We start from the raw sequence: 71,036 nt of genomic DNA on the forward strand, positions 1-71,036 counted from the left end.
GACCTCCCAGTTCAAATGGATGGGACATCTACTCCTGACAAACTACACTAAATATCATTGTCAATGAATGAATTTAAAAAAAAAAAAAAAATCACATCCATCTCAAGGAGGAAGTAGCTTGAACTCGGTGAAAGGCCTTGCGGTCACATGGACTCTTTTGCAATCAACTTTCAAGACTACTACAAATATAAGAAAATGCATGTAGATCTACAACAATAAAGACACTTTACTGTGCGTGATAACTGCATTTATTATTTATTATTATTGCATACATTATATACATTGGCATGACTATTAAGATAGGGGTGATTACGTTATGTTTGAAAAGGCAAAATGCATGAAGGCTTTTACATTTTACATTGCTTCACGCATGACCGAGGACATACACTACTAATGCACTTTTAATTCAAAGTGTATTGGGAAGGGTGCATAAAAAACGCATTGGCTGCCATTGACAGGGACAGATGAAGCGTAACGGCTTTAAATAAATGGTTTTTACATTTATCACATACTCACTTTGGTATATTACCATTTACAAGACAGAACTAGGAAAACAGAGAAACAACCTAACGAACGACCGTTATAGACTGGTGTGACTGCGCAGCTATGCTAAGACCCTCACAGTATTCCAGGTTATTTGGAAGAGATGAAGACAAAATCCTTTGGGCATCTTGTGGCACTCGTGGTGGGTCTCTTCATTTTCATACAGGAAGGCTTTTCCACCATTAACCCCTTAATGCCTGAATTTACATTTGACAAATATACATTATAAGCATTATGGGAATACATACGTAAGTCCATGAAAAAAAATAAAATAATCAAAAATATATATACACACACACAAATATAGAAAAATACATTGAAAAATATACCCAAAAAATGAGAAAAACGACTTTTAAAAAAAAGGTATGAAAAAAAGAGAAAATTTAAAGTGTATTTTAAATATTTTTTGGGAAAAATGAAATTGTTGAAAAGCTAAATTTAAAAATAAAGATATTTTCTTTATTTGTAATGTTCTATATTTACTTATATTTCTCATCTTCTAAGGATTGTTTTTTTTTTTTTTTAAGTTTCCTCGTTTTTAGCAGCATTTTTTAATTTTATATATTTAGTATTTTACATTAATACTATTTTTATGTACTTATGTATTCCTCCAATGCTTTATGTATATCTGCTATATGTGAATTCAGGCATTAAGGGTTAAATTCATTGGCTGCCATCGACGGCGATAGACGTCCAATCCATTGGAGGATTATCGCCGTTTATGGTCATGAAGCATGTTCATTCAATGCCACTGCAAGCCATCCCAGTATAAATATATTTGACGTCTATCGCCGTCATTGGCAGTGAATGAGTTAATACCCCGTGACCACCATGAAAACAAAAGATGACTTAAATAACATTCTATACATTAAACATAGCTTTAACGTATATTGTTAAACCGCACTGTGAATTGCAAAAGTTAATCATTGGTATTATTCATCAAAGGAAAAAAACAATATGTTGAAAAGTCTGCTTTTCATTATACCATACGTCTCCTTTAAATGTACATCTGTACAAGGTTGTATTGAAGGGAATGTGTATTCTTTGAACGTGACCATACAGCAGACTGCACATAGCATGCACACACGGCATTACCAAAGAATGTTAAATTTCAAATGGGCAGAATTCAGTTGTTAGCAGCCATCCTGGCTTTGAGGCGGTTGATTTTGAGAGGAAGCAGGCCCACCATCTCCTTACTCAACTCCAATTCCGACTCCACGGCCGCAGCGGCCTCGGGATGGGCCTCGCAGTACTCCACTACGTATCTGGACGACAGGCATAGAATTTATAAGCATTTGTGTTACTATACAACTGATACCCCAAAAAAATGGTACACTACAAATTGTGAATAAAAAACGGATGCATTAGAGTGGAAGTGCCAAATGATAATATTTAATTCAGAATACAACATAGATGCAGAAGATATACAGTTTAAAGGAAGACTACATAATTTTGAAGAGAAAATATTGTTTTAATTCCGAGGTGTCAACAAATCTCAAAAAGCTCTTTATCGCACCTTCCTCCTGATGCGCCAAATGTCTGGACTCCATGCTGACACATCAACACCCGGATCTTTTCAATCATGTAATGAACGTTGCGTGTCGTCTGGCATCGTTGAAAAATGCAAATGCAGCCTATTTTGTTCTAGAACCTGACTTTTCTGAATACAAGTGCTGTTCCAGATGTGCAAAGCTGCCCATGCCACAGGCACTGATGAAACTCCATACAGATGCAGACTTCTGAACTGAGCACTGATAACAACTTGTGTTGTTCTTGCCCTCTTTGGTCCAGATGACATGGGATCCCAGTTTTCCCACAGAGAAATTGGAATCATGATTCATTTGACTACAGAACAGTTTTCCACTTTAACAAAGTCCACTTTAAATGACCCCTGCACTTCTGGGTTTAAGATGGCAACGGCATATGACACAGTGGTTTGTGTTAACCAACAATGGTTTCTGGAAGTATTGCTGAGCACATTCTGTGATTTTCTTGCTTTTGTTGCTGTGCCGTTTAAGGGCCCAAAGATCACGGGCATTTTTCAGCCTTGACCCTTAAGCTACATTCACACCGGCCGCGTCATTTGCTTGTAGCGCGTCGGGTTCCCATAGAAAGTCAATGTATACGCGCGAATAGGCGCGTCAAGCTGCCTCGCGTCACGCGCCCCTTCGAAACTCAGTACATCCCAAAATGTCCAAATTGAGTGCTGCTCGTCATTTTCCCTTCAAAATGTCATGATACTCGTTACAGGAGTGCTGTCAGCATTGCTGCACAGATTGAAGAGGTGGGGGGTCAGCCTCATAGTGCTCATACCATACGCCGCACTCTACATCAAATTGGTGTGCATGGCTGTCAGCCCAGGAGGAAGCCTGCTCTGAAGACGGTACACAAGAAATCCTGCAAGACATGTCAACAAAGCATGTTGATTACTGGAACCATGTCCTATGGTCTGATGAGACGGGCGGGCTTTCTTGTGTACAGTCTTCAGAAGAGGCTTCCTCCTGGGGTGACAGCCATGCACACCAATTTGAAGTAGAGTGCGGCGTATGGTCTGAGCACTAACAGGCTGACCCCCCCACCTCTTCAATCTCTGCAGCAATGCTGACAGCACTCCTGTAACGAGTCACATGACATTTTGGAGGGAAAATGACAAGCAGTAATCAATTTGGACATTTAGGGATGTACGTAGTTTCTAAGGGGTGTACTCACTTTTGTTGCCAGGGGTTTAGATATTAATGGCTATATTTTGAGTTATTTTGAGGGGAAAATAAACTAATTCTATTATCTAAGCTGCACACAGACTACTTCATTGTGTCAAAGTGTCATTTTGTCAGTGTTGTCCCATGAAAAGATATACTTAAATATCTGCAGAAATGCGAGGGATGTACTCACTTTTGTGAAACACTAAGTGCAGAATATGAAATAGGTGAGAAACCCAACGCCATTTATGTTCTGCCAGTTCGAGCTATCAAAAGTGTTTGTTTGATCCAAAATGACTGTCATTTTGTCCTGCAAAGTACACATTAGCAAATTCCGTGCCAAATTATTCATTGCCAATCAGATTTTTCAACATGGGTGTTCTTTCAAAGCTATTCTTGAGTAGAACCTGAAGTATGTGAGATTAACTTCAGAAATTGAACATGACATGCTTTTATTTTGAGATGCTCACTGGAAGTATGTTTGCTAAGCCGCTAACCGTAAACTTTTCCACTATTTTTCTCATGCATGTCATGTCAGATTTGTTCGCATTGTTTGCAAATGCTGTTAAACAGCAAATTTTCATGTTTGAATTGTCACCTTATAACCACAATTTTGCATTTAGGAGAAGACAATGCCAATGTTTTATAGAAGGCTAAAGTAATTAGTACATTGTCTTTTTCCATTAGCCTCAATGTAGCAATGCTAACATATTACAATGTTTAGTATAAATGTCTGTCCTTAGGTTGTATGTCTGAACTTCAATTCTACGGCGTGTTGATGACCAATAAACATCTGTGAAAGGAACTGGAGTCTCATATGCAATCAACACGCACGTGTGCGTTGTGTGCACAGCACACACGCAAGCGGCGATAAACCACAGCCAGTTAAATTGCCGCTAAGCCTGTCGCAATATGCAATAATTCCATTTGATGAATAAAAATGAAGGCGGTAATTTTTCCGCTGTGATTTATCGCCTCGCGTGCACGTGCGGCAGACGTGCTGTTAAAAGTTCGGATTCCTCGTTACCAACTGCGCAAAATGCATCTTCGTTCCAGGTCTGGCAAAAACTAGTGCCGGAGCCAATCGTTCCCATTATATCCTACTCTTCAACATATACCGGCCGCGTCAGTGCTCCGGAGTGACTGTGGACCATCTATGGCGCGCCGGTGTTGTTGACGGGTGGGCGCTCCCGTCATGAGTGACATTTCACACGGGGCGGCTATTTTTCGGCACAACGCCGGATATTTACAACGAAGTCCGCCAAAACATTGTTACCGACTTGGCTGCTACGGACAACCACGCTTTGACAACGAACAGATGAATGAAATTAAGAGCGCTGTGCTTCAAACTCGTCCTGTTTGGTCAATTGTCATATGCTGGTGTTGTGTAGTAATGAGCAGACGTGACTTCAGCGGCGTTTGCTAACTTTTTTAATGCGCGCACACACTAGATATCATGAAATGGCAAACTAGATGTGCAACGTCCCATGCCATTGGCTACGTGAGCCCAGAGTGATTATGGGACATGTAGTCCATATACTACATTGATGAATTCTAAACTATCATGACTGAATGGAAGTTAAGAAGGCCAAATAAATCCATACCAGTGACTATAGATAATGTTGCAAATACTGTTAATTCAGTACGTGACACAGATTGATTCGGACCACAAACAGGATGTCTTGCTCATGTAGTAAACCTAGCTGCTAAGAGAGCTGTAGCAATCAACAGTGTGCCCTGCCTCATTTTACAAACAGTAAAGATTGTTCTCAGCACTTTTATACAAAATTTTTTCAGATCAGTAAGAAGCACATAAATATTATGCAATAAAATGCATGTTTATATGATGGCAATTTAATTTTCGCTCGTTAGCAAAAAAAAAAAAAAAAAAAAAAAAAAAAAAAAAAGAAACAAAAAATATAATAGTTTTTTTTTTTTTTTTTTTTTTACAAAGCTTTAAATGTATTGAATCGGATCGAAAATCGTGTCCCCCGAATCAAAAATCGTACCGAAGCATGACTTAACTGTATCGTTGCATCCCTATGGAACACCATTGCAGAAGCTATGACGGGAAAAGTTTTCATTTGCCTAAATGCTTATGTTATTAAGTGCAATTTTTTTTAAATTTATTTTTTTATTATTTTTTTATACATTTTATTTATTCTGTTTCTGTGCGGTGTCAATATTGTTGTTTATTACTTAAGAGGCATGGTCTATTGTTTTTAATTGTGATTTCTTAAAAAGTATTTTTGAATTTAAGAGTAAATATTTATCGCGTTCAAATGGGTGGACTTGATCTATTAATATATACTGTATTCGCACTGTGTTATTGTAAATTGGTTATAAAAAATTGGGGGGGGGCGCAATAATATCGCATATCGCAATAATTTATGAGAAGAATTATCGCACACTAAAATTTGTTGTCGCGACAGGCCTAATTGCCGCCCTAATCTTTATTTAACGTGCGATAAATTGACCTATTGCATATTGCGATAGTTGCATATTGCGATAGGCTTATGTTATACACGCAATTAACTTTTTTAGCCTCTTTTTGCTACCAGCCCCAACTTTTTTTCATATTTTTTTGACACCCTGAAATATCAAATCATAATATTTCTCCCTCACTTCCACATTATTACATTCAGCTTTTATTGTATTTGTGGTGTTCACCAAGTATTTGGGAATCCGGATTGAACTGGGAATCGACTTACTTGTAGTTTTCCAGCGAGTTGTTGAGGTTGTCCAGCTGCGTATGTGGGAGAGATGAAATCAGTCGGCTGTGCAGTCGGGCCACTCTGAAACGGGCCACCAGGGCCGGCCTGAGCACCTCCTCCTCCAGGTGCGTCGGAAACTTCCCATCAGGAGAGCGCAGAGAGTCCAGGAACATCTGGTAGTACCTGGAGAGGGCACGTTCAAAGTCAACGGAGCGACTTATTTCTAAATTTTTATTAGCCAACAAGCTTAATGTGTTCTTGTTCTCGGCAAACGTTTTCATTCATCCCATTTTGCTCAGTGGCCTGGTGCGTCATGGTGGCGTTTCATGGTGACATTGCCACTTTGCGGACGCTAAGTCTCAATTAGAGCTGAAACGATTACTCGAATAATTCAAGTAACTCAATATAAAAAATTGATCGAGGAATTTTATCCGCCTGGAGGAATCGTTTAATTTTGCCAGCTCTAAGCATGACATTTTGCCCGGACTACTTTTAATACGGCACAGCGCACTGATGACAGGGGCCTCTGAGAGCGTAGGACCAATGCCCGAGACAAGGTAAAATTAAGTTAACGTAGCGCTGATAAATATAAGATTAACGTTCCTGGATCTTGCCAACATAACGCTAGCTCTGCAGAGGGCTACGTTTCTATTAATTATGACTACTGTTGATGAGGGGCTTTCATACAGGCTTTATTTAATCTGTAAAAACATAATGAAGCTAACTGTCAATTTTAACTCGGTAGTGACTCATTGATGGATAAAACATCAAGTAGCACTGGTGCCTAATGTGCTCCAATACGGCAGGTATCATACATTTATTTTGAACACTGCAAAATCAAAATCCTATGAGGACCAATAATTTAGACTAACTTAAAACTTAACTAGAACTTAAAAATAGCTTGACACAAATGTAAATTCAATTGAAACACGTGGGGAAAAAAGCTAACTTTTAAGTGATGTGTGTGTTATCAAGCGTAATGACATTTTTAGGTATGAAATAAGAATTTTTTTTTTTTTTAAAGAAAATCTTACGTTTGAGTGAAAGCAGTGAATTTGTTGGGGGTTTTTTTCTAGCCACATCAGAGATTGCAATCGTTGGTTGCTTTCAACAATGTACATCTAAAATGAAGACATTGATTGTTTATAAATGGTTCAAAATTAGGTGAAATGTCTTGTTTTCTCATGTATATGTTCTCTCTTCGCTCTTGACCTTAAAAAATATGTTTTATCCAATTACTCGATTATTTGATGGAATTTTCAGTAGAATACTCAATTACTAAAATATTCGACAGCTGCAGCCCTTGCATCTACTGCCACAAGTTTTCAATTATTTAACAACACTAAAGGATGTAATACACCAGCCGCACTTTAACTTGAGAAAATTCGTCAATATAGCCTTTTAAAAACTTAATAAGAAAAAAATGATTGAGGCATTTCATTTGTAAAATACATGTTAAAATCTTTGTTATTGCAATCGTTTTCCTTTTCAGCACAGAACTTTTTTTTTCTTCTTTCTTCCAGAAAGAAAGCTGACCAATACACAGGGTCTGAAAGGCAAATGTATTTTGTATTGTTATCTTTAAATACCCGCTACTTTTGCGCGATCTTGCAATCCTCACTTGAACCGATCGAGCCGCTCCACATATGCTCTGCTTCCTGTGGAAATTAGGGGGCGAGCGTCAGCATTGCGTTGACGCGTTGTCAACGTGCCTGGTATATTAAAGGTGTGAGTTACCAAGTGTAGCAGTGCCTGTACACCCATGGTCAAGTGTTTTGAGAGACTTTGTTCATTCAATAATATGAGATGCGGGTGTACTACATTTTCAAACACAATCTTGCATATTTTTGATGAAACACAACTTTGCTAGTTTACTTTTTTTAAATACATTTACTACAAGTGTTCATTAATCACGCCACTAGCATATATTGCAAGTGTTTATACACTGGCTTCATTCATGTCTCCTGGGGTATCTACAATCATGCAGCGGACCAAAATGCTGCTCATCTGTGATTTTTATGAAGGATTCCATATCTTATGGAATGGCGTACCGCACGCAGGCTATTTTTAGACCGTGACGTCGCATCATAAAGCGGAAGTAAAGCCGAAGTGGGACATTATAGACCCGCCCTCGCATAGACACAACGTAATTTGTGCTACTATTCTCCGGTAATCTTTCAAAAACGAACATGCCGATCACGCATTGCTTTTTTGGAACTTGTAGAAACGACTCTAGACATTACGACACATGAAAGATGTTTTCTTCATACGTTTCCGGAAACCAAAAACTCGGGAGGAAAAAATGTGAAGAGCGAATTAACTTGCGCAGACTTTAACACCAGCTCGGTGAATCCATTCACATTTCATATGCAGCAAACATTATGTTGGGTTGGCATGGTCTTTCAGAGGACAAAAAGGTAAGCCATTTTTATATTTTTAACTTTTTTTTTAGCGTAACGTTGTGTTGTACTGCTTCTGTCTGACAATGAATGACCTGAAAAGAATTACAATGGTATCTGACTGCCACTGTTACCGTTTCTGTTATATATATGAAAAAAACAACTTTAGTAAGGGGGAAGTGTAAATAAATTATAGATTAAGATGTGTTATCAATGAAAAAATTAAAAGTGTTCGTTGGCTGTCACTGAGTAGCATTTGCGATCGCTACACAAAGCTAACTAAATTACCTCCAAGAACGGTAAGAGACATAGGACAACCAGAGGATATATAAGAAAGACAGGGCTGATGGAGTTGTTAAAACAGGAGAATGTCATTGTCAGTCGCGTCGACAAAAAAGCTAAAGCTATGCTTAGGTCGGCTCGTTTTTTTCGTCTTTTTCAGCCTTCGACACTCAAGCCATCTCTTTAACTGAACATTTTTATGTTCTTCCACATCTTTGCCGGTGAATTTGGCACCAGGCACATCATTTTCGGAGAGAATTGGTAGGTTTAGCTCTGTAAAATCTCCTTCGTACACGATTTCCATTCATTTCCTATTAGGGACAAACGGTGGCTTGTGACATGTTGCTTGCGGTACGCCATTAAAGAAGTTCAAAATGTACCACGCCTGCCCAGCGCCTTCTACTGGCTAAATAAAAAACTACAGACAACAATCACTCAAAAATTAAGTTAATTAATGTAATTAATAAGCCCTGAGACAGCCTTAGAATATACCTGCCAAATTTCATTCTGCTTTGCCAACAAATAACAGGAAAAACTATTTTAAATCCAATTAATTAATCAGCATAGAAATATAAAATAAAAAAATTGCCTCTGAGGATTGATGCATGTACATCTCTTGACTATAATTACCAAATTTACTCATGATGCCTCAACAAATAATGGAGGAGTATAAATTTTAATGCCGCAATTAACTCATTTGCTCCCAAAAACGTATTTATAACGCATCTAGGTTTCCATATATCTTAGATTGAATGCACAAAGCTCAAAACCCATTTTAAACAACAAAACTGGCCACTGGAGGGCAGTAGCGCATTTGGTAAGACCTCCCAACCAGATTCAACCAGTATAGCGTTGTTGTGACCGTACTGCTCGCCTAGCAAAGCCTGCTCCGCAGGCTTGCCGCTCAGGTCCCCCACACCCTCGAGCGTCCTGCACAGAAACGCGCACGGCCAAACCAGTTCACCCCCAGGAACTCAAGTTCCCCAGGCGAACGAGGCAGTGGTCACCAAAAAAGAAAGACTAAAAAAAAAATCCATCTTTACGAGACAGTCGGCAATTAGGGAAAAGTTTAACCGCTGTCGCGGCCACCAAGCGTCATCTCTCAGTTAGGTATGTGTGAATAAATTGTTACTTTGCAAATAGCTGTGTTAAAGTCAAAGTTATGTTTGAAATGTATGCATTTACAAAAAGCTCATTTTCTCCGTTTTTTTTTTCATCCGAAATTGGAAAATTGCTCAAACTAAGCTATTATCTAATGCTGATTTCTAAAGAATGGAAAGAGATGTGAACTTACTTTTTTTTTCCTGCTGAAAGAAGAGAGTCTAATCTTTCTTTTGGTGGGTTCCATGTTTATATAGCAATAGAACAGAATTTTCTGTGGGCCTTGCAAAATCAGTCAAAATCCAGTAAACCGGCCTGGAGCCAAGGGCCTTGCTCCAGTGAAAATGGCTGGGAGTGCATGAGTTAATGTAATAATCAGCCCATAGACAAAAAATAAAAATCCGGCTCTGAGGATCGATCCGTATACTGCCTAGAGCGGAGGTCAGCAACAGGTGTCTTTAGAGCCGTATGTGGCTCTTTAGCGTAGCCCTAGTGGTTCCCTGGTTTTTAAAAAATGTTTGAAAATGGAAAAAGATGGGGAAGGGAAATATTTTTGTTGTTTTAATATGGTTTCGGTAAGAGGACAAACATGACACAAACATTCTCAACGTTTTCCAATGCTGTAAAAATGTGCAGAATTAAAAATGTGTAGAATAAATATTACATTTCAACATTTCTGTCAACAAAGATTTGTGTCATAGCCTGCGACACACATTTCTATCAGCAGCACGGCTGTTGTAAACAAACTGTGGCGGCTATGTGATGGCCCATGGATACCAAAGGGGAAAAGAGAAAAATAACTGAGGAGAGCAGAGAATTCAACGTTTCTTGGGCCAAATCAATTGCATTCATTGCCAATGCGGAAGGATTTTCTCAATGTTTGCTCTGTAACGAGAAGTTGTCCAATCACAAAAAGAGTAATGTGGAAAGACATTTCCAGGGAAGGCATACTACTATTGCAGCCGAGTACCCAGTAAGTGCGACTGCATTACTTCTGGAGAAATTAGAGGAGCATAAAAACAGATTTAAGAAGTGGATTGCTTCTCCAACCTCCACTATTGCTGCAAGTTTTGTTGCAACCAAAGAGATAATAAAGCATGGAAAACCGTTCGCAGATGGTGACGAGTTCAATTCACATTTCAAGATAGCACAACTTAAGAGTTCAAGGTAGCATAACTCGAGCAAGTAAGCATAATTTGACATTAAAAGTTCTGCTTTCCCAGAAATCTAAGTTTTGCCCCAACTCATTTTATCAAGTTATGGTGTTAAATTGATGAATTATGAATAACCAAAATAACAGTAACTGACAAAAACTTGAAAAATGTTGAATTATGCTTACTTAAAACTTAAGTTAGCACAATTATTTCAGAGTGGGATCAGAGCCAAAAACATAATGTTCACTCACTTAGTGGCGGCAGAGCAGAGGCTGTTGAATTTCTTAATGGTGTGATTATCCAGAGACTGTGTGTCAGCTTGTCTGTTTGCCAGTGTCAGTTTCAGGTCCATCATTTCATTGTATGTGTCAGCCAGCTCATACATCAACTGTCTGCGGATCATGAGGTAGTACTGGGAGTTCAGCTCTGCAGAGAAGCAAGCATACATCTATATGGATTGGTTGAAAGAAAAGTGCAGCAAATTCAAGGCAAAAATACTACCGAGACAGATAGTCTCCAACATGTCGACGCGTCGTTTGTGCATTTTGCAGCGTCGCTCGATGTCCTCTTCAAAGAAGGCCAAAATCCTGAAGAGGGCGCTGTGATCTTGCAGGATTTCAATGTGATCAGTCACATAGCCGTCCATCAGGAAGTACTCCTTTGCCTTAGAAGGAAGAATTGAGATTTGAATTGTTTATTACAGCCAATGGCAGACTGAACTAAGTGAAGCAAAATACTCATCAGTAAAATAGTGAAAATGATTCGAAATGTGAATATTTACTTGGTGAGTCTATTTACATAGTGCACCTTTAAATTTACGAATTGCGCCACTGAAATTTCAGGTGACCGCTGACAGTGCTGCCCCAGTAAAAAAAAAGAAGGCCTGGCTATCAATCAATATGAAGTCATGAAGACATTATACATTGCACCCTTGCTCTACATGTAATCCAGTTCAATTTTAAGTAGGTGAGTGTAGTGCATGTTGGTTTTCCATTACCTGTGTGACATAGTTCTGTCCCACCAGAAAAACATTCCTGGCCTCGGTAAAGTCCAGCGGAAGCAAGCAGCTTACCTGTATATATCATATGAGCAAATCAAGATTCTTTTCAGCATGAATTTTGTTTCTAAAATGCTGGCCATTATGGATTGGTACCAGAGGTTGCGCTAGACTTTTTCGTTGTCTGTCATTTTGACTGACAGGGTCATAAAAATCCGGTCATAATCTATTTTTACCCGTCAATTAAATTTTTAAAATGATAATAATGACATATTCAATAGCAGTGTTGGTCAAAAGTGGTGCGTTACTTACTCAACTCTGAATAAATTGAAGAAACTACCAGCCATGTTGTGTCTACTCTCTGCTCTGTTGATTTGTCATCCAAGACTCTGGGTGCGTTCAGGTATGAGAATAGCGCACGTACTTCTGACTCCAAGCTGTTTGTCCCTGCTCATTCAATTAGGCTACGTTCATACTACAGGTCTTAATGCACAAATCCGATTTTTTTTGTCATATCCGTTTTTTGGGCGTGCCCGTTCAGACTGCCTTTGTCCATTGAGACCATTCAAGTATTACGCATGCGCTCAAATTTGCAGTCCGACACGCGCCGGTGCGCAGAAGCATCAAAACAAATGACAAGTCATCCGTCATTCCAGGGCTATCATATTTTGCTTTTCAAAAGGCGGACACAAATAACAGACATAAATAATCCCTGTTTAGGCTTATATTCACAGTTTATATGGATCGATAGCATGCACGCACTGTCCGTGCATGTCACACACTTCACATACGGGCAGTTTGCCCTGACTCTCCAAGACGGGCTGCAGCCGGACCCCTCTCCCGACTCTCGGCTGTGTAGGAAATGTTGAAATATAGCTCACATAGAGCAGAGAGAAAATCGATCATTCTCATGCTTATCCTCAACCCATTTTTATTTTTTTATGACTGTTGTCAAGCCCGGCCCTTCCCCAAAAGCCGTGTTCACTGCAACCTAGGCGCTAATAACGCACAACTGAAATCGGATTTGGGACACTGGACGGTACAGACCGCCGCAACAGTCTGGAAAAATGTGGCCCAGATCGGATTTGAACCACATAAAAAAATAACCCAGATCGGAATTGAAATGGTCCACTTCTATGCGACTTGTCCCGTTCAGACCATCAAGTTAATGCCTGACTCGAGTCGGAAAAACACAAAAAAATTGGATTCGTGCATTAAGACCTGTAGAATGAACGTAGCCTTAGACAATGCTCTCCAAAGCTTCCTAACGTTTCCGTGTTTGCTACACCTGAATGCTAGTTCGGACATTTTTCCGAGTAAGGCCAGCGACGTCATGCATCAAGAGAGACAATAGCTTATTAATATGCTCACTCGCCATCCTGTGGTCTGGGGTGTGAATTGCAACCTGTCAAAATGACGAATGGACTTCAGTTTTTTCCGTCACCGTTTTAAAAAAACGGTCAATGACGGAAAATATTCGGTTAACGCGACCCCTGATTGGTACATGCATGCTGACCTTCTCCTCCAGACTTGCAATGGAGTCAAATGTATCCTCAGACCCAAACAGTAGAGCGCTCTTTCTGCCCTTTTCTTCTTCCTCCAACTCAAGCCTCCTCTTCCTCTTTAACTCTTCTTGAAGATCAGTATCCAGCTCCCCAATGTTATCCTGCAACCACACACAAAATGACGGGTGAGTGCACAACAGAAAAAGTTGTCATGGTTTTCCCCGGTGTCATGAAAGAACAAGACCTCGAGCGCTTTTTTGGCATCCTCGAGGAGGATGAGACAGTACTTAATCCAGCATCTCGCAATCTCAGCTCGCTTCTGCCTCAGCTGATCCCGTCGCTCGCTCTCGATCTCACCTGAAAGAGCAGGAACAGACTTTTAGATCTATTTAAATTGAAAATGAATGCAATTGTACATGTTGATGATAGTTTTGTTACAGGATTTGATTTTTTTAACAACAAATAAATACATAGATTAACCACGTCACTCATGGATAACTAGGAAAAAGTGTTGTATACACTGCTGGCCAAAAGTATGGGCACCCCTGCAATTCTGTCAGATAATGCTAAATTTCTACCAGAAAATGATTGCAATTATAAATGCTTTGGTAGTAATATATTCATTTATTTTGCTTGCAATGAAAAAACACAAAAGAGAATTGAAAAAAAAAAAAAAAAAAAATCATTAACATTTTACACAAAACTCCAAAAGTGGGGCGGACAAAAGTATTGGCACCCTTTGAAAAATCATGTGATGCTCTTCTAATTTGTGTAATTAAAAGTACCTGTTACTTACCTGTGGCATATAACAGGTGGTGGCAATAACTCAATCACACTTGCAGCCAGTTAAAATGGATTAAAGTTGACTCAACCTCTGTCTTGTCTCCTTGTGTGTACCGCAAAACAAAGAAGACCAAAGAACTGTCTGAGGACTTGAGAAGCAAAATTATGAGGAAGCATGGGCAATCTCAAGGCTACAAGTCCATCTCCAAAGACCCGAATGTTCCTGTGTCCACAGTGCACAGTGTCATCAATAAGTGTAAAGCCTATGGCACTGTGGCTAACCTCCCTAGATGTGGACGGAAAAGAAAAATTGACGAGAGATTTCAACGAAAGATTGTGCGGATGGTGGATAAAGAACCTCAACTAACACCCAACAAGTTCAAGCTGTCCTGCGGTCCGAGGGTACAACAGTGTCAGCCTGTACTTTCCGTCTGCATCTGAATGAAAACGGACTCTATGGTAGGATACCCAGGAAGACCCACCTTCTGACCTAGAGACATAAAAAAGCCAGGCTGGAGTTTTCCAAAACTTACATGAGAAAGCCAAAAACATTTTGGAAAAATGTTCTCTGGTCAGATGAGACAAAAGTAGAGCTTTATGGAAAAAGGCATCAACATTAGGCCTGAACGATATATCGTTTAAACATCGCCATCGCGATGTGCGCATGTGCAATAGTCCCATCGCAAGGACGTGCGATAGTTTTTTAATTTCATTTTTTTTAATCCACAAACGTTTGTTTTGAGGAAGGAGAGGGGAAAAAAAGCGCACAGCTTCTCTTTCTCTCCAGCAAGTCATCGGCTCCTCCCCCTCCCCCTGCAACAGCGGAGTGGAGGGAGGAGGGGCCGAACAGCAGAGCGGAGGGAGGAGGGCCCGTTCTCAAAGTGAAAGCAAGCAATCAACACGTTGGAGGAGCAAGGAAGACTGTATCCAAAAGGAGTTTTGGAAGTATTTTGGCAAGAACAAGACTATAAGGGACAAAAAACAGCCCTGTCGACAGTGCCTCGCCATGGTTGCCTCAACAAGAAGTAATCTGTCAAACATGTGGGACCATTTAAAACGCAGGTATCTATGCATTCCTGCTACGAGCTCCCCATCAGAGGCTTTTTAGCACAGGTGGGAACATTGTTAAATGCCAACGTTCTTGTCTCAAGCCTGCTATAGTGGATAAACTAATAGTCTTGGCCAAAAACCTATGAGACCCAGTTGAGAATTGCTGAGCAAGGAAGGTGGACGATATGCAGACAAATACATAACACAGCTGAAGGAATGTCTTTTCTTTTTATTCATGTGACAGCTATCAGGAAGGCAGGAAATTTGGGAGTTAAAATGGTTCTGTTATTCATCACAGTTATTTGCAGTTATTCAGTTCAATTATTTACAAGTTCAATTGAGTTTGTTTCTTTTATATTTAAATTTATTGTAAACCGTATTTTTCAAATAACTATATATAGTACAGCTGCACATAGAGTTTTGATACTTAATATTTTTGTTGAAATATTTTTACAACTTTGTTGCCGTTTTGCAGTTTTATATTGTTATATTTTGTGTAAACAACTCAGGGGACTAATGCACTTGCACTTTTATTAGTCAGATTTAATATTTAAGTTCAAATATGTTGACAACTTTGTTGTTTAACTGAGGTTTTTATGTATTGTTATAGTTTGTGAACTCTTTTGTCATATTTAATATTTTTGTTCAAATATGTTGACAACTTTGTTGTTTTACTGAGGTTTTTATTTATTGTTATAGTTTGTGAACAACTTTTTTATTTGTCATATTTAATATTTTTGTTCAAATATGTTGACAACTTTGTTGTTATTTTACAGAAGTTTTTATTTATTGTTATATTTTGTCAAAAACTTAGGGGACTAATGCACCTGCTCTTTTATTTATCATTTAATTTATTTGCTGCTGTTGAAGTGTAAAATATTGTATTCAATAAATGATCTATTTTGTGCAGACATGACTTCCTGGATACCTTCATACAGAAATCTTCATCATTCACAAATTAAACGGTATTATATGAATACACTGTGGTCACGGTGTGTTATGTAAAGTATTTCCAAACAGCTATTCAAGTCATTTAGTGAAAATTTCTTTAAAAAAGATAGATCTTTTTTTTTTTTAATATCGCAATATAATATCGCAATATATTGCAAACCTAAAAAAAATCGCAACAATAGTTTTTTCCAATATCGTTCAGGCCTAATCAACATAAGAGTTTACAGGGAAAAAATGACGCCTTCAAAGAAAAGAACACTGTCCCCACAGTCAAACATGGCGGAGGTTCCTGATGTTTTGGGGTTGCTTTGCTACCTCTGGCACTGGACTGCTTGACTGTGTGCATGCCATTATGAAGTCTGAAGACTACCAACAAATTTTGCAGCATAATGTAGGGCCCAGTGTGAGAAAGCTGGGTCTCCCTCAGAGGTCATGGGTCTTCCAGCAGGACAATGACCCAAAACCCACTTCAAAAAGCACTAGAAAATGGTTTGATAGAAAGCACTGGAGACTTCTAAAGTGGCCAGCAATGAGTCCAGACCTGACTCCAATAGAACACCTGTAGAGAGATCTGAAAATGGCAGTTTGGGAAGGGCACCCTTCAAATCTCAGAGACCCGGAGCGGTTGGCCAAAGAAGAATAGTCTAAAGTTCCAGCAGAGCATTGTAAGAAACTCATGGATGGATACCGGAAGTGGCTGTTCGCAGTTATTTTGTCTCAAGGTTGTGCTACCAAGTATTAGGCTGAGGGTGCCAATACTTTTGTCCGGCCCATTTTTGTAGTTTTGTGTAAAATGATAATGATTTTTAAAAAATTAAAAAAATTCATTCTCTTTTGTGTTTTTTCATTGGAAGCAAAATAAATGAAGATATTACTACAAAAGCATTTGTAATCGCAATCATTTTCTGGGAGAAATAAAGCATTATCTGACAGAATTGCAGAGGTGCCAATACTTTTGGCCAGCACTGTATGTTAAAAAAAAAAAAAAAAAAAAAAAAAACGGTTTGAATCTAATTTCTAAAATTAATTAAGTTTTAATATGTGAAATGGAAGAAAAGAGCAGCATGATTGAATGTTTGTCATTCTCAATGGCACTGAAAGAGTTAAGAGCAAATATTTTATTTTTCACTTTTTTAATTTATGTACATTTTTATTTACGAAACAAGAAGGGGGAAAGTGGTAACAATTCTCTATATGTTAATCATTATCAATAAAATTTTAAAATATAGCGCATAATTAATTTTTTTAAATGTGTATTTTTTTTATCTCAACATTTCTGAGTAAAAGAAAAATGGGAAAAACTTGGTTTGAAATGATTTACTTTTCTAAATAGAAAAAAGGGAAAAATAAATATTCTAATTTTTATTTAAGTTCGTTCATATCTTTTAAAACAATGAGAAAATAGTATGTATTCCTTTTTTAATATTTCTTTACATTTTAAAATTTAAAAAAAAAAGATAAAAAATGTACATATTCACATTTTTATTTTTACGTGTTCTCTTTCAATGTTTTTGCATTTTAAAAAAAGGTTATAAATTTTTGTAGTCCTGTAGTCCTCGACCTTTCATAGAGAACTACATTAATTGTATTTACATTTAATTTTAGTGAGAAAAGAAGTCCTTGCACATGATTCAATTTAGCGAATAACACAAAAGTTATGTAGCACGCCGGATCTGGTGCCCGGGCCGCGAGTTTGACACCTGTGCTTTATAGAGTTTGAATAAACCTTGTGTGCCGCAAATATATTATGACCCGAGGAATGGCTGAGAACATTTAGGTGAAAATAGTCAACAGAAACACTCACTCTCTTGAGCTGCAGCCTCTGAGGGAACTTCTCCCGCTAAACCAGATATGACTGTAGCTGCTGAAAGACAGTGTCTGCCCTCCATGTATCTCCCCTAAGGAAATACCACACAAAAACCTTGTGACTCGTACTGACTAGCCCACAAATATGCGTGCACTGTAGAAAATATGATACGCATAACAAAAAAAAACATGAATGATTATGAACAACTTAAACTGGCCAATTTCCAGTCATCCAAGTCTCACCTTTGTTATGTAATACTGTGAAAGTGTAGCAGCGTTCAGAGCCCACTCCATCGGACTGAACTGATTCAACTGCAGCTGTCTCTGCAGGGTGCTGTGGCAATAGGTGGCAGCTCGCTCAGTTTGACCTGTCAAGGAACAATAGCAAAAACTAATGTAGTGTGGTGCGATATGGAAAAATCTATCACGATATTTATGTCACGACATTGATATGCCACGATAATTTTTTTTTTTAATGGTGAAAAAAATATAAAACACTTATGACCATTTTTCCCTCTTTATTTTATTATTGACATTAAACTGACCTGCCACAGAAGGTTAATGTGTCAAGCAATGCTGCAACCTAAAACAATCCAGTGTAAATAGAAGCAGCTCAAAAGCATAAGTATTTTCAGTCAAATATAAATATATCTAATTGTCTACTAATACAGAGGTCCATCAACCACAGGGCCGCGGACCGGTACCGGTTGCAGCGAAATAAATAATTTATTAACGACTGCCATCTGGCCTAAGGCTCTTGACACATCAATATCTCTGTCTACTCTATAGACCAGGGGTCAGCAACCTTTTTGGTGTGGCGTGCCACTTTCAAATTTTCTTATCAATCAGTGTGCCACACCAAGATTAATGACGCACATCCGAATTTTACAGAGCTGTAATTTTACTCCAAAGAAAACATGAACATACGTTGAAATCTTGCAACTACAATTCTTCTTTATCAAATAACTAAAAAATAAAAGTATATTGTAGAAAATATCAAAACTTGAGCATCATCTTATGTAAACATATCACACACACACAACCCATCAAGAAAAGAGCGTGATTCTCAGTGCAGGTCTCTCACAGTACAGAGCGGGCTGTTTTAACCTTCAAAGTCAGGCGACTACTCTGTCTTTTTCACTAACAGTGAATTCTATGCACAATTTTAGATTTTATATAACAAATACAAAAGATGCCTACCTTAATGTGATCCCTGGCCCTGTTTTCCATGAATTTCATGTTTTATCTCGTAGTTGCGTTTGACACTTGTTGTGCGACACACACACAACGCTCCCGAGGCATAATGCACAGAGCAAACGGAAGTAACCAGCCAACCAGTTGTTACCGGCACCCCCAAGGGGCCGCTGTCCCCTACAGTATGACCAGCTTACTAGTTAAGCGTAAGAAAAAGAGAGGCAGGGAGCAAGGTGTTGAGAGAGAGTTGTGCGAAGAGCGCCATGAAAAGTGGCTGTGTCCCATGCTGGTTTTAGTTTTGTTAATTAAAGTCTCCAGCAAAATACCATCCAACGTGTCACTGTGTTTTTATACACATCACCACCTCTCTGAAGTAAGCACCGGGCGAATCGACGACAACAAGCCACGTTAATCGCCTGTCCACTACACCCTACGGTGCAGAGTTGCAATTACCAAAAAGTGCAATTGGTAACACAGTGTACTTCCGCCAGCTCTCTGATTGGTCGGCTTCGTGACATGTTAGTAGCGTGGGCTGAATTAAACGCGCAGAGAAAAAAAATCCGACAAGCGCAGGAGTCGAGAAATTGGGGAAGAGCTGGAGGTGTGCTCAAAATCCATTATTGCTCGCATATAACGCCACAGGCAGAGTGGGTGAGAGGGGCGGTCCCGTAAAGCCCCTAAATAACAGGGCGCGCAACTGAAAATGCCTTAATTTCCGGTAAAAAGGCACATTGTAAATGGGCTCGCTTCCGCTATCCAAACAGCTAAACATGAAAAGGTTCACACTCTGGATGTTTTCAGTAATCCTTTATGTGTGTCTTTTCTTTTTCATGAAACTAAATGAAAAAATACATGCAATCAGCAACAATGCTGCAAATAACAAATGCCATCCATATATGCAAACACAATTAGCCTGTAGTCAGTAGTTCTTAATTAGAAATATCAAACACATTTCCCCTCAAACATGCAACCTAAAGACAATATAAAGAGTGTAATTCTCAATTTGACAACAAAATACTCACAGACGTTGCTCTAAAGGACACAAATGCCACTCAAGTTGTGAGAGTGGAGCTGCCATGTAACACACTGAATCCCATTTGAAGAACTTCCTAATTGCATTTTTCCTCTACTGTTTTGGAACCAATAAATACAACGGCCACAAGATGGGGCGCTTCAGCAAGTGATAAAGATACAACCGACAATAAACATAACACACATTTTTTTTTTTTTTTGCCATGCCCTCGCGTGTCACTGGTTAACCCTTCGCGTGCCAGTGCTGACACGCGTGTCATAGGTTGCCGACCCCTGCTATAGACTAATCAAAGTAAAGATTTGTATAGGTCGCCATCTAGTGGTTGGCCGCAATTAATAGGGTGTTTGCACACCTATAGACCCTACTCACATGACGTCACAACCACGCCTCCGCGCCATATTGTCCGTCAACTCATCGTGTTGATGCATTACCGCTACGTAAATTCCTCCTATTATGGTGTGTTTTTCTGCTCGTTAACATTAATAATCAAAATGGTGAAGGCGTGTGTGGCGGTTGGTTGCGATAACAGAGAAGATAGACGGAGAGACTTGAAGTTCTACCGTATTCCGAGAGACCCGGAGAGAAGAGCGAGGTGGACTGCTGCAATTCGACGAGAAAACTGGGCTCCAAACGATTACCACGGATTATGTAGTAGTCATTTTATATCTGGTAAGATGCATTTAATATATGTTTAGAGGGTTTTGGGCTGACAACCACAATTAAGATCATTGCGAGGCTAATCGCCGACAACATAGTTTCAAATTCAAGATGCTTATTTCTTCCACCATCATTACATTTTGAATAATATTTAGCTGGTACCAAGTGAAAGAAGCTGGCCTCGTCTACGGATCATCAGTTTAACAGGTGTGTGATTTGGTGTGGTAAAAATGCGGGGGGCTACCTTGGCTGATTTACATAGAACAATATATTTAAACAAATTTTAGCAAGCCCTTCTGTGTGTCACCTTTGCTTTATTATTTTTTTTAATTCATAATTTCAGCAGTCTCGTCTTTGTGGCGTTCTCTTTCGACACTCGGGCTCTTGCGAAATACTGCTGCTGTGAAATTAAACTAGCTTCAAGTTGCTATAATTTCTCGCTGCCTATCTTCCCTGTAATGTTGTCGTACATGTCAGCGTGTCTTGTTCGGTAATATCATTATCGCGTCACATCGAACTCTTTGAAAACAGCGACTGTCTCTTTGCAAATGAGGCAGACACAGTTGTTGCGTGTTTTATTGAAGAAATCGTCCAATATCCACCTATCCTTGAAGCGTCGGCCATCGCAGTCAACTTTTTTTTTTATTGATTGTCGCCATTTTAGAAAATTGGAAGTAAAGGGTCACACGGGGTAATGTTGCTTCGAGTGCTGCTCTTAAAGTTTTTCAAACTTTTGTGAGAATAGGCTGATTTTGTGAGGACAAGATAGTTGTCGATATCAGGGTAGCAGATGTCAGGCAGAGAGGGCGAAGACAGCGGGTCGAAAAATATCGATTTAGGCATCAAATATGGATCTGGCGAATGGATAGACTGAAGCTTTTCCACATAACGCCTTTTATGCAACGCATCCAATGAGTTTACAGCGTCTGAAAGCACCGGGGCTTCCATGAATTGCACTATAAATTGCAGGACAAATTGAAACCATTGAGAATACGGATAAACAATGACGGACAATATGGCGGCTGGATACAGCGACACGTCATTCTGTGACGTTGGTGAGTAGGGTCTATAGCAGGCCAGCACCAGTCAATGTAAACAGTAACTTTAGCTGCTGCTGGGTATGTGCTGCAGGCGGAGACGTCTTTGAACATCTTTTTTACGGGGAAAAGGCCACCTGCTTAGCCAGAAGAGGAGCCTACAACCAAGTCCATTCTGCATAATATTTCGCTAAAAGCTAGCAAACGAGGCAACAAAAGCAAATGCACCTAGAGCATCATACCTCATGACGAACCGTATAGCTAAAGCTAAGAAACCTTTCAACATTGGAGATAAACAAATTATGCTTGTGACAACGGATATTTGCCGACAAGTTTTAGGAGAGGCCGCTGTCAAAAAAAGGTTGATTCAGTGTATGTTGAGTGAAATTTTTCCTGCACTTAGTATTCGTTTATAGCCTCGACGTGTTATTTTATATTTACTGTCATTTTCTGCCACACATTGCCGGTCCATGAAAAAAAGGCCCACATTGCACCGGTCCTTGGTGCAAAAAAGGTTTGGACCACAGTACTAATACTTTTAAGACTGATGTATATTAAGTTAACATAATATCATTAATAATGATTAATGTCGATATTGGGACAAATAATGTTGTTTGTGTTCTGTGTGGATTATTTGTGTAGCTATTTTCAATTGTCTTGCATGCATTACTCACGTACGGTTGGTATAGGGAGCCAATTGGCTAGCTGAATTCCATCAATGTATGCAAGTCAGAGCAACTTGTGCGCCATCTGTGGGCCAAAATGGGCATTGCAGGAACATGTCTATTTGTTGCGATCATGACGATAAAGATTTAAAATGTCGATAGAATGTTTTACATCTGTTTGGTGCTATATATTGTCATCAGCACTACACTAATGTACTATAATTTTCAGACTATAAGACGCTACTTTTTCCCCTTCGTTTGAATCCTGTGGCTTCAGCTTATTGGCTGCTATTAATGGTGCTTGACGTCCAGTCCATTTGAAGTGTGAGGTTTGGCAGCGAATAGATTGGACGTCTACTCGTGACAAACTAATCTCAATTCACAATAGAAGGATGAAAAGAAATACATGATTGGGCATCAGGAGCGCGCTATAATGCGAAAATTAGTTAAGTACTGGATGAAAAACACTCAGTTCTTTAGACATTTGAAAGAGAAAGAACTCACCAAGGTTTTGGTAGACCTGAGCAAGGTAATACATAGTGTGTGTATAGGCTAGCTCAAACCTGGTAAAAGAAGAGATGCTGATTAAACTGGAAGGAAAGAAATGAGCAAAGATGGAAAAACTGGACAAATAAAGACCTACTTTTTGTTCTTTTCTTGATGTGTCAACATCTTTTCATTGGTAGTGAAATACTCCACCAAATCAGTGGGGGGACTTCCATCCTGCACATGATTCATGATTCATCTAAATAGCCGTCATGGTATTTAACAAGTAATCTTACCTCCTTCATGTAGCGCAAGTAGATGGCCTCAGCCGTCTCTAAGAATCCTTGTGCCATTTCAGTCTCATCCCGACCTGCCCACAGGATGCCCAGCTGGTTCTGAAATCAAACACAATCAGGGTTCCCATGATTAATTGACATGAACCATTATTACATGAATTAATTATTATATGTAACGACTCATTCACTGCCATTGACAGTGATAGTCGTCAAATCCATTTCAACTAGGGTGGCTGGGTTTGAGGGATCATGTTTCTCTGCCAATGACGGTGATAGATGTCCAATCCAATTTGTGTGCAATTTACCGTATTGGCCCGAATGAGACGGTGTTTTTTGCATTGAAATAAGACTGAAAAAGTGGGGGTCGTCTTACATTCGCGGTCTAGACGTCATACCCATTCACGAAGCTAGATGGCGCCAGATATCATTGAAGCGATGTTCTGTCATGACAGATCTCAGCTACTCTCAAGTTTAACCAGTTTGCATTATTTTATTACAATGTTTTTCCTTATTCAGATTTGTTTCAAGACTACAGTTACAGTTCGACTTCACTTTGAAGGTTAATGCAGTTATTGCAATTTTGTTGTTTTATCACAAAAGATTGGTTTATTTACATTTCAAAAACCAGAAGCCATTCATTTACAAATTTGTGATTGCACTTTAGTTTACATATTTAAATGCTCAGATATTAAGATTTGACTGAGGCAAAATAACATGCTTTTTCTCTCAAATATATTGTTATAATCATTTGTTTCAGATGTACTGTAATTATTTTCTGTATAAAAATTTGGTGTTCAAAAAGTCTTTTTTCAAACTTGAGTCTTGAAAAAAAAGGGGGTCGTCTTATAATCAGGGCCGTCTTATATTCGGGCCAATACGGTAAATAAAATTTTGGAAGTTTTTTTGCTATTACCATTTTTTTGCGTCACCCTGTATCTCAAGTGGTAAAACTTCCATAATTGGAAGCTGACTAAATATTTTTTGCACCACTATAATTTTTTCAAATTATTATTTGTTTACACATTTTTTAATAAATGTTTAGAAATTGACAAATTGGCAAAATCTTAATTAAAAACTCCACTTACAACGACAGCTATCCAATTCATTTCAACTGGGAGGACTGGCTGTGACACTGACAGCCACTCTTTGTCAAAATGGATTGGACGTCTATCTCCGTCAATGGCAGCCAGTGGGTTAAATGAGTGCCCTATAAACTGGGAGAGCTGTCAGTGTATGATCATATTTCTGTGCCATGGACGGTGTAAGACGTCCAATTAATTGAGCGTTAGGGTCGGCACTGAATAAATTAATGGAATTTCATGGAACCTGCATTAAATATTAGTTTAAAAAAATAAGTAATCATATTTTAAGGTGAAATATTTACCCGGGCATGAATGAATAACGACACATTCTCGGTTGACACTCTGCATTTCTCCAATAATTTCATACAGTTCATTAAACACTCTTCGCCGGCCGACAGCTCTTCCGTGTCCACATGGTTCACACCGAGGTAATATTCCACCGCCGCCAGCCTCGCGGTCCTCTGCCCGGTGGGCGAATCGCCGCCGAAGCCCCGCTCGAACATTTCCTCCAGCTGACCGTCCACCGGCTGCTCGCTAGACCGCTGGTCGCCGCCCTGCGCACCGCCGTCTTCCTCCCCGTCACCGACCTCAAAACTCTTCAGCGAGCAGTGTATCTCCCGGAGGAGGTCTCTGGCCTTGTACTTGGAGCGAAAAGGGTCATTTTTAGGGTCGTTTCGAGATTTGACATCTGTTAGGTTTTGGGCGTTGGTAAATTTTTCGCAGATTTCGTTCCACTGTTCACTGCTGATGGACGCCATGTTTGTTTTCTTCGTTTGATGCGATAGGTGATTGTGACAACACTGACACCTATTGGTGGAAATAAATAAACAGCGGACTCATGAAGCTCACATATAAGGATAGATGTACGAAGGCGGAGTCGGCATAGTAAGTCACTGACAGCCATTTTGAGTCGGGGGTTTTCGATGGAGGGCTCTGTTGTAGCGGACGTAAACTGAATGATAAATCGCCACAAAAATACTCATTTTTTGTTTGGCTCCGAGGTAAAAAGGCCGACAAGAGATGACGAACGTCTCCTTTGGCTAACAGCGGGCACCAGACATCTAATTTTATATAGCTGAAATATATGTGCTCGCCTCGCTGTTTTTATACGCAGGCTTTGTTTACTATACGATACGTCATCCTTTTTTTCACGCCTTTTTGGAATTCCAAACAAAACAATTTGGGACTCAGCGAAATTTAAATTGGTATTATTTTTACATGAATCTAAATTTTGTGTGCTTGAGGTTTTGTTAGGTACTTGAAAAATGTATCAGATATGGAGATCTTGTTAACCCTTTATATTCACTCTTTGTCGTCTTTTAAATACTGTTGTATCTTTGGCTGCCAGTGACGGCGATAGACGACCAATCCATTTTGACTGCATGTACACTTTTTGTACACTTTTTGCTGGTGACGGGACATTCATAATGATCAATGCAAAATAAATCTGTATTGACTTTTATGTGTATTGGTTCAGCCTACACCGTTCAATTCAAACCTTTGTTTTCAAAAACTAAAAAAAAAAAAAAAATCCAGAAAAATGTCTGGATTTTGTTAACAAATTTAATTTGCATTATTTGTACATAAATTATATTAAAATGCACAATAAATACAAGGTTGTTAATCATCTCTTAACTATACAGGAATTCAAGAAAATAAACATGTAAAACCACTCAACATTGTCTAAATAAAAAAATTAATATAACTGAAAAAACTTTTGTCAGGCAATAAGAAAAATAAATAAGAATGGAGCTGTCCTTTAGGTAAAACACTACAACAACAAAAATGAAAGCTCCTTTGTAAGCTGCTTTAAGACGACATAGATAAAAAAGTAAAATTGTTGGAAGGGAGTAAACCTTGGTTTACTGCATTTCTCTCAGTTAATTTAACGTTACAGTAGAAAACACATACAGGAGGACACTTCTAAGAAGCTTCCTACTCGATTTTGCAGGTCAAGTTCACACAGTTTAACGTTATGTTAACTCTGATGCAGCTCGCACTTTCAGTAGCAAAATTAGTGGTATGTTCCACACTTCCACAACATTGACGTCTTTTTACATTTCTTACAGTGGCTGCTGCTGTCTGAAAAAAAACTTCTAATATCCCTAATATCTCTAATATCTAATGTGTGTGTGTGGGTGTGTTGGTGTGTGTGAGAGTATATTGGGGGGGGGGGGGGGGGGGGGCAAGTCATCAGCCAATCAAATGTGCGTTTAGGAGGCATAAACATGGACCGGCACATTCAGCAAGTGGAAACAGGTACATGGAAGTCTGAACATAATGAAAATAATAATTGACTTAATAACGGTAAGAGCAATTCTATCCTTACAACATATGGGAAGACAATCTGAATGACCGATATAATTGAAGTCATTAAACTGTATAACGCAAAAAGGGTTGCTTAAAAGTTGATGGGGACAATTTGAGCATCCTGAAAAGTTGGTAGTGTTTTGTTCCTACCGTCTCTATGCAAACCTACGCCCTTGGTCTAACGCCATCAGTGGCACTGAAACATGAGCATTCACAGCATTTCCTTCCAGTTTAAATGAATTGGACGTCTATCATTGCCAATGGCAGGGAATTATCAGTATTGTTTTTAAATTTACTCTAGAGTCATTAGCTTAGTGTTCCAATAGGAAACGACCAAAACATTCCAACAAATCAACAATACGTCACCTGAAAATGCCACAAAATCAACAATACGTCACCTGAAAATGCCACAAAATCAACAGGAAGTGAATTTAACGACCAGTAGAGCAACAGATCCCAATGCAATTTCTCCAGAAAGTGCATTTTGTAGTTTATTTATTTTTATTTTTTTAAACATTTATAGTCACCAATAAAGTTTAAAAAAAGAAAAATACGATACTAATTAGAACTATGAGACAATTTCAAATTTGTTAAATTACAAAAATAAGCGACTTGTCCTGTAAAATGTTAAAAGTTGCACCCCAAATTTTTTTTCTGCTTCAACACCATTGATGGCGATACACATCTAACCCATTTCAACAGGGAGTAGTTGGAAAAGGCGGCCAACAAATCAAAATGGATTGGATGTCTGATACTGTCATTGCAGCCAATTTAATAAATCAGGAAAGTATTAAAGTTGTTTTCAGCTTTTTTTATTTTACAAACCCAAGAATCAGATCAATAGAGGGAAATTGTGATTCAATTAGACAATAAATTATAGAATGGCAAAGTCAAACACTGTGCAAAATCAGTCAGCAGGAACAGACGTGAGACTAAAATTTGGATGAATAGTGTCCAGGCAGCTTCATTTTGCCACATTCAACTGAACTGTATTGTATTTTAGCTTCAGGAGTAACAGTCATTATTGCTTTAAGTGTTAATTCCGTCAAATGGTGATACTATACATAACTTTAGTTTCCAGTGAAATATCATAAGATGGTGAAAGCACTTTAAATTCTGTCCAATCAACCTTGATTGGGATAAATCTCAAGTGCAAAGTGAATTGAACATACATACATTCACTCAAGGTACAGTGGAAATATGAATCCAATCAGTAAAATTAAGGAACAAGTCTTTTGTAAAAGATGACCATAAATTAGTTGAACTCAATCATTGTTAAGAGGGGCAAGACACACAGCTTCTGTGATTAGATAAATGCACACGTCTGTGTGGCTCCTTTCAACTGGATGGTGGAACAGGAAAGACTTCATTTTGCCACTAAGATGTCTTCTTCTCTAGGCTGAAACGATACAAAAAAGTTGTGCCAGTTTTTATGAAGTTGACTGAAATTGAATTATTCTTTAGCAAATGTGATCACACCAGCTTACTATCAACCAAAAGTACCAGGTTTCCGATTGTTTTTTTCCCCCACAAGTCTTAGGCCATGTCCACACGTAGCAGGGTTTTTTTTTTTTAATGAGGATTCTGCCCTAATACAGTATGTCGGGGAAAAATAATTGCGTACACACCTGCACGTTTGTGTAGAAAAAAAACTTCCACAGCCCACCGCTTTCATTCATTTTTAAGTACATTCAAAACAATAAAATAGTTGTCCAAAATAACCATTATTCAATAAGAATCACAGCAAGAGTTTGTTAAAAAAAAAAAAAAAAAAAAAGGAAGGAAGCAAAAAAGCACCTATTTGATATACTCCAAATGTTAAAATTGGTCTAATGTGTGACGTGAGGACAAAATTTGTCGCAGCCAGTGACATAAATCTTCGGTTATCAAAGTCCACATGATGGAGCCACAAACGCAGAATTTGCAAGTAAAGTTGCACCGATACCGATACCAGTATCGGCAGGGGGCGCTGATCCGGCCCGAATTGGTGGTATCGGTATCGACGGGTACCAACTTTTAGGGCGCCGATACCATCTACTGGCATCATTTGAACGCAAATTTACTGTCCTCCCCACATGAGCTAACTTCTCAAATCGTTACACCTGTATGTCCTTGTCTCGAAATTACCACACGAAATTTACACCTTCGTCTTCAATATTACGGATGTACACTTCAACGCATGTCCGCAATGTTACGCTGCTCATTTAACATGGTATTCACAAACGATTAGCATGCGTATGCTAACGCTTGCTGTTGTTGCCTCGATGGGATCAGAAAGGTCAAGACCGTGGGAGACTCAGCAAACTCATGGTTTCATGATGAACAATGAGTGGCAAATTAAGAGCGCCGTACTTCAAACTCGTCCTGTTTATGAAAGTCGATTGTAATATGCTGGTGTTGTGCAGTAATGAGCAGAAGTGACTTCTGTGGCCAGAAAACACTCAAGTGGCGCAGTGCGCACACTAGATATCATCAAATAGCAATCTAGATGTCCTATGTTAGATCCCATGCCAACTCTCGCGCGCACACACTAGATATCATCAAATAGCAACCTAGATCTACTACATTAGATCCCATGCTATTAGCTGCGTGAGCCCAGAGCGATGCGTAGTCCATAGACTACATTGATTAAATAGAAACCGCCATGACTCAATGGAAGTTAAGCAGGCCAAATCAACCCATACCAGTGACTATACATAATGCTGCAAATACTGTTAATTCAGTACATGTTACAGATGGACTCGGACCACAAATAGGATGTTTAAATATAGCTGCTAAGAGAGCTGCAGCAATCAACAGTGTGACCCACTTTACAAACAGTAAAAATTGTTCTCAGCACTTATATACAAAATTTTTCTTCAGATCAGTAAGAAGTAAGCACATAAATATTATGCACTAAAATGCTTGTTTATATGATGGCACTGTTATTTTTGCTTGTTAGCAAAAAAAAAAAAAAAATAATAATAATAATAATAATAACAGTTGTATTTTCTGTTTCAGAGCATTAAATGTATTGAATTGTATCGAAAATCGTACTGAACCGTGACTTAACTGTATCGTTGCATCCGTTATACGCACACACACACACATATATATGTATATAAATGTTTTTTTTTGTTTGTTTTTCTTTGCAAACAGAGTGGTATCGGAATGGTATCGGTATCGGCCGATACTGCACAGCCAGGTATCTGTATCGGTATCGGGCCCAAAAAATGGTATCGGTGCAACACTATTTGCAAGTCTTCACCTTCCCCGTCGTTTTTAAGTAAGAACCCTGATTTAAATCTGCGTGCGAGTGTGGATGTTAGGTCGAACCGTAGAAAAATATCTTTTTTTTGCCAAATACCCTGCTACGTGTGGACATGGCCTTTGTTCCGTGAAAAATGCCGCTATAAACTAAAAGGGCTTACTTGTACTTAATGAGCCGACCACCCTGAACCAGCTGTGCAGACTCGTTGGTCAAATGGCAAGCAAACAGCAGCCAGTTGCGGGGTTGCACTTTGTAGGCAAAACGCATGAACAGCAGAGAGTAACAACACAGAGCTGAGAAGAGAAGAAGCACATGAGAATTGTTTAATTATTTTTTTCAGAATTCAATTTTAAGAGGGTGGGTCCATTTATTCTTATGAAGTGACTTTAAATCCAGCCAAACAGGCAATTGACCAGCATCCTGGAATAGATTGTAAAACAAAACAAGGTCATGCAACACAGGGATAGAAAGTAGAATGTGTGCATGTCTCTTACCAAAGGTCATCCTGCCACTGATAATCTCGGGACTCTTTTTCATGTCACTGAAAGCAGCTATGGGGAGGCCCCAGTTTGCTACTGGACCCCAAAAATGCTGTTAGCAAACACACAAAACAAAAAAATTAAAAACAAATATGGAAGTGAATCTGTACTACTGATGTTGGAATTTCTAACACTGAATTGTTTTCAGCTTCAAAATTCTACCGCCAAAAAAAATTAGTGCGAGAATTCCAAAAAAATTCACTCCCTGCATACAGGTAACTAGTGGGAAGCAATCAATCCCAATTTCTTTTCATCAGATGTCCAGGCAATCAAGTTGGGTTACCCTTGTTTCAATGTTCATGTGATACAGACTCCAGGTTATTGGTGTCATTTAGTGAAGAAGAAGCAACCACAGCAGATGTCTGCTCAGCCATGTCTTCAGTGGGTATGATGACTGAGAGCACATTAAAAGTTGGTCAGAGCATGTTGTAATTGTTTTAAGTATGCAAATGAGACGGGAATCGATTGCTTTTTCCTGGGTCCCAGGTTGTTTTAGCCCAATTTTTTACAACAGCATATTTTTGGCACCGATTTTTTTTTTTTTGCAGTTGGATTTTTGCTACTGATTTATTTGTGACTTTTTTTTTTTTTATTCTGAATTTCGATGCTGAAAAAATTCCGTGTTAGAAATTCATATTCAAACCCCGGTGACACAGATGTACTTCCATACAAAAGACATATAGATTGTCAGAAAATGTTCCTAAGGCAAAATTAGCATAACAGACACTTTAACATTTAATTATTGTATTGCTTTGGAAACACAGCAAAACCGTACCCAAAATATAATGTATAAAAAATATGAAACAGACTGTCCAGTAAACAAACTTACTGTGCTGAAGATTTTTTTTCCAATCACCAGAACAGCGAGGAAGAGGAGGGGGAAAAAAACGGGAAAAAAAGTCAGACAAATGTTGAATAAGTCATATATTAAGTATGTTCCATATTAAGTATTCTGTGGTTGTAGATATGAATCACATCACTAAGGTTAAAACAATATGATTTCCTGCTTTGAAGCATCCTTCGTTGTGTAGGATGTGTAACTTCGTACACATTATCTACATTTTTACCATGACATTGCAGTTTGTGTTTGAAAAAAATGAGCAAAGAGATGTCAAACATTCTTCACAACGGGTTTAGGACTTTGGAACCAAAGGGTCACGGTTCAAGTCCCACTGCATGGAAGGAAAAAAAAAAAAAACACAAAAACAGTTCAAGTCCCACTGCATGAAAAAAAAACACTGGTGACTTTATCAATTTAATAAATTGTTAGCACGCTCATGATTTATTAAGTTTGCTGCCACCCCCCAAAACTCGAAACTTCATTTTTTACTTGCAAGTCAAAACAGAAAAATGTTTAATTGGTCCAGAAAATTGTTCTGATGTCTAAAGATTTCTAAATTTAATCATTCACACCCCATTCTTGGTTCACTTCCTACCTGTCTGACCGCACACAATTTGCCAAATTCGGCCCCCACAAATCCAAATCCCTCCCTGTCTCTTCTTCATTATTGACATTCTCCCCCTCGGTTCCATCTTCCGCAAACGCAACATTCACTTTCACTACGACGCGGATGAGACCCAGTTCTACATTTCCTCAAAACCAATCTCTTTCCTTCCACCTTCACCCTCTTTTCAGAAGACATTTACTCTTGGTTCTCCTCTAACTTCCTCCTCCTCAACAGCTCAAAATCTGAAGTCCTCCCTGTAGGCAACAACGTCACGCTCTCTAATGACAATAACTTCTCTGCTACCATCAACAATGTACCGATGTCTTCCTCTACTCAGGTTAAGAGTGGGTGTCATCCGTGACACCAACTTTCCTTCAGCTCCTATATCAACGACAGCACCAGATCAGCCTACTTCCACCTTCACAATATTTCTCGTCTCCTCCTTTCTCTCACCCGCCATACCACTTCCACTCTTGTCTGTAGTCTAGTCACTTCCCGGCTCAATTAATGTAACTCACTGCTCTTCGGTCTCCCAAACAAGTCCGTCCAGAAACTGCAGCCCCTCCAAAACTCAGCAGCACACCTCATCACTCGGACACCAACCACACACCACATCACCCCCATCCTCTGTCAACTTCAGTGGCTCACAGTCAAACTAAGAATCAACTACAAACTCCATGGCCCTGCCCCTCCCTACCTATGCAATCTCCTCTGTATTAACAGTCCCCCCCGTTCACTTCGCTCCTCCTCTAGCCTCCACCTTTCGTTCCCCCATGTGCATCTCGCCACCTTCGGTTCCAGAGCTTTTAGTCACTGTGCCCCCCAACTCTAGAACTCCCTACCCCTCGATCTTCGCAATGCATCTACTAGAGGCATGCGAAATGTCCGAATCTAAGATTATTCGCGATTCGGCCGTGGAATTTTCGAGAACGATTCACAAACATCCAAATTCAGATTATAGAAATATGCCAAGGCAAAGTGGAACTAAAACCCAGTCAACGCGGTGTTCGGGACACAATGAGGAACGGACCGCAAACTAGGTACCGCTAGGTAAAAAAAATAATAATAATAATTCCTGACTGCAGCCAACAGCCGCTACAAACAATGCCCACGTTGCTACAAACTACGTCCACATAATGCTACGGTAGATATCACATGTATATAGAACTAGATGTGAAATGACAGATTTGCCGGCGTTAGTAAACAGCCGCCATCTTAAAGCAGTAGACTTCTCTGAAAGGCTGTTGTTGTAAACCTTCCGAGCGAACCTAATCTAAAATACTCCTAAATCAGCAAAATCTTGACTTGAATCCATCTTTAAATGATGGAAAATTTTTAAAACTTTCACATGTCGAAAGTAGACAGAAGGGAAATTATGGAATAACAAGAGCAATTTTAACAACTTTAACGGTTTATTCACATTAAATTAATTGAATGTTGTTTAAAGCTACTGATACAGAATGGGGACTTGAGTATTTTATTTACTGTTTTGAACTGCTAACTTGATACTGAAATAGTAGTTTATTTAAGCCTGAGAGGATTTTTGTACAATTTATGTAACTAATGTAAGAAGCATTAAAAGCAGCTCATAGCTGGGGGGGTGCATCAATAATCGATTTATAATCAAATCATAGCCTCTGAATCGTAATCGAATCGTTAGGTGCCCCAAGATTCCCACCTCTAATAGCTACCCTCTCACTTTTCAAATCCAGACTGAAAACACACCTGTTTACTATTTCTTCAGCCCAAAATGATCCTTATCTCGGTTTTATCTTGACCTCTTAAATTTTTTATTTACTCTTATCCTGCTTTTAATCTAATTTTATGATTGTTTTGTTATTATTGTTAAGCTTTTGTATTCCCATCTTACTTTTGAAGCGTCTTTGCGTGTCTTGAAAAGCGCTCTAGAAATAAAATGTGGTATTATTATCATTATTCATTAGTCAATATTTCAGTTCAGTTGGAGAGATGCTAGGCTGCTTCCGGAGTACGGAATGTGCCCTTGAGCAAGGCAGCGGCCATACACCCCTATCTGTTCAAAAGGTTCACCACACAAGGACAATCATTCCTTTGCTGTGTATCTAAGTTTATCACTAGTTAATCACAATCGTTCATTCGCCGCCACAATTCTAGTTTAAATGGATTGGACGTCTAGCACGGTCAATGGCAACCAATGAGTTAAAGAAACAAACTAGTTGATCCAGTTGTACTGCAAATTTAATCTGGAAAGACAGGGTGACCACCAGGTAGAAACCTAAAACGTGATCGACCTTCATAGTTTGGAAAAAAAGAAAGCACGGCACGCAGACAATATTTTTCCGACTGTCTGTAAATCATAGAGCAATACACATATAAATAGCTTGTGGCTACATTAGCACGATTTGTTACATACCTCATCAAATAGTCCCTGAATTCTTTGCTCCTCAGATGGTCAATAGCTTTACGTGCAATTGTACCAGCCATGATTAAAGGCTTAGCTGCTGTCTATGATGACAGAAAGATGGTGAAATGCACGTTGAAGGGCGATGAACTTCAAGACCGTAAAGACTAGAGGACGCCCGGTCAAATTTCCAACCACAAATAGCTTTACGACACTGCTGCAAAAATCATCTTAACGGCAGTATCTCGCCATTTTCCAGGAAGCGCTAATACGACACTCCCCCTCTGAGTTTCATGCCTACGGCTAGGCTAAGCTAGTGGGGGCAAAACGCAGGGGCATTTCGTTTTCGTAGACGGCACGAAAACAAAAATAATTACAATGCCTGCACATTGTGCAGCGTATGGTTGCAAACAACGACGCACAGCCGAATCAAAGAAGGAGGGAATAACGTTTCATAGGTAAGATTAGTTTTGTTTTGTTTTTTGTTTTTTCATTCTAAAATATTGTAGAGAGCTATCCAGGTCACAAAGCTTCAGTGATAATGGAGAGATGACGTTGTATTGTGAATTTTAAATTAAAGCATTAAGATAGAAGTATTGTTTATTTGGCGTTTAAGTTTAAATTGTCCATCGCAGCGCGTTTGTGGATGTTGCTAATGAAGGCTGGCAGTTTAGCTTCGTTGAACGCATATTAGCAGTTTACTTGTTCACTGCCAGCCCTTTTCAAAATAAGAGTCCCCAAATGTTACCACACATTTTAGACCATGTTTACTGATCTATCAATACAAACACGTTTTTTATTCCGTCATCATATACAGGTCCTTCTAAAAAAAAATGCATATTGTTATAAAGTTCATTATTTTCTGTAATGTACTGATAAACATTAGACTTTCATATATTTTAGATTCATTACACACAACTGAAGTAGTTCAAGCCTTTTATTGTTTTAATATTGATTATTTTGGCAAAAACAAGAAAAAACAAAAATCCCTATCAAAAAAAAATTGCATATTTCATCCGACCAATACAAAAAAAAGTGTTTTCTAACACAAAAAAGTCAACTTACAATTAATTTGGCAAAAAAAAAATCAAGAAAAAACAAAAATCCCTATCTCAAAAAATTTGCATATCATGGAAAGGTACTCTAAAGAAGCTACTAACCTAATCATTTGAATCAACGAATTAACTCAAAATACCTGCGAAAGATTCCTGAGGCTTTTAAAAACTCCCAGCCCGGTTCTTTACTCAAAACCACAATCATGGGCAAGACTGAAGACCTGACTGCTGTCCAGAAGGCCATCATTGACACCCTCAAGCAAGAGGCTAAGACACAGAAAGAAATTTCTCAGCGAATAGGCTGTTCCCAGAGTGCTGTATCAAGGCACCTCAGTGGGAAGGAAAAAGTGTGGCATGAAACACTGCACAACCAGAAGAGCTGATCGCACCCTGAGAAAGATTGTGGAGAAGGGCCGATTCCAGACCTTGGGGGCCCTGCAGAAACAGTGGACTGAGTCTGGAGTAGAAACATCCAGAGAGACCGTGCACAGGCGTGTGCTGGAAATGGGCTACAGGTACCTGCATTCCCCAGGTCAAGCCACTTTTGAACCTGAAACAGCGGCAGAAGTGCCTGACCTGGGCGACAGAGAAGCAGCACTGGAATGTTGCTGAGTGGTCCAAAGTACTGTTTTCAGATGAAGCAAATTTTGCATGTCATTCGGAAATGGTGCCAGAGTTTGGAGGAAGACTGGGGAGAAGGAAATGCCAAAATGCGTGAAGTCCAGTGTCAAGTACCCACAGTCAGTGATGGTCTGTGTTGCCATGTCAGCTGCTGGTGTTGGTCTACTGTGTTTTATCAAGGGCAGGGTCAATGCAGCTAGCTATCAGGAGATTTTGGAGCACTTCATGCTTCCATCTGGTGGAAAGCTTTATAGAGATGAAGATTTCTTTTTTCAGCACGACCTGGCACCTGCTCACAGTGCCAAAACCACCGGTAAATGGTTTACTGACCATTGCATTGCTGTGCTCAATTGGCCTGCCAACTCTCCTGACCTGAACCCCATAGAGAATCTGGGGGATATTGTGAAGAGAAAGTTGAGGGACACCAGACCCAACACTGTGGATGAGCTTAAGGCCGCTATCGAAGCATCCTGGGCCTCCATAACACCTCAGCAGTGCTACAGGCTCGTTGCCTCCATGCCACGCCGCATTGAAGCAGTCATTTCTCCAAAAGGTTTCCCGACCAAGTGTTGAGTGCATAGCTGATATGATTAATTGAAGGTTGACTTTTTTTGTATTAAAAAAACATTTTTTTGTATTGGTCGGATGAAATATGCTATTTTTTTTAGGTAGGGATTTTTTTTCCCCTGACTTTTTGCCAAAATAATCAATATTAAAACAATAAAAAGCTTGAACTACTTCAGTTGTGTGTAATAAATCTATAATATATGAAAGTCTAATGTTTATCAATACATTACAGAAAATAATGAACTTTATGACAATATGCAAATTTTTTTAGAACGACCTGTATATGATCAGAGGTGGGTAGAGTAGCCAAATATTTTACTCAAGTAAAAGTAGCGTTACTTCTAAATAATATTACTCTGGTAAAAGTAAAAGTAGTCATCCAAAAATTTACTCAAGTACAAGTAAAAAAGTCTTTGTGGAAAAAAATCTCGAGTAGTGAGTGATATTGTGAGTAACTGCTTACAATGTCTGGTTTTTTTTTTAAGTAATGGTATATTTTTTTCTCAGCACAACTTCATATATATCAACTTTACTATAACCTATTACTTGACCATATTTGGCCAAATGGCCAAACATGCCTCCTAGCATGCATTGCAGTGCTACATATCTAAATGTTCTGTGCTAATTATAATTATTTCTTCAGTTACTGTTCCAGTTGTTTCAAATGCTAGTTTTGGTATTTGGTAACACTTTATTTGACAGTGGCGCCATAAGACCATCATAATTTTGACATGACACTGCCAAGAGCATTAATGAATGCTTATGACTTAGATCATTTTGTGTCTTCCAGCAAATTATCTCACTTTTGAATGGATGTAAAAGGTCCGCACTGGACATAAATGTTATTTATATACTTCATAATGTCATTAATGCCCATGATAGTGTCATGTCATAATTATGACTGTCTTATTGCAGTCTTATGACGCCGCTGTCAAAGAAAGTGTTACCTATTAACCCAAATAAATCAACAAATAAGCCGCGCTGGACAATAAGCCGCAGGATTCAAAATGAGGTAAAAAAGTAGCGGCTTATAGTTCAAAAATTACGGTGTATCTAAAGCTATTTAAAAAGTCTGTCATTTTCATTAAAATATTTTTTTAGATTCATTTAATCGGTTGAATTTTTAAATTTTACTTGATGTTCACTCAAAGATGCCTTGTCACTTTAATATATTTAAAGTGTGCCGCCTCCATCTGGAGGAGGAGGAATTCAGTGTAATAACAAAATAATAGTTATATATTTTAAGACGCAAATTCAAAATCTCAGGTTACTCAACAGTCTTTATTATTCCTAAAATAATAGAACAAGAATAATGTAAACAAAAAACTGGAATGAAACAATATATGTGTATGTATATACTAACAAAATGCTCTTTTCTCTTTCCAGTGAAAGAAATAATAACTCACTAATAGTAACTCAAACCGTAGCCTGTCAACAATACTAATTTGATTTAAAAAAACACCACTTTAGTCTTTATTTTTGTTTGTTTGTTTTAGCACTTTGGGGGATGATGGAACACTGCTCCGACGTCTCTTTTCTCTGTTACTGAGCACAGCAGAACCGACCACTTGTCAGGCTCTCTGGGAACACGACATAGGCAGTACAGTACCGTAGTATTCTGTGCAAAGCGTCAGTCAATTTCAACACACGCTAATTGGTCCCGTGAAAAATAATGAAAACCGAATATTTTCATGAATTTATAAAACCCTGCGGGACCCCTCGGACAAGATGAAAAATGTGAACATGTCTGGGCAAAAGAGGACGTTTGGTCAACCCAATATATGCACCAAACCTACCCAAAGAACTTCTCCAACAAGTTGGTTTCACCATAATGCTGGTTTTAGAGCAGGGGTTTCCAAGCTACAGCTTGCAGGCGAACTGCGGCCCACTGCCCAGCGTTTATCGGCCTGCAGCCAATTATGTAAATATCATTGAATACAGACCTGCACAAGAATCTTAAGCTAAACTTGCATTATTTTTGTACTTTCCAGATTTAACACTAGATGGAGCTAGTCACTTAAAAAGTGCCTCTCTAAAAGCTCAAGAGTCAAAACTGGTCAACATGTTGAAATCATTGACGGAAATTGTTTAGAATTTCAGTAATTCGTTACTTTTCTTACTTCATATAGGTTTCCCGGAGATGATGAGATGAGGAGAATGTGGGAAAAAGCTCTGAGGAGAAAGGACTTTACTGCAAATAAAGAAACTGTGCTTTGTAGTGACCATTTTGAATGTGACGATATTGATAGGACGGGGCAGATTTGTCGAATCCGACCAGGTGTCATTCCATCAATTTTTAACTTCCCAGATCGTCCGAGGAAGGTACGGGTAGGTACATTTCATTTACACTATAGTTTTTTCTAATAAAAATATATGTGATCTGGCATAGCAAGATGAGTCGGAAAATGAATAAAGAATACGAGGCCAAAGTCCTTTGATAAAAATGTTCAAAATTGACATTTCCTCATTAAACGTTACATAATCACGTTAGATACAACGTTACGTAAATTTTCATTATCAAGAAATAAATATCACGATGTGTTTAAAAATATAAGAAATACGCCGCCATCGCATCAGAAACTTTTGCATTATGCCAAAAGCTCAATTTTGAAAAAAATTTCAACATGACTCATTTTAGCTGTGCCAGGTCACATATAGTGGTATGAAAAAGTATCTGAACCTTTTGGAATTTCTCACCTTCCTGCACAATCACCATCAAATCTGATCTGATCTTTTTCAAAATCACACAGATGAAAAAACAGTGTCTGCTTAAACTAAACCCACCCAAACATTTCTAGGTTTTCATATTTTAATGAGGATAGTTTGCAAACAATGACAAAAGGGGTAAAAATAAGTAAGTGAACCTTCACATTTCATATTTTGTGCCCCCCCCCCCTCCCTCCTTTGGCAGCAATAACTTCAACCAAATGTTTCCAGTAGCTGCAGATCAGTGTGGCACGTCGATCAGAACTAATCTTGGCCCATTCTTCTATACAAAACTAGTTCGACCAAATTCCTGGGATGTCTGGCATGAATACCTGTCTTTAGGTCATGCCACAGCATCTCAATGGGGTTCAAGTCAGGACTGTGACTGTCACTTCACCACTCCAGAACGTGTATTTTGTTCTTCTGAAACCATTCTGCAGTTGATTTACTTGTGTTTTGGATCATTGTCTTTTTGCAGCATCTATCCTCTCTTTAGCTTCAACTGTCTGACAGACGGCTTCAGGGTTTCCTGCAAAACATCCTGATAAACCTTTGAATTCATTCTTCTATTAATGATTGCAAGTTGTCCTGGCCCTGAGGCAGCAAAACAGCCCCTAATTATGATGCTCCCTCCACCATGCCTCACGGTAGGGATAATGTGTTGATGTTGGTGAGCTGTTCCATTTTTCCTCCACACATGACATTGTGTGGTACTCCCAAACAATTCTACTTTAGTTTCATCAGTCCACAAAATATTTTGCCAAAACGTGCCTTTTTGCGAACATTAAACAAGCAACAATTTTTTTTCAGATAGCAGTGGCTTCCTGCCATGAACACTATTCTTGAGCATAGTTTTACATATAGTTGATGTGTGCACAGAGATATTGCACTGTTTTAAACATCATCAGTGATTGGGCACACACCTGACTTAAAATTTTTGGTAAAAAATGGTTTCAATTGCTCTTTAAGTCTCCTTAGGCAGAAGGTTCACTTACTTATTTTTCCCTCTTCTGTCATTGTTTGCATGCTATCCTCATTAAAATATGAAAACCTATAAATGTATGCATGGTTTCATCTGTATGATTTTGACAAAGATCAGATCACATTTGATGGTGATTTTATGCAGAAATGTGAGAAATTCCAAAAGGTTCAGATACTTTTTCATACCATGGTATTCTCCTTTAGAAAACTGTATAGAAGAAAATACTATGGTTTTCAGTTTAGTAGTAGAGAGGGAACTTAACAAATTAAACTCAAATTTTGAAACAAGTTTATTTATCAAATATAACACTATAAAATTTCTTTTTTTGCCTCCAGCGTAAAGAAAAAAATGCAAGAACGACAAAGACATCCATGAAAGCTAAGGAGAGCATGCCTCAGCCCTTAATCACCCCTCCAAAAGTCACTAAAAAGAAACCGCCTTTTAAGATTGAACTTGTGAGTATTTTATACTGGTTCAGTCCCAAAAAGATGAGAGAATTACGGGTTCAGCTAAATAATGCACAGTGATGGCAGCGGGATCCGTAAATGACAATAAAATTTGTGAGAAATTCCACATTTGTCATCCCTTTTTTTCTACTAGGACCACAACTATTCACTGCCCAGTTGTCCCGATGCTTTAAAAGCCAAGTTCAAGGAGTTTGCATCCCGATTGTGGGCCCTGGAAAAGGAGAAGAGAAACGCTCAGGTGCGAGAACGAAGGGCAAGGAACACTCTCATGGCTGTACTGCACAAGCCACTGTGCAACGCTTTTATTTGAGGCTATAAAAATATGAATCCAGAATGACCGTCTTTTTAACTCTTGGAAAAAAAATGAAGATTTTTTTTTTTGTATCCTGTAAATACTTTATTTTTCAGTTTTTCAAATGTAAATAAAAATGATTTAGCTGTTCTTTGCTGATGGCTTGCATTTATTTTAGTATTGGAAAAATTCAAAATGGTCTTCTTACAGTCAAAGATAAAATGTTAGTGTTTAACTCAGGAACGTGCATATGGAAGTAAATCTGTCAGTTGCAAACAAATTCATTCAGAAAAAATTCACTTACAACTAGGGCTGTCAAAATTATCGCGTTAACGGGCGGTAATTAATTTTTTTAATTAATCACGTTAAAATATTTGACACAATTAACGCACATGCCCCGCTTAAACAGATTAAAATGACAGCACAGTGTGATGTCCACTTGTTACTTGTGTTTTGTCGCCCTCTGCTGGCGCTTGGGTGCGACTGATTTTATGGGTTTCAGCACCATGAGCATTGTGTAATTATTGACATCAACAATGGCGAGCTACTAGTTTATTTTTTGATTGAAAATTTTACAAATTTTGTTAAAACGAAAACATTAAGAGGGGTTTTATTATAAAATTTGTATAACTTGTACTAACATTTATCTTTCAAGAACTACAAGTCTTTCTATCCATGGATCGCTTTAACAGAATGTTATTGTTAATGTTAATGCCATCTTGTTGATTTATTGTTATAATAAACAAATGCAGTACTTATGTACAGTATGCTGAATGTATATATCCGTCTTGCGTCTTATCTTTCCATTCCAACAATAATTTACAGAAAAATACGGCATATTTTATAGATGGTTTGAATTGCGATTAATTACGATTCATTTTTAAGCTGTGATTGACTCGATTAAAAATTTTAATCGTTCGACAGCCCCTAACAAAATATGCGTATCCAGGGAGAAGGAATCGATCCCTGTCTCCATTTGCGACTGAATTTTTGCTTAATTTTTTTCAATATCGAAATTCAGCCGCAAAAAAAAAAAAAAAGAAAAATCAGTAACAATAATAAAGTGTAGGAGTGGGAACCTCTTGGACCTCACGATACGATACGATACGATTTGCGATACAAAGCTCACGATAACGATCTGACGATATTCCGAAACAACGATTATCGATACATTTGTAGAATATCTTAGAATGATTTTCTGACCAACAACTAATAAACAGAAAAACAAGCTTCTGCTCTGAACTGGAATGAGTTTATCACTAGTAGACGTCCAATCCATTTGAACTGGAAGGGGTTGCAGCCATCCCTCCCATTTCAAACGGATTGAACGTCTATGGCCGTCAGTGGCAGCCAACGCCAGGCAATGAGGTAATTTTGGGCCATTTAAGGTCATTTACCTTTTGATGTTCAGTTACTTCCTGTTGATTTTGGGGTATTTTATGGGTCACTTCCTGTTGATTTTGAGTTACAGAACAGGAAGTGACCAGGGAATCACCCAAATGAATAGGCAGTGAATCCAACTCAACTGGAAATGACCTATAGACCCTACCCACGTGACGTCACAACTCCCCTCTCCTGAATGGTACCGCCCACTTGTCCGTCAAAACATAGTGTTAACCTGTTACGGCTACGTACATTTCTCCTATTTACGGCGTGTTTTTCTGCTCCTTAACATTAATAATCAAAATGGTGAAGGCGTGTGTGGCTGTTGGTTGCACTAACAGAGAAGATGGAAGGAGAGACTTGAAGTTTTACCGTATTCCGAGGGATCCAAAGAGGAGAGCGAAATGGACGGCTGCAATTCGACGTGAAAACTGGACACCAAAAAATCACCACAGACTATGTAGTAGTCATTTTATATCCGGTAAGATGCATTTAATATATATTTAGAGGGTTTTGGCCTGACAACCACAATTAAGATCATTGCTAGGCTAATCGCCGACAACATACGACGTAGTACGACATAGTTTCAAATTCAAGATGTTTGTGACTTCCCTTTCTTCCACCATCGTTAATTTTTGAATAATATTTAGCTGGTACCAAGTGAAAGAAACTGGCCTCGTCTACGGGGCTGACAAATAACCACAATTAAGATCATTGCTAGGCTAATCGCCGACAACATACACGTATTTATGTCGTGAGAGTGCTATCGCTAAACCATATAAACATTAAAAGCCCTAGCTCCATTGACAAATGACATGAAATACATTAGACTTGACAGTGGATGTTAGCAAGAACAAAAGATTTTGAATTGAAAATTTCGTAACTCACCTTCCGAGCACAAGATTCCTGCCGAATTTTTGTGTACGGGGACCTGTTTCACCCAACCAGCAACGTAGCATTTATAAGCCTCCAAGCTCTTAAAGTTTTTCAAACTTTCGTGAGAATAGGCTGATTTTGTGTGGACAAGATAGTTGTAAATATCAGGGTCAGGCAGAGACGGCGAAGGCAGCCGGTCAAAAATCATCGATTTAGGCATCAAATATGGATCTGGCGACTGTATAGAACGAAGCTTTTCCACATAACGCCTTTTATGCAACACATCCAGTGAGTTTACGGCATCAGAAAGCACCGGGTCTTCCATGAAATGCATTTTAAATTCCTCGATCAATTGAAACCAATGCTAATACAGAGACAAAATGACGGACAAGTGGGCGGAACCGTACAGCGAGCACGTGGTTTTATGACGTCGGTGGGTAGGCTCTATAAATGCCCTAAAATGAACCGCAAGTGACCTGTAAATGCCCTGAAAATCCTCAGTATAAATGGATTGGGCGTCGTGTACCGTCCATGCAGCCTTAAGAGTTAACTGAGACACTATTATGGTGGAAGATTTTGGTAGCAACTTGTTGGTTCCTTTTTATTATTTTTTTTTTTAGACATTGACACCTTTTTAAAACGATATCTCGATTCTTGGCAGGAGCATATCGATAACCTTTTGGGATACAAAGTATCGCCATAGGCAGATCTACTATTCAGGCGAAGTAGGCGATCGCCTTAGGCCCCCAACCAGTAGGGGGCCCACAACCAGCTGCCCTTGCCTCGACGAGCAAGGGTTTGGGCCACCGGAGCCAGCAGCACCCCCAACTATTCGTCATGTATAATTATGTCAGCATACCAAACAAACAAATAACAAAACAAAAAAGAAAACCATTTGAATGCTGCATTTATATTATCTCTCCCCCTAACCCTAACCCTAACCCTGTTCCACAACGACGAACTGAGTATCAGTCGCTTAGCTTCATTTAGCACCGTTTAGCTTCGCTTAGCTCAGTTTAGCATTGCTTAGCTCCGCTTAGCTGTTAGTTAGCTTCACTTAGCTTTCCCGCGTTTTTCACGCCACTAAGCTCGCTATTTTTAAAGCTCACTTGCTACTTTGCACGTCTGCTATCGTTTATTTCGAACATATGAGCGAACGTGCTCTCCATGAGAGCCAAAGTGCAGTGAGGGAGACATTGAGAACATGCCGCTAATGTCTCTTTTAACTTTCTTCTTCACACCGAACATAAAATACACGACAGCACACCCTGTGGCGAAACAATGCAGTAGAGTTCCAATCTGTCATACAATAACACTCAACAGCTGGTAAACGGCATTTGCTAACGAAAAAATCTTTAAATCTATTAGTGACACCACAAGCAATGACGAAGAATGTTTTTTACGGAGTGTAAATCTTTCGGTTAACGGTTTAGCAAACGTACCGCCGGTGAAAATTTCAAAATAAAAGCACATCATGTTCATCATATAAATAACAATTTTCTGGAGTTAATCCCACATACTTCAGAATTAATATTATAATATGTAGAGTAAATACTACAGAATACAGATTCTACACTAAGAATAGCTTTCAAATGACACTCTTGATGACAAATCTGATTGGTAATGAATAATTATTATAATTATTATACTACTATTATACATAGTAGTATACTATAATGATAATGCTAGAGTTTTTTTAAAGAATTGTTTTGAATAATGTTGGAAAGGCAAAGTCAGTGTTTTGAATATGTTTACTTTCCATTCTTTTGCACTAGTAAATGCTATCAGCATTTAACCTAATTGTTTATTTGTGATTAATTATTGTTATTTACATGATTATTTGTATTTTAATAAAGAATTTAAGTATTCCAAAATAGTTTTGTGAATTAATAAGCGTCAACAAAAATGTCATTGCTGAATTAGTAAACAAAAGAAAATTATTAGATTAGTCAATTTATCGTAAAACTAGTCGACTGACTAATCAGGAGAAAATTTGTCGTTTAGGACAGCCCTAGTGTACCGAAACATATTTCCTCCACACCCTTCTCACCTTTTTAACCCCTGACCCATGAAGAGGGCCCCTGGATGTGTTCACCTTAGGCCCAAAAATCGCTAAGTCCGCCACTGAGTATCACGATATATCACCATTTCAATATTTTGTCACACCCCTAATTAAGTAGCTAAAATTCAGGTAAATTTGCAGAAATTTCAATTCGTCCCCTTCCAATCAAAATGGATTGGACGTGTAGCGCCGTCAAAGGCACTGAAACACAACTATTCGCTCCCAGCCCCTGACATCAAACAGCATCAACGGCAACCAATGAGTTAAAAGAAGAAGCGCTTACTCGAAGGGAGCACGGGGCGTGTTTATCGATCTGGTTACGTGACCTTTGAACTCGGCAAGCGCCGGCAGGAGACATGGGCGACGACCGAGGGATGACTACGATTGCTAGGAGTCGGGAGGACGAGGAGGAGAGCATGAAGGAGCTGAAGAGGAAGGTGGAGGCGGTGCTGAAGGCCAGCAGCTGGTGGGAGCGAACGGGCCTGGACTGCGCCACACTTGCTGCCGCTTTCGCAATCTGCTTGCCTGCTGGTAACCTTCACCACACCCAGGGCCGGCCCAGCCTATAGTATACGCAGACTATGCAGCTGCCTAGGGCCCCTGACCACTAGGGGGCCCCCAATCTGACAATTGTTTAATTTATATTCTATTTTGTTTACTACAATTTGCTTTATTTGATTTTTCAATAGTAGGGGTGTGACAAAATATCCAAATGGTGATATATCGTGATACTTTGTATCCCAAAAGGTTATCGATATGCTCCTGCCAAGAATCGAGATATAATTTTAAAAAGGTGTCAATGTTTAAAAAAAAAAAAAAAAAAGCTGCAACCAAAATCTTCCACCATAATAGTGTCTCAATTAACTCTAAGGCTGCATTGACGGTGCTCGACGCCCAATCCATTTAGACTGGGAATGTTTGTTCATTCGAAACCAGAGCATTCACAGTCATTCTGTCCGATTTTCATGGCATTCACAGGTCACTTGCTATTCATTTTAGGCCAATTTAGGGCATTTACATGCCGTTTCCTGTTGAGTTTGAGTCACTGCCTATAGATTTGGGTGTTTCCCAGGTCAATTCCTGTTCTGTAACTCAAAATAAACAGGAAGTGACCCATGGAATACCCCAACATCAACAGGAAGTATCTGAAAAGCAACAGGTAAATGACCTTAAATGGTCCAATTACCTCATTGGCTGTCACTGACGGCCATAGACGTTCAATCAGTTTGAAGTGGGAGGGATGGCTGCAACCCCTTCCAGTTCAAATGGATTGGACGTCTACTAGTGATAAACTCATTCCAATTCACAGCAGAAGCTTGTTTTTCTGTTTATTGGCTGTTTGTAGAATATCCTAGAATGATTTCCTGACCAATGTATCGATAATCGTATCACCATATAGTCAGGTCATCGTTATTGTGAGCTTTGTATCGCGTATCGTATCGTGAAGTAACAAGAGGTTCCCCTCCTACTCAATAGACCCTACCCACGTGACGTCACAACTCCTTCCTCCTGACTGGTGCCGCCCAATTGTCCGTCAACACATCATGTCTACCTGTTACGGCTACGTACATTCCTCCTATTTACGACGTGTTTTTCTGCTCGTTAACATTAATAATCAAAATGGTGAAGGCATGTGTGGCGGTCGGTTGCAATAACAGAGAAGATAGACGGAGAGACTTGAAGTTCTACCGGATTCCGAGAGACCCGGAGAGGAGAGAGCGAGATGGGCTGCTGCAATTCGACGAGAAAACTGGGCTCCAAACGATTACCACAGATTATGTAGGAGTCATTTTATATCTGGTAAGATGCATTTAATATATATTTAGAGGGTTTTGGTCTGACAACCACAATTAAGATCATTGCTAGGCTAATCGCCGACAACATACACGTATGTATGTAGTGAGAGTGCTATCGCTAAACCATATAAACATTAAAAGCCCTAACTCCATTGACAAACGACATGAAATACATTAGACTTGATAGTGGATGTTAGCAATAACAAAAGATTTTGAATTGAAAATTTCGTAACTCACCTTTCCAAGCACAAGATAGATTCCTGCCGAATTTTCGTGGACGAGGACCTGTTTCACCCAACCAGCAACGAAGTATTTATAAGCCTCCAAGCTCTTAAAGTTTTTCAAACTTTCGTGAGAATAGGCTGATTTTGTGTGGACAAGATAGTTGTACATATCAGGCTAGCTAGCAGATGTCAGGCAAATACGGCGGAGACAGCAGGTCGAAAAACATCGATTTAGGCATCAAATATTGATCTGGCGAATGGATAAACTGAAGCTTTTCCACATAACGCCTTTTATGCAACGCATCAAGTGAGTTTACGGCATCCGAAAGCACCGGGTCTTCCATGAAATGCATTATAAATTGCTCGATCAATTGAGACCATTGATAATACAGACACAAAATGACGGACAAGGGGGCGGAACCATACAGCGAGCACGTGATTTTGTGACGTCGGTGGGTAGGGTCTATAGCCTTTTATTCTTCGCTCCTTTTTCCATCCTTGTTATATTTTTTAAAGGTTCAATAAAATGATTACCAAATGAATGAAAATGACTGCACTAATGTCTTTATACATGCAGAGAACAAATTTGACACCCAAATCTGGCTGATCTCTACCATTTCTTAGGCTGCGTTCAGGCTACAGACGTATCTATTCTGATCAAATCTGATTTCCAGGGTTTGCTGTTCACACAATTTTTAGCAAGTGTCTGAATCAGATCTGGGTCTGTTCAGAGAGGGACACATTATCCACACACCTGACAGGTTGCTGTGGCAACTAAGGCATCAAGCAGCATAGAGTGACGTCACAGACGGTCACAACCCATTCAGGCCATGTCTACAGTGATGTAATCTGACCTTTCAGCCAGAATGCCGCAATTAGCCAGCCGAACCGCCGGGACCGACCCGGGCCGGTGAAATTCCGACAACCCAGCCAAAAAGCCAAACTCCGCGTGTTCACCTTAGTACCTTTGTACTGACTCCATTTTAAAAGCTGGAAAAGGCTTCAAAACACAAGTTAACATTTTATTCCAAGTCGGCAGCAATCATACAGCACAGACAGGAGGCAAACTGGATCCAGGGTCACCATATCACAAGGTATCAAAAGATTCCCGAGAAAAATGAGCACGATTAGGTGGTCAGAAGGCGTCCTGTCTCTGTTCTGCCCTTATCTGCCCATTGTCGTGGCGCTGCAAATTCTAATCATTTCAAGCCCAACTGTTCATAATATGAAATATATTCTGCTTGTTTTTCTTAAATTCTTATATTAATGCTATTTGTTTTATATTGGGTGTGTTAGAGTAATACAAACAGTAAATACGAGAAAAGATACTATTCTGTTCAACACCTAGCAGCAGGGTTTTTTAAAACTGTACCTACCTTATTACATCAGGAAAAAATAATGATGTCCACACCAGCACGTTTGTATAAAAAAAAAAAAAAAAAAAAAAAACCTTACACAGCCAACCACATTCATTCATTTTTAAGTACATTCATAACAACATGCAAAAAATAATTGTCCATTATGCCCCCATCCTTCACATTTGTTCTTCAGAAGCACTGCAAGGATTTGTCAATAAATGGAAACATAAAGCACCTGTTGTAGCGGAAGATGATGGTGAGTCCTGTCGCTCGGTGAGTCAAGTTCGTGTCCGGCTGCTCGTGTCTCTTGTTCTCTCTGCCGGAAACGCGCACGATTAAGAGTTCCCTTCCAGAACACAACGTCTCCCACATTAGTTCCGTGGGTGAATTATGTACAATTTAGGGTCACCTTACTGTTTAATTTACTCTAAATGTAAACATTGGCCTCATGTGTGACGTGTCCACATGATGGCGCCACAAGCGCAGAATTCGCACATCTTCACTTTGGACGGCGTTTTTAAGAAACCTCGTTTAAATGCGTGTGCATGCGGATGATCGGTCAAACCATAGAAAAAGTTCTTTTTGCCAAATACCCTGCTATGTGTAGACATGGCCTGAGAAGCATCTTGTCCATATCTGATATGAAACTACCTTATGTCTGTGGTTTGAATCAGTCCCACAAAAATCTGATTTCCGTGCTCTAGAGCTATTCCGACAACAGTTTCAATTTGGATGTGGTAATCAGATTTTGGCTGCCAGTCTGATCAAGGGCATAGTTATTCAACCCAAAACAAAGCATCAACTTTCACGCCAATGACATCTGGACTGGGAAGGGCAAATGATTGTTTCCAGTCCAAATGGATTGGATGTCTAGTGCTGTCAATTACAGCCAATGGGTTAAGAAGAAAGTGACCCGAAAATCCCCAATTGCCAGGTTTGCTGTTGCTTCGTTCGTCCGACTGGCCGCGCTGGCTGTGCGGGCTGCTGCTAATGGGCGTTGTCCACGCTATCGTCACGGTGAAGGGGGCGCACCTGTCCAGTCACGGGGCGCTCGGCCACTCGCTCGCCGCTAAACGCTTCTGGGCCATCTTCTTCATCGAGGTCATGCCGCCACTGCTGTTGCTTTTCACACTGTTGACGTTGCTTAAGTTTTGCTGTGGTCGACGGCGCGCAGGTTTGTAGCTCGTTCTCGGCGCGGGCGGCACAGCGCGCCCACATTAACCTGCACCACCCGCACACCAACGTGATCGGCTTGGGCGACTCCAGCACTTGGAAGCTTCCACGCCTCCCACGCTTGGTCTACCTCTTTTTGGCACCGCTCACCCTACCCATCGTCACACCCGTCGCAGCTCTGGGTTAGCGCCCGTGCGCCTATCAGTCGCACTCGGTCGCGTGTTAACTCTCGCATCTGTCAGCTCAACTGGGCGACACGTCGGCAGCGCTGTTGCTGCGGACACTGGCACTAATACTGTTGGGCGTGGCATCGCATTTTTGGCTCCTGATGGCGGTATCTGGTTTCCAGTCGCCGCTGGGTGCCGCACTCTGCATGTTAGCCACCAGATCCATGTTTTCCCTGCCATTTGTCCACGTCAACATCTTCCAGGTGAGGAAGGCCGCGTCTGGCGGGAAGCTGCAAGGCCTAGCTTGCTAGCAGGCAAAAGAGTGCTAACATGCGTTTGTCAAAAGTATAGAAATGTTGTATCCGGGTACAATATTTTATTTCAAAAGTATCGAAAAGCAGTTATTTGTTTATTCACAACCACAGGTCACCAGAAATTTGTTGTTATGGGTCAAGAGCGTAGGTTTGCTTAGAGACAGTAGGGACAAAACACTACCAACTTTTCACGATGCTCAAATTGTCCCCACCAACTTTTAAGCAACCCAATTTGCATTATATAATGACTTCAGTTATATAGTTCATTTAGATCAGGGGTCCACAAACTTTTTCCAGTGAGGGCCACATAACTTTTCCCATCTCTGATGAGGGGCCAGAGTCAGTTTGTAACAGAAAAAGTGTGACGATTGCAGGAGTGCCTAAATGTAAAAAAATTATTGTTTTTCAGAAAGCCACAATCAAATAACCCTTTCTGGATTCTTAACGGAACAAAAGTAAATAAAATAGAAAATAATAATATAATATAATATTAATAAATAATAATAACACTATTAATTAGATAGATAATAAACAAATAACCCTCTCTGAGTTCTTCACAGAAAAAGGCCAGGAAATAAATAACACTATAGAGAAAAAGGAAAAAAAATGCAAAATGCTCTCTGGTGTATTGTTCAGGGCACCCGCGGGCCATAGTTTGGGGACCCCTGATTTAGATTGTCTTCTCATATGTTTTAATTGTTGTAAATGACCCCACCATAATTAAATGAATCATTGTTATTATGTTCAGACTTAAATGTACCTCTTTTCACTTGTTAAATGTGCCGGTCCATTTTTTCCCCTCCTAAACGCACATCTGATTGGATGACGACCCCCCACACACACACACACATACACAGACATTAGATATTAGAAATATTAGGGATCTTAGAAGTTTTTTTTAGGCCAGCAGCAGCCACTGTAAGAAATGTAAAAAGACGTCAATGTTGTGGAAGTGGGGAACACACCACTAATTTTGCTACTGAAAGTATAACCTGCATCAGAGTTAGCATAACATTCAACTGTGTCAAGTGGCTAACCTGCATAGTTCGAGTAAGAAGCAGCTTAGAGAGAAGTGTCCTTCTGTATATGTTTTCTACTGTTAATGTTAATTAAACAGTGAGAAATATAGTGAACCGAGTTTTTACAAGCAAATTGAAATTGCAATATTTGAACATAAATTGTATTGACATGCACATCAAATACAAACTTGTTAATAATCTCTTATATCCAGGAATGCAAAAAATAAACATGTGCTATCAATACCAACATTTTTGGCATTGAGCATGTTTTCGAGTATCGATATAGAGTTGATAATCTTAGTATCATAACAGCAGGAGTTTTTAGGAAGTTTGATTTTTAGAAAATGAGCCGAAAGAAGGACTCCTGTGGATTTTGGGTCACATTTTGTTGATATCTTGCTTCATATTTGAGTGCCATTGAGTTTTTCGTCAGCACATCGGCCTGCCAATGTTCGGTGAGAACGGTCGCCCTGCACGTTTGCTCCAGATGTCTCACGGCGTTCTCAACCTGCCACGGAACATTCTGCTGGACTGGACCTTCGGCCACTCGCTCATCAGCTGCCACGTAGAACATCACCTTTTCCCATTCCTCTCTGACAACATGTGTCTCAAGGTACTGGCTAGTGTTGCACTGATACCATTTGTTGGCTCCCGATTACCGATTCTGATACTTGGTGTGTAGTATCGCCTGATACTGTACCGGTATTTATTTATTTTAACATACAAAATGTAAATATTTTTCTTTTATTACTAAATTTATGCAAACTCACTTGAATGTAAAGTAATTGGTCAGATACCGCTTAACTCATTGGCTGCCGTTGAATAGTGAATGAACGTTCATTCGCTGTCCCCCTCCCAGTTTAAATGGATTGGATTTGTATTAGTGGATAAACTCATTTCAATTCACAGCTGAAGCATGAAAAGAGCTTTCATCGCCCCTATCAACATGGCCTCATGGCGGCCATGTTGGTAGGGGCGATGTTCCCATGAATGTCAATGCACTGACATTAAAATCAAGTCATAGATGGCTTATTTCTCAACCGATTTTTAAAAGATTGTATCATTGTCAGAGCATTTGCTATTTAGTCATTGTTGCCATTGACGACGCTTGCAGTCCAATCCTTTTGAGGTGGGAGGGCTAGCAGTGAATGAACAAACATTCATTCAAATGGATTGGACGTCTACTAGTGATGAATTCATCGAAATTCACAGCAGAAGGATGATTGGATGCCACCTGATCTTGGGAAGGGTGACGTACCTAGCTGGCGGCCATGTTGGGTAGGGCAACCGGTGGTTGAAAACAGGCAGAGATTGAGGGGGGTACAGTACCCCCTCACCCCTGGTGGCCAAAGAATGTCATTGCATGTAATTGACTTTCCTATAAATTAATTTAAAGGGGAAGTTCAGAATTTTTGACATAAATCTTTATCTTAGAGAGCTAAAACTGACAGACATTTTGATTGATAAATACAGTTATTTACCTTCTTTATATGGCTAAGTTGAAACAAAAGCGGTTGAGCGACATCTGTAAACGGGGGCTCCCAGGGTAAAACAGACAAATTAAAAATAGTTCGGGGGCTTAATGTGCCATGAATCTGCTATGGCAGCATACAGACATATTGTTCTGTCAAACACAGCAGTTTATTTTAAAGAAGAGTGCAAGAGCAGAAACTGCTTTTTCAGCCTTGTCTTGTTTTTCGCGCAGAAAAGAAAGACAAGGCTGAAAAAGCCGTTTCTGCTCTTGCACCCCTCTTTAAAATAAACTGCTGTATTTTGAGCCAAAAAGTATTTTAAGCCTAAAGAACTGTTGTGTTTCATAGAACAATGTCTTTACGCTGCCATAGCAGTTTCATGGCAGATTAAGCCCCGGAACTATTTTTAATTTGTCCGTTTTACTCTGGAGACCCCCATTTACAGACTCTGCGCAACCGCTTTTGTTTCAACCCAGCCATAAAAAGAGTATTATTCGAAATATCTATCATTTTTAGCTTAGAAACATTAATTGATGTCTAATATTGTTTTTTAAAAATGGCTTTATAAAATTATTCACTCACATATTTAAAACTTTTAAGCAAATTACGTCTCAATGAAAAAAATACTGTCTGTAAATAGGTCACGAATATCTTCCTCATAACTATTGCTTGTTTTATTTTTTTTTGTCACTGTCGCTTTCCCCCCCGATTATTTAGATGATAATCGATCCAAACAAAGAAAAAAAAAAACGTTTCAAAGGGTAAATATTTGAAAAAGATCTTGACCACTCCTTGATGTCTGCGATTTCTGCATCCTGACCCTTGTTATATTTACCGTGTTTCACCCATAAAATCCCCCCAAAGTCCAGCTGTGGCCATTCACAGCTGTGTCTTGACACTCGGTGAGACATACTACACGGAGTTTTTGGATCGAAACAAGGTAAGTACGCGATAACATCTTGTTAAAATCATGTTGTCCTTAATTATGCGAATAATTTTGAAATTTGGCAAAAATGTGGGCTCTCAGAGCATAACTTCAAGTCATCTGTTTTCCGCCATATACAGTATATAAAATATGTATTGCAAGTTAGTTTTATTGCAGACACTGTGTTTCGGGGCAAATTATTTCCTGGTACTCCCTGATACCGATGACGTCATTTTAGTGCTGTACCGGTAGATACCAGTATCGGCGCAACAGTGGATTCACGTGGATGAAGTTGCTACATTGACATTCTTTACAGGTGAAACCGTTGGTGTCTCGCTACCTGGCCGATCACAATCTTCCATATCAAGAGGACGGCTACCTTTCCCGCCTCGGTCTTTTCTTCCACAAGTACCAGGAGCTGATGGTCGCTGCCCCACCCATCACGCGGTTGGCCGGCATCCAATGACCCCATCAGACAACAAAAAATAAGTAATAAAAAAAGTGCCGTTTGCGGCATATGTCTATTGGAATGGGTTTCGTAGATGACATCAGCAGTTAAAATCGTAAGAAACATCTTAAATACCCGTAAAATATGTAACTATCTCATTTTAATGGTAACCACTGTTGTTAAACTCACGTGAGTGCTTGAACATGCCCAAAAATTTGAAGCATTTTCCTCATTTTAACTTGATGAAGCAGAGGCTAGTGATGAAATAAAAACAAGACATTTTCCCCAATCCTTTCCATTTATTAACAAAGTAAAAAGAATAGCAGATTGTTTCTTTTAGAATGGGAACTTTTCAGGTCAGATGTATAACTACAGCAGTGTTAATCAAAGATCCTAGCTGTAATAACAGGGAAAATGTAGGGAAAACTTAATCAAGAAAAAAAACTACACACCTACAAAATGGAATCTAAGTTTCCTGGTTAAAAGTAGTCCCTTAATGTCTGGATCAACACTTCTGTTGGACACAATCTGCATAGTGGATTTGAAAGCAAGCGCAAGCGGAGAAAAAAAAGACGGAACGACCAATGTCTTCTTCAATCCTTCCTCAATTTGAAGGTCGTCTCTGTGATCCCATCCTTGGTGATGAGGCAGATTTGAAGAGCATCTCCAGTGTAAACATCTCTTTCCGCGGCAGAGTTGAAAACATCTTTGACCAACTGAATGGCCTTCTCGCGGGATAGAGGAACGTGTGCCATGCCCTCCATGTTCTTGAAACCAATCTAGGAAAAAGACGTGTTGATGAATTGGCTGAACTTGACCTGGCCAGGTGAATGGTGAAAGATGTGGACGTATGGCTATTGAGAGTACATAATATGTACCTGGTTGTCTAGCAGTGGTTGGAGCATGGCACTAGCTGATCCCCCAGCCATGTAGCAATCCCTCTGATAGGATCCCACTGGGTCAAAACTGTACACTGCACCCTTGCCTACATTGAAAATGACAATTAGTGGTTTTGCTCCTTCAAAACCATTTTCACAAATGTGTCCTAAGTGTTACTTAGATGCATGTGTTCCTGTCACCCAACGTACCCTCTGCATCAAGGCCTCCAATGATATTGTAAACGTAGTAGGGGAAGAACCTCCTGCCGTACAAGATGGTAGACAGCATGGCAGCGATGGCTCCGCACGTCATGGTCTTATTGTTTGAGTGTTTGTACATCTGAGAGGAAAGAAAGCTTCATCGATTTGATATGCAACCAGTAAAATGTAGTGCTGGGACATAGGATATGTAGTCAAAATATTAGATCGACATAAATTCCTTCCATTGTGAATTTTGATAATTGTGGAGATGCATTATTTTGGAACTGTTTTCACACCGTTTAATCTATGAAATGTTCCAAAAATTCACATGATGCATTCACTAAATCGAGATGCACAAACTGTTTTGGTAAAAATGTACAGTTCTGACAAAATTTGACAAAAATTTACCCATACATTTTTTAATCACCCTATTCATTTCAAATGGCATATTTAACTTCCACGAAAACATTTTCATTCACTCCTACCTGCAGGCAATCTCCATTGGAGGTCATTATTTTGAAAAGAAAGGGGGAACTCGATTAGTCCCAATCGCAAAATGTGCAGGAAATGATTCAGGAATGCCACTAAATCATTGGAATATTACCCAAAATCTACAGAAAGTGACCCGTAAGTGCCAAAAAACTGACATGAGGGGACCCGGAAATGCCCCAAAATCAGCAGCAAGTCACCAATTAACAGGAATGCCTGTCATTGACAACGATACACATCCAATTCATTTAAACTAGGAAGATTGGCTGTGAATGCTCATCTTTCTTTGCCATTGACGGTGATAGACGTCCAATTCATTTGGACTGGAAGGGGCGAATAAATATTTGAGACCCTAGAATAATCCGAAAATTAACAGGAAGTCATTGATATAGAATTCTATCCATAGAAGTGACCCACAGGAGAGTAAAATTTCAGAAATTGCCTTTTCTAGTATATTACAAAAATACACTGTACTCAACTCTATGGTACTGCCATTTCTTGAATCAGCCACTAGATGTATAGTGGTATGAAAAAGTATCTGAACCTTTTGGAATTTTATTTCTGCATAAAATCACCATCAAATGTGATCTGATCTTTCGCAAAGTAACACAGATGAAAAAATTGTGCTTTAACCAAAACCATCCAAACATTTATAGGTTTTTACATTTTAATAAGGATAGTATGCAAACAATGACAGATGGAGGAAAATAAGTAAGTGAACCATCACATTTAATATTTTTAGCCCCCCCCTTGGCAGCAATAACTTCAACTAGACGCTTGATCAGGACTAATCTGGGCCCATTCTTCTCTACAAACTGCTGTAGTTCAGATTCCTGGGATGTCTGGCATGAATCGCTGTTTTTAGGTCACGCCACAGCATCTCAATGGGGTTCAAATCTAGACTTTGACTTGGCCACTCCAGAACGTGTATTTTGTTCTTCTGAAACCATTCTGAAGTTGATTTACTTCGTGTTTTGTTTCATTGTCTTGTTGTAGCATGCATCCTCTTTTTAGCTTCAACTGTCTGACAGACGGCCTCAGGTTTTCCTGCAAAACTTTTGAATTCATTCTCCCATTAATGATTGCAAGTTGTCCAGGCCCCGAGGCAGCAAAACAGCCCCAAATTATGATGATGCCTCCACCATGCTTAACAGTGGGGTTGAGGTGTTGATGTTGGTGAGCTGCTCCATTATTCCTCCACTCACGATGTTGTGTGTTACTCCCAAATAATTCAACTTTGGTTTCATCAGTCTGCAAAATATTTTGCCAAAACGTCTGTGGAGTGTCCAAGGGCCTTTTTGCGAACATTAAACAAGCAACAATGTTTTTTAGACAGCAGTGGCTTCCTCCGTGGAGTCCTCCCATGAAAACCATTCTTGGCCATAGTTTTACAGAGTTGATGTATGCACAGAGATATTGGACATGCCAGTGATTTCAGTAAGTCTTTAGCAGACCCTCTAGGGTTCTTTTTTACCTCTTAGCGTATTCTGTGCTGAACTCTTGGCGTCATCTTTGGTGGACGGCCACTCCTTGGGAGAGAAGCAACAGTGCCAAACCATCTCCATTTGTAGACAACTTCTGAGTGTCGATTGATGAACATCCAGACTTTTAGAGATGATTTTATATCCTCTCCCAGCTTTATACAAGTCAAAAATTCTTGATCACAGGTCTTCAGACAGCTCTTTTGACTGTGCCATGATGCACCTCAGACAATGGTTCTCATCAAGACAATTCTTACCAGATGTGTGTTTTATAGTGGCCAGTGCAGCTTTAAACCACTCATCAGTGATTGGGCACACACCTAACATAAATTGTTTAGTAAAAATTGGTTTCAATTGCTCATTCTTCCCCTTCTGTCGTTGTTTGCATGCTATCCTCATTAAAATATGAAAACCTATGAATGTTTGGATGGTTTTAGTTAAAGCAGACACTGTTTTTACATCTGTGTGATTTTGACAACGATCAGATCACATTTGATGGTGATTTTATGCAGAAATTCCAAAAGGTTGAGATACTTTTATACCACTGTACCTAGTCCAGCATTGAGGTAAATTACTGCTCAATTGAAACATTTGATGCCTGAAAAAAGCACTAACACACTGGCTACTATTCAAGGTGCTCGATGTACCATTCATTTCAACTGGGAAGAATGGCAGCGAATATTTTCTTTTCTTTGTGAATAATAGTTTATTCATCAGGTAATTAAAAATTAATAAACTGTGGCATTATTGTGATAAAAAAATAGCCTTTGCCTGATAAGACCCCCCCCCCCCCATATTGCCTAGCACTACTAAAATGGAGTGTTCCGAGTTACAAGTGCAAAGCGTGACTGTATTGTGGACACCGTCAATATGTACTTCATCTTTTGCTCTGCGCTTTTAATACAAGATGCCTGTTCAAATTGCCGACCTTTGGTCTGGCACCAATGATTTTTGTCAGAGTCACTTTGCGCTTTTAATTCAAGATGCCCATTCAAATAGCCCACCTTTAGTCTGGCACCAATGATTTTTGTCAGAGTCAGACAGTCACCATGGAAACCGCTACAGCCAATAACAGTTGTGTCTGTCCTGGAAGAGGTACGAGTATTAAAAAATGGTTAATGTGGATTAGAAAATGATGCTGTGTGACAGGTAGAGGGTAAGGGACACTTACAACTTGTAACATTTGGGAGACTCTCTGCTGTGGATTGCATAGCCTTCACTCAACCTTGTGTCTGAAGCTACAATGGCAAAGTCTTCTCCAGCCAGCGCCAGAACAGTCCTATAAACATACACATGAGGTTTTTATAATTCTACTCATTTTTCGACAACTCTTCTGTTGTAACGACGGAAGTACCTTAACAGTAATACAGAAATGGCGTTAGTCGAAAGTGAAACAATTCCTCTAAAAAAGTGGTCTTGATATTTACCTTATCAAAACGACACTTACCAAAAACAGCATACCACAGTGTTTTTTTTCCCAAATAAACGACAGCTTTCAATCACGTGTTGACTATTATTTGTCGGGACAAAATTTGGTCATTCTCGTTAGCTGACATGCTAACAAGCTAGCAGGTAAAATGTAAACTTACCCGCCGTTGAACGTGTACGGCGAAAACCGGTGCTCAACTGGACCTGTGTAATGATAGTCTTTCATTTCAGCCGTATCGCCAAATCTTTGACACGAGAGCATCTTCTTCTAAATAGCGAAATCGAGATTAAATCTTATGATTCTCTGCTAAAGTCGCTGTATCACTGCAATATGGCAACTTCTTCTTTGAGGGAATTTTAAATTGACTCACGTACGCTAGCGCCCTCTCTGGCTATCCTATGAAATTAGTCTGTAGTTAGGTGGAAGAAAAATTTTTGACCCGTGGGTTCTCCCGAATTAAATCTGGGATTTGAATCCTTTAATGCACACATTTTGATTTATTTCTTCTAAAATGTAATCATTAAATTCATATGGGGCAATAAGAACCAATAAACTAATAATAATGAATTCGGTAAGCCTATGGGTATCTTGCTTTGGGAATTTTATTGATTGTTTATTTTGTGAACTCACATAGCTTAAATATTTGACTACCATTGACAGCAATACATTTCTAGCCCCTCCCAGTTCAAATGGATTGGAAATCTACTTACATAAATAGGTGTTTACAATATCAATTCCCCTATTTTACCAACTATCACAAAACATGCTCCGTGACCTGAGCAGACAGTGGACGAGGTAAGATAATGGTAACTTTTGAATAGATGTCTACTGTATGACCACTGTCCCACCAATGTCCCCCTAAAGGGTTAAAATCACATCCAGAATGTGGATACATGGGAACTGTATTTTTTATTTTGTAGGGCAAAAGTGCCCCATTCGCAAGGCGCATTGCAATGTTGGCACACACACCAAATTTAATACATTTTTGTAAAATGAACATGAATAAATCATTATTTCCACTGATATACTGTACATGTATCCAAAATAGCACTTTTCATTATCCCACTTCCTTCTTCATATACCTGCATCTTTTACCATCAGACATCTCCATTCTTATTAAAATATTTGAAAGTTTTAAAAAAGGGAAATGCACACTGACATTATTACTTACAAGTCGATATTTATTTAGAAAAACAAAAAATCAGTGACTATGACATCACCAACCAAGCACCATTTGTGGCCACTGCAATACTTTTCTTTAAAAAATTAAACAGTAGAAAAATACATTTTTACTTTCAAGTCAAATCCAAAAACATGAGCATATTTATTGTAGCTATGATTGACAGGTCTGTTGCAGTCAGAGGCATAAGTCAGTACAAGATAAGTACAGTAGAAAAACTATTCAAGACTGGATTGAACAAGTTTTAAAAAAAAAATGCAGAAACTAAATTTCAAAAGCTCATTAGCATCATGACAGAATTCCAAGACACACATAAATCTGACTACACATCTAAATAAAACAATTAACATCTAACTGACCTTTAGTTTTTAACTAGTAGATCAATTCAAGCACCATTTGTTCATCCAAAGCTTAATTATCGTGTACATGTTGGTCTAGAAATGCCAATCTTTGATCAATAGTAAAATGGAGTAAATAATAGATTGTGTCAACATTGCAGGAACCAAACACACACTAGTACTGTAATGCCATAAGTGTTAACAAAAAAACCACAAACAAAAGGCATTTTGTTGTGTAGAAAAAAAAAAAAATCTAAAAAGCTCACCATAAAAGTCATTCTATTGGAAACTAAAAATATTAAATTTACTGTATTATTTTGTGTTGAAGTTCTCTTCGTTTTGCCTAAGCAAATGAAAACAGAATTGTTTCTAAGACTAGGCATGGACTAGGCATAATAATGAATTATGTAGGTTTTTTATATTAATCTAGAGGCAATTGAGGCAACCAGCAAAATCAAATGTGAAGCTACTTCCACATAGCTACAAATCCAGTCAACATTATACAGTGATCCCTCGTTTTTCGGGGTTAATGGGGACCAGAACCTGCCGCGAAAACCGCGAAGTAGCGCAATGGTTTTTAAGCACTTCAAATGTAATAATTATTATAAGTTTTAAAAACATAAACATGTTACTGTCCCACCTATTTTTTTTAAAACAAGAATAAAATACTGTAGTAGAAAAATGCTTGGCTTTATTAAATTCCTCTGTTACCTCCCATGGCTGTAACTCTTGGAGTGACATGTATAAATTACAAACTGCTTAAGATCACTTTTAACATGTGGCGTTTATTGCCAAGAACACAACACGTCCGGCTGCCTCGAACGTCGCCACACATGCACATTCATTCCAGCGCGCGCTTCTTTATGCCCCCGCCCGCGCACACAGAGCCTGTCGGTTCCAAGGCAGCCCTCGCAACACTTAATTGAGTGAATCTACTAAAATCTTCTCATTACACAGAATGAGTTGCCACAGCAACTGTTTAACAAGTTAAACGATGATTGACACATGCGGCGCTTTTGAAGCTCGTGTCTCTGGCAAGATCAAACACAAACCTCTGTCAACATCCTTAACTTTAATAAGGAACTCTAGTGCAGTGCCGCAGTGATGAACAAAGAGCAGGGAGAGGGAGGGAGGGAGGGAGATTGAGACTATGCGATCAGCTCGGGACAGCTCATCTCTATTTTTTTTTCTTTAATTGGAAAAAAATCCGCGATGGACTAAGGGCGCTAATTTTGAAGCGCAAAGTAGCGAGGGATCACTGTACTGCTTAATACAACACTGGCGTTCGGTTAAAAAAAAAAAATACTTAAAATTTAACAATATTACATGAGCTACCGTTTTTTCATCACTAATGGGTATTATCCCAAATATCTGGAAAAATAGCTGCCTTTCTTGATTGGTAGCGTAAATAAAGGACCCCTAACCTGACTTAATGTGTCATCTTTACATTTATATCACTACCAATTTGGATTTTTAATTAATGTGCCTAAATCTAAAATACAGTCGAACCTCCCAAAACATTTGAAAATTAGCATTTGAAATAAAAGACAAATGTGTTTATTAAGTCACTTTTGTGCTGACTTGGGCTTTTTTGGCGTTTTTGTTGCTCCTTTCTTCTTGGGTTCGGTGAAATCTTTGTCACACACCTCACATAGCCAAAGACCTGGGACATCAAGGAAACCATATAATGACTCAAAGCAACTAAAATGCTAATAAATAACTGAGTGACAACGACCTGTCGGGATGGATCCCATGCCCACGCAGAAGGTGTGGAAGCCTCGGTCACACTTGTCGCAGAACATCATCTCGTCCTCGTGGTGGGGCTGCTGGCACACGGTGCACGTCTTACATTCCATGCACTGCCAGCGATATGTCTGGATCATGCGCACCAGCTCTTCGCTCATATCCAAGCATGACGGGTGTCCTGCATTGAGTCAAACAACATCACAAAGATTACAACAAAACAGGCATAAAAATAATGTATCTTTATCTTATTATGCCACAGAACAATTAAATGCTCCTCTACTCACCTACTTCTGTTCATACAACAGAATTATAGCCGAAAAGGTCCACATGTCATACTGCCCAAGTAAAATTGCGAGTAATTTGAGACAAGGCAAAACATACATTTAAAAACATTACCAATAGCACGCAATGGAGGTAAAAAAAATACAATCCATAATATGAAGAAGCAGTGCCAAAAGCAATACTTGTGAGAAACATTATTGTTATTGTTGAGCACAATTCATCTCATTGGACAGTCTTTGACTTTGTCATTTGTTCGAATAAACAGTGGGTATAAAAAAAAGTCTACACACCCTTGGTCGTCAAGTTTTCTAATAGTGAAGAGATTTTAAAGAGAATTATTACTCAATTGATTTGAAAATACAATACTCCTCAGACCAAAAATCGCTCTTAGAATCTTAAAATCTTAGTCTAAATCATAAAAACCTTAGAACTAGAGTTGTTCGATATTTAAAATAATATCGGTTTTGCGCCAATATGTATGTTAGCTTAAAAGTTAATGGACAGCACAGGTAGTTCCACTCGGTAGTTACGTTATAGCATCCTCAAAAATCGAAACATATAAAAGAGAGACTGAAATTCATGACCCTTCAAAATAAAAGTAATGTCAATAGATTTTTAAGACCTTTCAAATTCGTATTTAAGACCTTTTGTGAGATTTTAGGAGAATTTTAGACATTTTAAGATATTTAAGATACTCTTTGCAAAAGACCTGAAAATGCATCTTGGGAATTTTCACTCAATGGCGTTGTCTGGACTGTGGTCCAATGATTGCCTGCCTGTAAGCACTGTGTGAGCCATATGTGATATGGCAGTGCCTAAGTTACACTTTAATAGTGGTGCAATACTTGTAGTTTTTCCATAATTTCAGTTGAATTTGTTCTCTCATTTGGAAAACCTTGAAGTTGTTACATTTATTATTATTAAAGCATTTAGTAGGGCATCACAATACAATCAGCCATAATATGTCTCATGATGACGACCACATACATCAGTAGCTGTTTGATATCAGTATCAGATTTTTGGGAGTTGGAAAATATTGCGATATCGGTTAAAAAGTCATTATCAGACAACTTTACTTAGAACTCATCTGAAATTTGGCTCCTTTTGTCACATTTTTGTACACCAGTATTAGAATCATATACATACAGAATATTAGAATCAGACAAACTAAGCTTTACTTGGGGGTTCAGAATAGGGTGTGTGCAAATTTGTGCAACCCTGTTACAGTTATTCATTCTTTACCGTCCCTCTTAAATACAGTGCCTTGCAAAAGTATTCGGCCCCCTTGAATCATGCAACGTTTCGCCACATTTCAGGCTTCAAACATAAAGATATGAAATTTAATTTTTTTGTCAAGAATCAACAACAAGTGGGACACAATCGTGAAGTGGAACAACATTTATTGGATAATTTAAACTTTTTTAACAAATAAAAAACTGAAAAGTGGGGCGTGCAATATTATTCGGCCCCTTTACTTTCAGTACAGCAAACTCACTCCAGAAGTTCAGTGAGGATCTCTGAATGATCCAATGTTGTCCTAAATGACCGATGATGATAAATAGAATCCACCTGTGTGTAATCAAGTCTCCGTATAAACGCACCTGCTCTGTGATAGTCTCAGGGTTCTGTTTAAAGTGCAGAGAGCATTACGAAAACCAAGGAACACACCAGGCAGGTCCGAGATACTGTTGTGGAGAAGTTTAAAGCCGGATTTGGATACAAAAAGATTTCCCAAGCTTTAAACATCTCAAGGAGCACTGTGCAAGCCATCATATTGAAATGGAAGGAGCATCAGACCACTGCAAATCTACCAAGACCCGGCCGTCCTTCCAAACTTTCTTCTCAAACAAGGAGAAAACTGATCAGAGATGCAGCAAAGAGGCCCATGATCACTCTGGATGAACTGCAGAGATCTACAGCTGAGGTGGGAGAGTCTGTCCATAGGACAACAATCAGTCGTACACTGCACAATTCTGGCCTTTATGGAAGAGTGGCAAGAAGAAAGCCATTTCTCAAAGATATCCATAAAAAGTCTCGTTTAAAGTTTGCCACAAGCCACCTGGGAGACACACCAAACATGTGGAAGAAGGTGCTCTGGTCAGATGAAACCAAAATTGAACTTTTTGGCCACAATGCAAAACGATATGTTTGGCGTAAAAGCAACACAGCTCATCACCTGAACACACCATCCCCACTGTCAAACATGCTGGTGGCAAGATCATGGTTTGGGCCTGCTTTTCTTCAGCAGGGAGAGGGAAGATGGTTAAAATTGACGGGAAGATGGATGCAGCCAAATACAGGAACATTCTGGAAGAAAACCTGTTGGTATCTGCACAAGACCTGAGACTGGGACGGAGATTTATCTTCCAAAAGGACAATGATCCAAAACATAAAGCCAAATCTACAATGGAATGGTTAAAAAATAAACGTATCCAGGTGTTAGAACGGCCAAGTCAAAGTCCAGACCTGAATCCAATCAAGAATCTGTGGAAAGAGCTGAAGACTGCTGTTCACAAACACTCTCCATCAAACCTCACTGAGCTCGAGCTGTTTTGCAAGGAAGAATGGGCAAGAATGTCAGTCTCTCGATGTGCAAAACTGATAGAAACATACCCCAAGCGACTTGCAGCTGTAATTGGAGCAAAAGGTGGCGCTACAAAGTATTAACGCAAGGGGGCCGAATAATATTGCACGCCCCACTTTTCAGTTTTTTATATGTCAAAAAAGTTTAAATTATCCAATAAATTTTGTTCCACTTCACGATTGTGTCCCACTTGTTGTTGATTCCTGACAAAAAATTAAAATTTTGTATCTTTATATTTGAAGCCTGAAATGTGGCGAAAGGTTGCAAGGTTCAAGGGGGCAAAATACTTTTGCAAGGCACTGTAGCTTTATTCTTTTCTGTCCAGTTAAGTAAAGGTCATGTGAATCGTGGAGGAGGGGAGGATTATTTATCTTGGTCTTATTTGTATACATTAAGTCCTCGCATTTGAACAGAGGTGTATACTTTTTACTTTTTTTTTTTTGTGCTTAATCACCTATTTTATTGGAGCATTACGTGTATATATTCAAACAAGTTAGTTACAGTAAAGCATGGAAGATTTATTTATTAAATAAAATTACAACTAAATTAAAGTAGTTTAAAGTGGTGTATTAAAGTACAAGTCGTTTACTTAATAGTCATTAGTAGTTGAGTTAGAACTTATTCATTTGAAGTAATACTTGGTAACTTTTCAGTTTTGGTCGATTTTAGCGACATCGGTGGACAAATGCGCGAGTGTTTTGCCTTAAGGAAGACTGTTTCCCATGAGGACCAGCGCAAATCCGCGTATCGTCGTAAAATCATCATTTAATCAAAAATCAATCTCCCGGTCGCCTGCAGATGGATTAAACCACATTCTGTTTCCAGCGGCTGTGTGAAGGATGAATCGTAATAAGTTAATGAATCCAGTTGTTAGCAACCATGTGGCTAACCCCCCCATCACACCCGAACTCGTCAGCGCTGACAAGTTCGGTTTGGGGGGAGACACGCCAGCGAGAGAAAGCCGGGCCAAAGTTTAATATTTATATCCTAGTAGTCTCTTTTTTTTCATCATCACAAATAACTTTTTGTCTCTTTTGTTGTTCTGCCATCTTTGCAGAGTTTGCGCAAAACCGTTCACATCGACTTCCGTCTTTATAATGAATGGGGAAATGGGGAAGTGACGTATGACGTAAAGCAGTCATCACATTTGTAGTTTTTTTTTTGGGGGGGGGGTGCACCTAACGATTCGATTACGATTACGATACAGAAGCTTTGATTCGATTATAAATCGATTATTGATGCCCCCCCCAGTTGACATATTATCACAAATGTTATGAAAATATTTTATAAAGGTTGAAAAGTTACCTAGTGTTGCTTTAACTCCAACATAATTAAAGCAAATACCGTAATAATTAATAAATAAAACAATCACAACGATGTTAAAAGATAAAGAGTAAATGTCAAATGTATCTCATACATGAAAATAAACTCGATCCGTGATGGTGCGCCTTATAATCCGGTGTCTAATTATTAATATATTAGATCTGGTCAGTATCATGGTTTTTCCTTTTTTTTTTCCAACTAACAAACCTCATGCATTGCTCTAACACCAACCTGTACTGGACATAAACCAATGAAAGAACACAGAATACATGACCTTACCACATAAACATGAAAGAATTGGCAAATGCCACAAAATATGTAAACTGTGCGGCTGCATCAACTTAACAAATGCTCAAAAAACTGAGCGACAATATGAAAAAAATTGACCATATCTATCTGAAACTTACTGAGAAATTGTTAAATCAGTTTCAAGAAAATCGGAGGCAAATGAAATGAATTAACTTGAAATGTATGTGCACGCAAGTGTGTGTACTTACCGCTGTTATCACACTGGGAGCAGTGAATGAGGGCCTCAGGTTTGCCTCTCCTGTTGGCCTCTTTACCCTTCTGGCAAATGCCACATATAGCATTGGGAATGACCTTAGGCTGCAAGGCAGAACAGCGCTATAAACACAGCATTCTCCACCTTCAATACACAGTACAGCCACAGCTGGGTCATGGGATTATTCTAATTAAATATTCTGTAAAAGGTGATGGAACTAATAAACAATATTAAAATAAAGTAGGACATAAGATCTTTGTTGACATATTTTCGTCACATGTGGCAAAAGGTCACACACGATGGAAGGCAGTGGAGACGCAACTATACAAGCATTTTAACATTTGAAGACCGTGGATTGTATAAAACTTGTCATATTCGCATACTTGTTCAGAGTTCAAAGCACTTTATAACACTTAAAATACTTGTTACATTATGGATATAGTTATGCACTGGGATACGTAGTGTACAACAGACTGCATTTGATTGTGTGGCCGCCATCAATTTCTGTATTTGAATACAGATTATAGGAACATTTAGGTTGTCATACTAAATGACTTATACGTAATACAATAACAGCCATTAAACAGTTAGAGTGGGAAAAAACAACGACAATACTGAAAACCCATCTGCATTTTAATACAAATGGTGGCGGCCACACAGCTTTATGAAATTCAGTCTAATATATGCCAATGTGGTCACATTTACATTTATGAATGAACAAATATCATAAAGCGCTTTGAGCAGCTATATAACCATAGCTATATGCTTTTACAGTAGGAACGATAAAAATGTTTTATCAGGCCCCCATTGGCCCAAATCACTAAATCCTCCCCGAAACGTGCAAAACAATCAAACTACATCTAAAATACACCCGTTTTTGCCACATGCTACCGTGATGGAACACGAGAAATGTAAACAATGACGTCACAAAAGATCCTCCTATAATTTAAGAGAAAATTGTTGTGTGACTGACCGTATTACAAGCACTTTAATGTTTGTTTTTCAGTGCTACGCCATTTATTTATTATTTAAAAATATGTACTGTATATATATTTTCTCAAAACAAGAATCCATCATCATTATACGCACGATAACTTGATATGTGACTCAATATGAATTATACGCACGATAAAACTCTAAATGTAACTCAAACATAATATGAATTATTCAGATTTATATGCAGATTGCACATTTTTGTAGTGTTCATATTAATTTTCAGTTTTGTTTTAACAAAACCCAATGATAACACTAACCCCACCTGGAATTCAAATACAGACAATTAGTCCATTTAATATCAGCTTTGTATTAGAACTTGCATTTATTCATAAATCGCATTGTGAAAATATCACATTATTCAAAACACGTAGTCAAAAACCATTGCATATACTGCACTGTCAACCGTAGCCAGACCAGAGAGGGCTAAGTAGTATTCATAGGCCTGCAACACTCACTGTGATATACAAATTCTGGAAATATTTTCAACTATATAAATGTATGTACTGTATATACATAACTTAGAAGGAAGTTCATGTTACTTTAGCGTTACAAAAGTAAAGTATCACTTTAAAAGACCACTTCTTAATAAGTACTACTCTAGATCCTTTTGCACTCTAAAGAGTTCATGGACATAGATTCATTTTAGCTGAGTGTTAAATAAACATGTGCAAAACATGACCTCATGATCATACTGTACTTATCTACTAATCCACTGCAAGATCTAAAAAAGAACCATGGTCACACTGAGGGGCAGTGAATGATTATGGTTTTGATTTTGGACTGGACCATTTGGACTGTGAGGGCTGGCAGAGACGTTACAATAGAATTTTTTTTTAATGTTTAGAAAAATGTTTACCAAGCAAGTTTGATAAAAGCCATACTAAATACATTGGCACATTGAATTACAAGTGGACCAACTTACAAGTTTTGACTTGACACACGTGTGCCGTTTGGAAGCATCAAACCCTCCTCAGTTAAGAACAACCAGCCCAAAATGACTAATACCAGTTTGTCTTATTGAGTTAAATACTAAAGGAAGCCAAATCCAGCTGCCTAATTCATTTTGCGGCCCGCAAAAGTAAGTCATGTGCATCAAATTCATTTGTTGCTCACCGAATTAAATTTTTATGAAATAAATTGAAGATGAAGGGCTAGAGAAATCAGAATATAAATTAAAAAAGAAAAACATAACATTAAATTATGTCAATTTAATATGCTTATATATTATATATATAAAATATTTTCTTTATTAACTGCCATTAACAGCTTCCTATATCCAATCCATTTGAATAGAGAAATGTTTAGGGATTCTATATGTTTGGCCAATTTGTGTGTGTGTCCATTTTTGATTTTACTGTTTGGTTGTCATTAAAAATCACGAAAAACACAAAAACTTTGAACTACAAAAAAACAGCCAAACGTCATAATTGATTTATTAGCATGTCCACTGAACAAATTAAAACTCATACTAGACATGTGCCGATTATCGGTTTCAAGGTATACCGTGGTATGAAAACGCCAAGGTTTCAAAACCGCAAAATTTTTCTGTCATACCTTTGCTAATGTATTAATTGTTTTTTTCTGTCCCAAAAATGCATGGAGAAATCCCTGGCTTGCAGCTGCAAGGCTCAACCCTTCCCCACCGGTTGTTGCTCAGTGTCAGTGAGTCAGCTGTGCTACACAACTGAGGTGAAACTCCTGAACTTTTTCCCCCATCAAAACGAAATCGATGGTCTGGGAATTAAGGTAGTGCCAAAAAATCGCTTATTAGATGCATCGCGATTCGACACGTGACAATTCAATTACGATTAATAAATGTTCAAAAACGATGATTTTTCTCTAATAACTTTATGACAGCTGCTCGTAGCGGAACGAAATTCAAGACACGTCTGCTGCCCGGACACCTTTAACGAACACACGCACAACGTTATGATGGATGCTGCCGGTTACTGAGCGAGAGATTTACTCCATTTCAAAAGATAGGAAAATAACTTTGTGTATGAGACAAGCAGGGACCCGGTGGTCACATTTCTGTGTGCAAGTTATATTTTAAAGCAATAGTTTCAAGTCAAGTCAATTGAAAAATGTCCTGAGTGTGTTGCTAAGTCCCGTGTGCATCTATAAGAGACGAGTACACGAACCCTCTTGCACTGTTTAGCCTTTATTGTTGTTGTTTTTGAGATGTTAACAGTCAGCGCCGAGCGCTAAGCTAATTAGCGAATTCTCTATCCTGCATTGCCATGTCCATTTGTGCGTTGTTTGTTGGTGTACAAAAGTTGCTCTATATGCAGAACTTGTAAAACCATGATTAAGTACAGCGGTAACACTACAAACATGCGAAATAGTACAGAAATCTGTGACAACAAAATATATTGGTCAAAAGAAGTCTTATTTCTAAAGACACTTTGACACTATGTGGAATTCATTCCACTTGTGTAAATGACATTGTATTGTTGAGAGAAATAAGTACTGCCTTTGAAATACCTAATGTTTTTGCACCTTCTTGTGAAAAAGAGTATCTCAAGGTCGAATGTGTGTTGTATGGGCATGTTGAGAAATAAGTGCTGCCTTTAAAATGGTTAATGTTTTTGCACTTTCTTGTTTAAAAAAAAAAAAAAAAAAGCAGTTTAAGGGCAGCTTTTTGTTGTATCGGCATGTGTCCATCGTTCCTGTTGAATCATTAGGATATTTTGAATAAATGATGGACATAAATTTGTTTGGCTACTTTATTCATTAATAATGCATGATGCACCGATAATCGTGATAACAGTGATCATCGTCAATACCGTGATCATTGTTCAATAATCGAATCACAGCACCCTGAATTGTAATCGAATCGAATCGTGTGGTGCCTAAGATTGCACACCCCTAATGTGGAGACGTAAAGTTAAAGATGGCCGCGGCTTCGAGGAGGAGGGCCAACCGACATGTCAAACATGTTTGTGGAGGGTGGTTGCCGAAGACATAATATCACCAATATGATTTTGCATTTATACAAATTTACAGGTTAGTAGACACTTATATGAACGTTTCCCACCAGCTACTTGAGTTAACTCCAAGTGTTTAGTGTGTCTAGCAGAGGTAAAACATGTTTTTTTTTTCTCTCTGGCAACTGTGTTGAGAAACTGTGTGTGAATAATGTAAACATGATTCGAGTCATACACATGTGCTTCTTATGGAAAAAAAATATATATTTTTTTGTTCTGATAGTAATAATGTTGAGGACTAAAGGACTGCATTTAAAAAAAATATTTAGAATATTTCTTTTTTTAATTGTTTTTTTCATTTTTACTCAACATTATACTAAACTATACCTATGTTCCAATTTGCTAATGTGTC

At 38.9% G+C, this 71,036-nt stretch overlaps 6 protein-coding genes across 10 annotated transcripts in view; 2 read left to right on the plus strand and 4 right to left on the minus strand.

Moving 5' to 3' along the window:
- Positions 1-239: 239 nt before the first annotated feature.
- On the minus strand, positions 240-25,438 carry kifbp (kinesin family binding protein). The gene is made up of 13 exons (XM_057837343.1): positions 24,737-25,438; positions 23,353-23,451; positions 23,214-23,293; positions 23,075-23,133; positions 18,228-18,352; positions 17,983-18,076; positions 13,639-13,751; positions 13,406-13,555; positions 11,890-11,964; positions 11,394-11,556; positions 11,144-11,318; positions 5,954-6,139; positions 240-1,808 (listed from the first exon to the last, which is right to left on the minus strand). The coding sequence occupies exons 1-13, from the start codon at positions 25,190-25,192 to the stop codon at positions 1,670-1,672; spliced, it is 1,914 nt and encodes a 637-aa protein (XP_057693326.1). The 5' UTR covers positions 25,193-25,438; the 3' UTR covers positions 240-1,669.
- A 2,096-nt stretch (positions 25,439-27,534) lies between these two features.
- Positions 27,535-34,585, minus strand: mpc1 (mitochondrial pyruvate carrier 1). 2 transcript variants are annotated; one of them, XM_057837385.1, is made up of 4 exons: positions 34,370-34,585; positions 30,489-30,585; positions 30,155-30,287; positions 27,535-28,143 (listed from the first exon to the last, which is right to left on the minus strand). In XM_057837385.1, the coding sequence occupies exons 1-4, from the start codon at positions 34,442-34,444 to the stop codon at positions 28,122-28,124; spliced, it is 327 nt and encodes a 108-aa protein (XP_057693368.1). In that variant the 5' UTR covers positions 34,445-34,585; the 3' UTR covers positions 27,535-28,121. The 2 variants fall into 2 exon arrangements, with proteins under 2 accessions (XP_057693368.1, XP_057693359.1); XM_057837376.1 differs by lacking the exon at positions 34,370-34,585 and adding an exon at positions 31,363-32,674.
- Positions 34,490-41,131, plus strand: LOC130916549 (THAP domain-containing protein 2-like). 2 transcript variants are annotated; one of them, XM_057837364.1, is made up of 4 exons: positions 34,490-34,819; positions 38,734-38,926; positions 40,628-40,747; positions 40,893-41,131. In XM_057837364.1, the coding sequence occupies exons 1-4, from the start codon at positions 34,740-34,742 to the stop codon at positions 41,067-41,069; spliced, it is 570 nt and encodes a 189-aa protein (XP_057693347.1). In that variant the 5' UTR covers positions 34,490-34,739; the 3' UTR covers positions 41,070-41,131. The 2 variants fall into 2 exon arrangements, with proteins under 2 accessions (XP_057693347.1, XP_057693338.1); XM_057837355.1 differs by having other exon boundaries at positions 34,573-34,819; positions 38,734-38,932.
- Positions 41,132-45,718: 4,587 nt separating this feature from the next.
- Positions 45,719-54,548, plus strand: fads6 (fatty acid desaturase 6). Its single transcript, XM_057854806.1, has 6 exons — positions 45,719-45,903; positions 49,685-49,851; positions 49,925-50,105; positions 50,166-50,353; positions 51,857-52,036; positions 54,137-54,548. Exons 1-6 carry the CDS (start codon positions 45,729-45,731, stop codon positions 54,284-54,286), a joined length of 1,041 nt encoding a protein of 346 aa, XP_057710789.1. The 5' UTR covers positions 45,719-45,728; the 3' UTR covers positions 54,287-54,548.
- On the minus strand, positions 54,548-59,109 carry psmb1 (proteasome 20S subunit beta 1). The gene is made up of 6 exons (XM_057854816.1): positions 58,907-59,109; positions 58,489-58,596; positions 58,322-58,403; positions 55,357-55,486; positions 55,147-55,253; positions 54,548-55,047 (listed from the first exon to the last, which is right to left on the minus strand). Exons 1-6 carry the CDS (start codon positions 59,005-59,007, stop codon positions 54,862-54,864), a joined length of 714 nt encoding a protein of 237 aa, XP_057710799.1. The 5' UTR covers positions 59,008-59,109; the 3' UTR covers positions 54,548-54,861.
- Positions 59,110-59,953: 844 nt separating this feature from the next.
- Positions 59,954-71,036, minus strand: part of phf10 (PHD finger protein 10) — a 19,373-nt gene continuing 8,290 nt past the window's right edge. For 2 of the 3 annotated variants that reach the window (XM_057853809.1, XM_057853799.1), the window contains exons 10-12: positions 66,697-66,805; positions 62,000-62,188; positions 59,954-61,927 (exon numbers count right to left, since the gene is read on the minus strand). In XM_057853809.1, coding sequence (XP_057709792.1) covers positions 61,830-61,927; positions 62,000-62,188; positions 66,697-66,805 — 396 coding nt within the window. In that variant the 3' untranslated portion in view covers positions 59,954-61,829. Of the gene's footprint in view, positions 61,928-61,999; positions 62,189-66,696; positions 66,806-68,012 lie in introns of those variants that run through there. The other variant, XM_057853818.1, reaches the window with a different exon arrangement.

Source organism: Corythoichthys intestinalis, chromosome 1 (genome assembly GCF_030265065.1).
Source record: "Corythoichthys intestinalis isolate RoL2023-P3 chromosome 1, ASM3026506v1, whole genome shotgun sequence".
In the NCBI taxonomy this organism is placed as follows: Eukaryota; Metazoa; Chordata; class Actinopteri; order Syngnathiformes; family Syngnathidae; genus Corythoichthys; species Corythoichthys intestinalis.

What these genes read in the sequence shown, in the direction of transcription:
- kifbp (XM_057837343.1), bottom strand. Translation starts at nt 25,192, where the DNA reads ATGGCGTCCATCAGCAGTGAACAGTGGAACGAAATCTGCGAAAAATTT. An exon ending in CGTTATTCATTCATGCCCGG is followed by an intron (nt 23,452 to 24,736) that starts GTAAATATTTCA and finishes GTTTGATTTCAG; the next exon opens with AACCAGCTGGGCATCCTGTG. An exon ending in CTCTGCTCTGCCGCCACTAA is followed by an intron (nt 6,140 to 11,143) that starts GTGAGTGAACAT and finishes TGCCCTCTCCAG; the next exon opens with GTACTACCAGATGTTCCTGG.
- mpc1 (XM_057837385.1), bottom strand. Translation starts at nt 34,444, where the DNA reads ATGGCTGGTACAATTGCACGTAAAGCTATTGACCATCTGAGGAGCAAA. An exon ending in CAGTGGCAGGATGACCTTTG is followed by an intron (nt 30,288 to 30,488) that starts GTAAGAGACATG and finishes TTCTCTTCTCAG; the next exon opens with CTCTGTGTTGTTACTCTCTG. An exon ending in GGTCGGCTCATTAAGTACAA is followed by an intron (nt 28,144 to 30,154) that starts GTAAGCCCTTTT and finishes GTATCGTTTCAG; the next exon opens with CCTAGAGAAGAAGACATCTT.
- LOC130916549 (XM_057837355.1), top strand. Translation starts at nt 34,740, where the DNA reads ATGCCTGCACATTGTGCAGCGTATGGTTGCAAACAACGACGCACAGCC. An exon ending in GAGGGAATAACGTTTCATAG is followed by an intron (nt 34,820 to 38,733) that starts GTAAGATTAGTT and finishes TACTTCATATAG; the next exon opens with GTTTCCCGGAGATGATGAGA. An exon ending in CGCCTTTTAAGATTGAACTT is followed by an intron (nt 40,748 to 40,892) that starts GTGAGTATTTTA and finishes TTTTTCTACTAG; the next exon opens with GACCACAACTATTCACTGCC.
- fads6 (XM_057854806.1), top strand. Translation starts at nt 45,729, where the DNA reads ATGGGCGACGACCGAGGGATGACTACGATTGCTAGGAGTCGGGAGGAC. An exon ending in CGCAATCTGCTTGCCTGCTG is followed by an intron (nt 45,904 to 49,684) that starts GTAACCTTCACC and finishes CCCAATTGCCAG; the next exon opens with GTTTGCTGTTGCTTCGTTCG. An exon ending in TCCACGTCAACATCTTCCAG is followed by an intron (nt 50,354 to 51,856) that starts GTGAGGAAGGCC and finishes GTTTTTCGTCAG; the next exon opens with CACATCGGCCTGCCAATGTT.
- psmb1 (XM_057854816.1), bottom strand. Translation starts at nt 59,007, where the DNA reads ATGCTCTCGTGTCAAAGATTTGGCGATACGGCTGAAATGAAAGACTAT. An exon ending in CCGTACACGTTCAACGGCGG is followed by an intron (nt 58,597 to 58,906) that starts GTAAGTTTACAT and finishes GTATGTTTATAG; the next exon opens with GACTGTTCTGGCGCTGGCTG. An exon ending in AACCACTGCTAGACAACCAG is followed by an intron (nt 55,048 to 55,146) that starts GTACATATTATG and finishes TCTTTTTCCTAG; the next exon opens with ATTGGTTTCAAGAACATGGA.